Source organism: Lampetra fluviatilis, chromosome 10 (assembly GCF_964198595.1).
Source record: "Lampetra fluviatilis chromosome 10, kcLamFluv1.1, whole genome shotgun sequence".
In the NCBI taxonomy this organism is placed as follows: domain Eukaryota; kingdom Metazoa; phylum Chordata; class Hyperoartia; order Petromyzontiformes; family Petromyzontidae; genus Lampetra; species Lampetra fluviatilis.
In genome coordinates this window covers 4,071,002-4,143,090 of record NC_136284.1, presented here as the reverse complement: position 1 = coordinate 4,143,090, position 72,089 = coordinate 4,071,002, and the positions used below count along the sequence as shown (strand labels likewise).

The following is a 72,089-nucleotide window of genomic DNA, read 5'->3' as shown; positions in this document are numbered from 1 at the left end:
AAAGGAACGGCGCCCTTCTGATCACCCATCCGTCCCGCGCCCACGTGGGATAAACACTGGACCCCTTATGCTTTAGACCTCTCCCCCTCCTTCTTCTCCCTGGCTATTTGGATTATTGCCTGAGATGTGGCGATATTGTACCTGCGTTACTGCTTAAGATTGTCGTACCACAGTGGCACATTGCGAGTTTAATAGCGTGTAGCATGAGTATTCTTTTTTAACTTTTACTTACCACGGCATATGCAGAGATTTGTTGTCCCTCCACGGCACCTCCGATTAGCATGGTTGCCTACGTACGGTGGGAAAGAAGTTCAACATACGTACATGCATACAACTGTCCGATGGAGCGGTGGCACAGTGGTTAGCGCACCACGCTCTGAACCTGGCATCCTCCTGTGTTTGATTTCCAACCGCGAGCTAACATCAGTGCCAAGCGATATCTGAATCGGCCAACACCCACGAGCCCTTCTCCAAACCCACACTAACCAGGGTGGTGAAGTATGGTCAAACGACCCCCATGACCGAAACGGTGCAGGGAGACCGTCGTGCAAAATGTAAAGATGCAGCCGAGGAATCCCTCGCTCGCGCCATTGTTGGCTGAAGGGCTTCCACCTGGAGGAAGCTCTATGGAGAAGAGGGAATTTTGGCCTTCTCTTCCACACCGACTTTACAAAACGAGCTGCAATAACAACTCCAACAAAAAAAATGCATACGGAAAGGTTACTCGTCACCACCTCTGCGTTGTATTTATTTTGATTTCCACGCCGCCCCCGCCGCCCGCCGCCGTTCGTCAAACGTACATTCTTCGACGCCTTTGAAGAGTTGCGAAGATTTGTTGCTCAGATTTCGTTCGGTGCCACGGCGGGGCTCGCCAGGGAAGGACATCGCCGCCGCCCCCCCCCCCCGCCCGCGTGCTATCGCCCCCTTCGCGAGACGCTGCTTCGGCACAGCAGCCAGGGGCACAGCTGGTGCAGCTCGCATCAGCCCCGTGGGGCGGGCGGGGTGGGTGGGGGGACAGGTGGGGCAGGTGTCTGTCCAGAACACACACACACACAGAAAGACACCCTCCCAGTCCGGCAGGAACCCACCGATTCTGCGCCGGCGTTGCGGAGACGACTCGGACTTTTATTCTTTTATTTTTGTCATAGAGCAACGAACATCATCGGCCCCCCCTTTCTCTCCATCCCTCCGCCCACCACCACCACCGTCGAAGCCCCCTCTCGCCGCCCCCTGCCGTGACACTCGAGGCTGACTCGCCCGCACCACTCGGCGTGAAGAGAGGTTAAAGTGCTGGGTAGGGACGCGAGCATTGTGGTCGTGTTTGGAGGAGCGGGGGGGGGGGGGGTGTGGGGGGACTTCTGGGCCTTAAAACGTCGCACCTGGTTGCAGCAAAACTTGCCCGAGCGTTTCCATTTACACCGCCACCGCTTGAATTTGTCACTATCACAAATGCCTTTTCGGGTTAAGTTGTCCCGATTATTGTATTGCAGCGCCGGGAGATATTGGAGCCGGTGTATTTGTGTGTTGTTTTATAGCAGAAAAATACAGACATTACGTGCGTGGTGTGTGTTTGCGTGTTTGTCTTTGGTGGCGCGGCGGTTAGCGCACTGCGCTATGCGAACATGGCGATCCGAGATCGATTCCCGCTCGCGCACATGAACCAGTCCTGGGCCACCTCAGGGTCCACTGAGCCCCAAATGAGTACCCAGTGCGATTTGTGAACATCGACACGAGGGAGACAAAGACGGCCGGGCGTGGTGCTGGCCACTCACTCCCTCGTGTGCCGTGCCGGCCTGCATAGGTGCTCGCTAACAGCATTTGTCCCCAACAGTCTACAGCGTTAACGTCTGGGTCTTTGTCGCGTTGCATCGAGGCACCCGTATTGTTGGGGCAGAGTCGCGACTGCCAAACACGAACTTGCAAATTCTAAATTAGCGTCTTGGAAATTCTTTTTTTAAGGTCATAACACGAACGTCAAAATTGGGGCTCACGCTTCCAGCTCGCGTGAAGATAAAAACCAGACCCCTGTAGATTTAAATGCGAGGGTTTCGCTGAAGATAGACAGAACAGCTGTCCCCTTTTCAACGCATTGTGACTCAGCCACGCTTTTAGAACGTAGCTCGCACGCGCACTCTGTCCTGCAATTAGGGCCCAGTGCATCCCTACAGCGATAATAATGACAATTTTTGATGTTACTCAAAAGGCCGTTCCTTTTTTTTCTTTCGTTATTGTTATCTACTTCTTGAAAGAAAAAAAACCCTATAAATAGTCCGAATTCAAAGGAGCACGACTTAGACACTGATTGCAGAAATCATCCGCGGTGCCCGTCATGCACTGCGATATAAAACGCAGCATTGAGCTCATTATGTGTTTTCCACATTTTTATGCAACTTGAAAAATGTTGGTCGCTTATATAACGCGTTACGTACACGTTGTTTGGTTCGGCAGAATAGACACGCACGGTTAAGGAGCTTATCAGTGCAAAGATGTAGCTTTGTGTGGTCAGATTATCAGCTATTATACCTTATTACAGGATAAGCCTGGTCACGGCCGAATGATTTTAATCAATGCTTCACTTTGGAGAGCGGTGCACGGAACCTCATTCGCTGGCACCAGTGTCCGCTGTGATGTTGCCAGTTTGGAACTGAATGGCGTCAATTAGCGCTTGCCTTCGTTTGTAGCGAAGCACCCCCCCCCCCTTTACCCCCCCCGCCCAACCGGCACCCGCCACCCTTCCTGTCACCTGCAGGACGGTTGTCATAGATTCCACGTTTTTGTCGGCCAATCCCAGCTCGTTAGTGGACTGCACTAATGACCCGGCCATGTGTACGCTGCACGTCTAGAAACGAGGGGGACCATTCTTTCTTTCTTTATTTCATTCATCAAAAGGTCGAAGTCAAATCGACATCGCCCACAGATCAAGTTAAAATCGAATTCACTCGGTGCATGTGGGGAACGGCGGTGCAGTCGTCTCACGCGCAGGCGCTATGAACCCAGCGACCTGCGTTTGATTCCCAGCCACGGCTAACATCAGCCGTGACGTTTGAACCGGTCTCGTCTTATGCACGCCCCATCACCAACCCGCGCTGACCAGCAAGGTGAAATATGGACAAAAAGGCCGCATGTACGAGACACGCCATGGGGAGGCCTTCATCTGGCAGTGGATTGACCAAGGACTGCAGATCCCCGTGGGTGGCTCGGAGGATTGTACAGGCTGCTGTGTATATGGGCTATACGTGTGGGGGGGGGGGAGGTGTGAGCATTGATTAGAGCAAAAAGACTGCTCCATTGAGGTTTGAAGTCTCCCCCTTTTTCTCCCCACCACCTTGGCCAGGCAGGAGCGCTGGGACCCGATCGAGGCTCCGCTACGATAAATACGTCTCAAGTCGGCGCGTCGGCGATACGCCGTCGAGCAGGTTGATGCCTTTCTATACCCGAACGTGCGCGGCGCACACTTTGAAATGATCCCACGGGGACGGAGAGGCTGTCAAGTGCGAGGGCAAAGGTCAGGCTCCGGCTATAAATCTCCACACAACGGCGTTCATCAGCGGTTATTGAAATGTACGTGCAACGCGTTTCGAATGGACATTTCACGTTCCCCAACTCAATCCGCCACGTTCAATGCGCGTGTACGCCTTGACAGTGTCAGGATCAAATCATAAATGGAGCACATTGGAAATCAAAGGGGATTGTGCGGACCTGTGTGACAAAGGAGGGTTAAGTTTTAGCTTAAAACGAAAATTCTGATGCCATGTGCGATTCATTAGCTATTGGGGAAAATTCATTTTGACGTAACGCGCTGCATCCTACCCAGGCCGAGGGTTCTGCTGGACGTTTAATGCGTGAAGCGGCAGCAACAGCTGGGTTAACGCGAGCATCGAAGTTCACCACACTGCACTGGCATAACCCATTGTCGCGCAACATGATTTTATATTTTAAAGAGGACGCTATGAACCTCGGATGCAAGTAAATGCATCTAAAGACTTCCTCAAATGCCTCCGTCAATTCTGTTAAACGCATCGCAAGTTAACTTCCTCCTATTTACTCACGGTGAAAATGACCGTGTATATAGCTGACACAAAAAACATAACCATTTGCACTGAATACTCGGTGGAAATATATGGGTTTTATAAGTGGATTGAATAGTACTGTATTGCTGAAAATGACTTTGATATGCAGTGCATTTGTCTCCCTACATCAAAATAAGTCAGACCCACAGTTAAACAAAATTTATATTGGAAATCTATGTAAATGTTTTTTTTTTCCAATGGATGTGTGTGCTATAGATTATCGCTCAGCCAAGTCACTAAACATTTTATTCAAAGCTTGGACCAAAAAAAAAAGCAAAACGCCGTAAACTGTTCACGATTGAGGATTTTATTTGGTACTAGTTTTTAAAGACTGCACGTTTGTGTGTCGGTTAGACAGGTTTTATTTCCTTAAATCACCTAACCCAAAATCAGTCTGATCCTCCCGCTAATTCCTCCGTGCCGCGATGTTTATACGGCATTTCCACCTGGCCCGAAACAGTGCACACATCCTGATAAACACATGACATCACACATGTTCTCATTGGATGTTTTTCCCTTCCTGAATCGTGTTCTAGTTTGTTATGAAATTTCAATGGCTTGTCAGAATACACTAAACAAAAAGCGTTCATATCTCAAATCTTGTCTTTATCGTGTGATTTTTTAAAAGTGATCTCGTAAATATTCTCAAAAATATCTGAAGTTATTCGCTTACATTTAAAATACATTTTGGTGAGACGTACACAACGTTGTATGCTGTAAAAAAAACATTGTTTACTTGCATTTTACGCGTGGCATGGTTGTTATAGACACTAACGTAAGGGATAGAATGAGGTCCCTAATTCTCCCATTGTTCATCAACTGCCACCTGGGCCCCTACGGCTAGCCGTGGGAGCCTGGATGGTGCAGTTGCACCGCCTACACTTCGGATAACTATGCCACTGATCTTACCTCTGGTATTCCTTACCAGCGCTTGTTGTTTCAGTGGACTCTGCTTTTAGAAACAAAGCAAACCTGCTCGCGTAAATTACTCGTGTTACCGTGCTTACCGAATAAATCTGATTTTTAAAGCGTGGTCGTAATTGCAATTGATATAGCCTCATGGCCGCCTTTTTTATTTGCCATGCGTGACAATTTGCAGGACTCTCACCGCCTCTTCCTATTTTTTTTGTGTTTCAGCCTCGGCGTAACTTTTTTTTCAAGAAGAAAACCCCAGCGAGAGGCTCCACGTGTGGCGACACAGCGGCACGCAACACTGCACAGGCCAGCCGCGTACCTGCCAGCAATTTGACAAACATTGGTCCCATGTGTGTGTGTGTGCGCGCGCGCGCGGCGGCGGCGTGGTGCCCTGATCTGATGTGAGTTACGAGGTGCACGGTGCCGAACGTTGTATACGGTAGGGTGGGGGTTGGGGGTTTGGGGGGAGGGTGCAAACTCTGTCCATGTGTGGGGCTGTTGTGGGAATAATCTACTGGGAGACGTCGGCGAGGATTAAATGGGGCCTGAAGCAGTTGCACGTGTTGCATGGCCGGCTCCGATTTCCGTGGTTGCAATATTTGACATTGTATTATGTAAATTTCTGACGCCACGGGCAGAGCTGACGCATTGCTCGGAATTACGCTGAGCGACAGAAAGAGAAACACGTGGATCAGAGAACAAATATAAAATGGGAGACGTTATGTTTATGAAGGGGGAGTACATGGGTTTTAAGGAGGATCGTGATGGTGGAGATTGGTTATCGGAATGGGAGGCAAAGTAGGGGACGGCCCCAAACTGAAAACCAGATTGGAGGTGAAGCAGGAGTGAGATGGATTGAGGTACGTAGCCAACCGCGCTAAACGACCACGAGGAATGACAGTTGCACGGGGATGCCTGAATCCAGCAATAGATTATTGATCATAGCCGATGATTGTGAAGGTGATGAAAGGTCATAATTTGTGCTTTTAATTGTCCATTCACTTGGATGCAAAACCACAACCATGCTCATCTTCGCGTGCTCATCTTTGTGAGCCCATTGCGCCGCAGTGCAAGGCGTCTTCTTCAGGGCGCGCGCTTTCCCCTCCACACCGCTGGAGCTGCAAGGGCATGACGGGGCTCTGGGTGGCCGCTGTTCCGCATGATTGCGGATGAGGAGGGCAATTTATGAAATGCGCCTGCCAGGAGCCAGGCAGCCTACTGTACCTGCCTCAAGGCAAATCCCTCCCCCCCCCGCTCCCACACCGAAAAAAAATATCTCTTAAGCATTTTAATGTCAAAGCTGCGCATGCTAATGCGGTTGATCTCCATAATTCACTTTTTTTTGGAAGCCCTTGCCAGGCAAGAGAGAGAGAGACCGGCGTGGTTGTGATTGTGAGTCACCTCCGTAGCTCGTGTAGGAAACTGCCGCAGTCTTCATGCAATTCGCAGAGCCAGTATCGGCAGAGGAAGGACGCCCCGGTCTCGAGCCAGCCGCCGAGAGTGGACTTGGTTCATGCAATGTTTAAACTTAAAATGCGTTTTGACAATAATCGGGTGTAAAATATATCTATTGTATAGGAAATTATGGCACAAAGCTCCCCACCCCCGGCTGGGAGAACCGTTTAGCAATTTGTCATATGAATAACAAACGGCGTACCGACTGCGCTAAAGCACACGCTGGGTAAACATCTGCGTCTGATTTGAGGCATTAAACCAGAGCAGATGAACAACATGGAAAGTGCGTAAGGTTCCAAGCACAACGCCCTCTTTGTCTTCAAATGTTACCTTGGATGGTACTCGTGTGTGCACCCGCAGTAGACTCGTGTTTAGAGAACACAAGACACATTGTGTGTGTTTTTTTATGTTCACTTTGAACAAAACACTTGTGTTACAACGTTGGCCAGCGGTGCAGAAGCACAAACAATAATACAGAAAACAACTTCCATATTCGTCAATAACAGTGCCATGCAGGAAGAGGGTAATTCACGGTGTCTCGTAGGTGACATGCTTGGGCAACGGCCATTATTCAGTGGGTAACGTTTCAGGAAATGACCCTTCATCGCAGACAGATCACTCTGTTGTGAAGAACATTTTCCCGAAAAGTCACGCGTTATACAGGTACTATATATATATTTGTTTTCCTTTGGGGGAAGTGTTCTTGACAAATGTATTGATTTTGTGACTTTTGAAAATTAGGTATCAACACACACAGGACATTGTTGTTTCCGTGTTTTAATTTTTACAACAAGGCAATTACCGTGTCCAGACTGACCGCTTCAAAATGTGACATTGCATCCAGGGGCGGTGCTTCCTCCCGGAGAGATCCTCCTCTTCCTGCGTGAAAGTCTCTCCACTGCTCCCACTGAATGCATTTCTCCAAATCTGTACCACAGTTCAGTCTCGGTGCGACACACCATACATTGTGTACCGTGATCGCAGCGAAATTAAATGTACAATTGTTTTAAGAATGCGGCCAAGAAACACAAACGCAAACGCTCACGCGAAGGGCAGAACTCCACCTTTGCGTGGCCATAAAAAAATACAGGGCCTCACCATAAATAATTCCACTCAAATTATAGGCTTGTGTCACTTTTATGTCTCAAAGTGTTTGCGAAATGAAATTTATGGGCCTCCGCGTTATTGGATTCTCGCGTTGGCAAGAGGCAGTTCTGCTGCAGCCTAAACATCATCCCGTGTCGTCAGATGATGTGACAGCAGAGGAATTACCGTCTAGACGCCGAGCCAGGAGCCCTGAGGCAACAGCGTGACCCCACAAACACTCACTTCCTCCGGACACACCTCCCGCCCTGGGGGCGTGGGGGGGGGGCATGCAGGGGGTAACAGCATTCTACTCGGTGGGATTTAAAAAAATAACATTTAATATAACAAACAAAAACCTCAGAATTAATTTTTGAAAAGATTCCAATATCTATGTGACTCTAGGTACTTGCCCTTTACGTTGAAAATAATTTAAAAAGGCCGACTGCGCAAATTAAAACTGAGGTGGATTATTGAACTTGGCGTGGATGTGTTTTTGTCATCATAGTAATAATATTACCGGTTTATAACCCGTACAGTATTCATGCAGCTATTCATAAACACCAGCCAGATTAAATAGAAATCGTGGCTTCAATTATATTGTTTGCTTTGTCGAGAAGAAATTAAAACATAAACTGGAAATGGTGTCGAAATTCAATTACGCCCAATTATTAAGAGCTGCCATATGTCAAAGCCACGGTATTAATGAATGTACTTGCCCTTGTTAAATGCAGGCACCTTAGACTGCGTAGTACACGGTGTAAAAGTAACACAAGAAGGGTCTTTCTTTTTTTTTTGCATGTGACCTGTTTTGCTGGCAACAGGACTTTCCTGTGGGCTGATCAACTCCTCGGCAGGCCAATTTGTTTTGCATCATAGGTTCAAGGAGGTGTGCCACCCAGTCGAATCCTCGGCCACCGCTGCCTCATAAAGGGCAAAAGTGGAATCGCTGTGCCACAAAATTGCTGACGGGACGGCGCCTGTAAAATGTAAATGGTCGCTCGGTATCAGAAGAGCGAGCACTGCCGCTCTGCGTGTGTTCCAGTGCGCAAGCTGACATCATGGTGTGTTGTGCGTATGGGCCAATGCGTGCCTACACACCTGACGCCGAGCCGGTTACTGCTCATTCCAGCCCCTGCCCGTCTGGCGGCAGGTGCTGGCGGCGTTCGGGATTAGTCGGCGCCACCCTCGAGAAAGACTTCAAAGGGGCACGGAGAAAGAAGAGGGGGCCGATGGAGGCAGCTCAGGAGGAAAGAACGGAGCCAAGAAAGAGCAGAGAGAGGGGAGGGATGCAGCGACCGCTTGATCTGGGCCCATCCCACTGCAATACATCCCATCCAGCGCCATTCCAGACCACGAAATGAGAGCCAAATCACCAACAGACTTTAAAATCAGTGTGGCTCCGTCTGCCCCTGCTTGCCTCAGATGTCTGGCTCTATACCATGATAATCCTGTCTCAAGAAAAAAATATACGAATGTCAAAATAATAAGAGGATGTAAATCTTAAGTTCTTAAATGCTACATTTTCAGAACTGTTTAATACTGTACCTGGAAAAGCAATGATTGTTCTATGTGTTGTGTGTTGGTGGTGTATTGCCCAAATCCACATAAGTCCAAATAAATGCGATTCTTTTTTGCCTAACACTTTGTGCTAATATCTATTGACGCACAATATATCACAATTAAGTGTGAATGCAATTTCTATAAGTGTAGAACCTCAACGCCTTGAATGTGCTGCTTTTCAAAGGCATATGACTTGCTCTGCTCCACTGTTGCAGTAAGTATACACGGAACCAAGAAGGCAGCCCAAGGCCATTTAATTTGATCTCTATTCATTTTGTTTTGACATGCAAGCAGTGATACATTTCGTTTAGAGTGGTCATTGTGGTTTTAATACACATTGGGTAAATGTCACAGTGCATTAGCTGGGTAGCTATAAACTGTCTTAAGATGATCACGAGATATTTGAATACACGAGTAATTTTAAAACCGTACGTTGCAAAGTAATTCAGATCTAAACACGATCCCATTGATGCGTTTTGTTCAATTCAGTTATATAGCTATATTTTAAGACACTATTATTAATTTTGAAGACACTCGTTTTTAAGCTTCAAATCTAAGCTCAACCATATTGTTCAATGTGTAACTAACAACAGCTGTATAAGATGCAATGGTTAATTCCTACGATACTTTCAAAACGTATAGTTTCGTAATTAAAATTGTTGCCATTATTATTGTGCATTGCAGATAAAATGTCGCAATTGTGGCCTGAGTCGTTGCAGTGAAGCGTCTTACACACACAACCCAGACTGTGCATGGATCAGTGGTTAGTAGCGCACTGCACTAGGAACATGGCTCCCCGAGTTCATGGCCAACATCAGCGGCAAGTGATACTTAAACCGATCCGGGGTACGCACGCCCCTTTACCAACCCGCACTGACCAGCATGGTGAAGTATGATCAAACAAATCCATTGTCCCAAATAGTGTGGGAAGACCTCCATCCGCGAGTGTGGTTTTATACAACTTGGTCGTATATTGCACATTGGAAGGGGGCATATTTTTTTTAACAACTCTACCAACGTACATTTGGCTGTCACAATTCACTTTCATTGATCACAGACACCAGCAGCACTGACATTTCTGCACCTCCGGGTGGCACTAATCTCTGAGCTTGACCTACGGATTGAACCATCGAACACCAGTAGCCGCTCCAGTTTCCCCGCTCTCTATTAACCCTCGGGTGGCCATCTCAGTGCATATCTCAGTGTCTCTGAGGCGAACCGCGCTCACAACCCGAGGCACACAATGGGCAAAATAGTGCACAGCGCTCGCAGCCACGCAAGGCGTCACTAATGACGATGGCGTATTATGGGGATGGATGAGAAGGCTCGCTGATGGCTGTATATACACAAGTCCAAAGATCGTATCACGTGGTCTATCCCCAAACGTTTGAGTATTTGTTATGGGCTGGGATGCGGATTAAGAGGACATCACAGCAAGTGTGTTTCGTGTCTTGTTCGTTCGTTTCTCAGTCCGCTTGTCCTGGTGAGGGTCGCGGCAGCAGCGTGTTGAGTAGGACGGTCGAGACCTCGATTTCCCTGGCGACAGACCCTAGCACTACACTACTGTACACTACATTACAATACACTATACACTGCACTATACACAGGCTCTAGCTCTTCCTGGGGAATTCCCAGGCGTTCCCAGGCCAGCCGAGCGACAGTCCTGCCAGCGTGTCCTGGGCGGGACGTGCCCGATCAAGTTCCACGGGGAGTCTGCCATGGGGCATCCTTACCATGTGCCCAAACCAGTGGCTCGACTCTGAGGTGCCTAAATCCACATTTATCTTTCCAGCAGCCCCGGCTGTTTTTTCTGTCATTTAATATAATCGGACTTTTTGACAGTTGTAATACACAGCGAATAAACCGCCACGAAACAAATGATAACTTACAATTACTGCCGATAACCTCAATAGAAAGTTAAGCGGTTGGAAAAATGAAATCGAAATTACAGTAAAAAAGAAAATAGCCCATAATGTTCAATTGAGCTTAAAAATATATATGTAACAATAAAAATGTTTAAGCAATCCCAACTTCGCTCATGAGACACTGAATGTTGAAACCGGTCCAGTTTTCTTAGATTTAACTAATTCTGCTGAAAAGGCGCACTGGCCAATGGGATGTGTACCAATACTTTACTATTTCATTTGAGACAATCTAGAGGGCGTTGCCTGCTTATTTGCAGCGAAAAAAATAATCCGCCGTGATATGGGGGGACCCACTCGCTCGCGGATCATATCATCTGCGGCACACCACGGTAGTTAATCCTTCAACCCGCTCTGAAAATGTCACGCCGGTGCAGTGTGCCGCGGATATTAAGATATGGATCTTAGTTTGACGCAACTACATCTGGCAGCTCAACAGCATTGCTTCATGCAAGCCGGAATGCTCATGAGATACTGTGCGCCTCGAGTATTATTGTGTTGAACCAATGTTGCTTAATTAATGCACTCCCAAGAGGCCTCGTGGTTGACTTGAAGTAAATACTTTTTTTACGTGAACAAATAATATATTCTAGGTGTATTATCTGCCCATATATTTTGAAACACACATTCTCCGCAAGGCATACTTGTGCTCTAAATCATTTAGTTGCACCTGAATAAAATGTAAGATTAAGGACAAACACATTAAAAATAATAATTAAATAACACGTTGAGGTATGAAAAAGGTCCCCAGTATGGCCTGAACAGACTGTTGGGTCAAGTTCTGCTAGCGAGCACCTATGAAGGCCGGCATGACACACGAAAAGGTGGGGGGCAAACACCACGCTCGACCGCCTTTCTCTCCCCAGTGACAATTTTTGCACACCAGGTATTCATTTGAGGCTGAGTCGACCTAGGGGAGGCCCAGGACCGGCTCAGATAATCGTCACTGGTGTTGGTCGTAAGCGGGAATCGAACTGGCCGGGTTCGTAGCGCAGCTGACCGCTACAACAACAACCACTAAATGGCGGTGACGTCACCACGACGCTTATGCCAGGCTATGTGCACCTTGAGGCCACGTGAAGTGTCGCTACACTACACCTTCCCACACACACACACTCTCATTCGCCACTAAGTGACGGTGACGTCAACACGGCGCATGTGCCAGGCCAGGTGCACTTTGAGACCACGTGAAGTGTCGAAGGCTCGCTGACTTATCACGGGACAGACCCAGGTGCAATGGGTTGGCTGACTGAGATGACTGGCAGATGCATCAGCTGTGCCCCCTACTGTGCCAACTTGCTAAATTTTATAAGCCCGGTACTGTGCTCGTTGTTGTGACCGTCGCTCCTTTGCTCCCCGTTGTTATTGGAGGGCGACTGCCTCCAACTGACCAGTAGCAGCGTCCTTTACGAGCCTCTTCCAGAGGCCGATCTTGACACCGTCTTCGGCAAGCCCACTGAGCTCTACATCCTCCCGTACCGCATCACTCCATCTCTTCTCCAGCCCGTGTCGTGTCCGTTTAGCCCCCTCTATCAGGCCAAAGAGAAGCTGCTTTGGAATGCGATAGTTGGGCATACGGGCTACATGATCCAGCCAATGCAGCCTTGCCTACCGGAGGAGCTCACTGATGGGAATGTGTCCAAATCTTTCAAGGATTTGTGAGCTCCTCAAACAATCCAGCGTGCTGTTTAAACCCAGGACGAGATCGTAGGCAGGCCAGCCAACCTTCGCAAATGCTCCATTGGAGGGGTCCATGTTTCACAAGCAAAGAGAAGGGGAGACTATGATTGTGGCCGAGAAAACCCCGAAGCGTCGTGTAGAGCGAAAAACCAGGTAGCTTCCACAGCATTACGCAGCGGATTAAAACATACTGTAATGCCGCCCGACTAATTCGGAGCGAAACCTTTGCTGTCAAACAGGAGCTGGTATGACAAAGGCCATTTGACATTGAGTGGCGGTGACGTCACCACGGCGCTTGTGCCAGGCTATGTGCACGTTAAGGCCATGTAAAGCTGGTGTGGCAAAAAATTATCCCCCGGTTAGCCTGAACAGACTGTTGGGGCAAGTGCTGTTAGCGAGCACCTATGAAGGCCAGCACGGCATGAGAGGGTGGGTGGCCAGCACCTCGCCCGGCCGCCTTTGTCTCCCCAGTGGCGATGTTTACGCACCGCACCAGATACTCATTTGAGGCCGAGTCGACCTAGGGGAGGGCCCAGGACCGCTTCAAATAATCGTCACTGCTGTTTGCCGTGGGCGGGAATCGAACACGGGTGGTCAGATTCGTAGCGCAGCGCGCTAACCGCGACACCACCGCTCCCCACACATACAAACACGCACGAATTCTGCCACTGCTCCTCCACTCAGCACGTGTTCCTCACCCACGTGTTTGCAGCCCGCACCGAACAATGACCTCTAACCCCACCCCGCCCGCCGGATCCAAATCCGCCGCGTTCCCATTGGTTGGTGGCGCTCGAGATACGCCCACCCCGGCTGCGATCAACCAATAGGAGGAGAAGACTGTGGATAATTATTCACATGCCAATTTATAAACAAAAACTTTTCATCACACACCATATAAAACACGTAACTCTTATTTTAACAATTTATCTCTGTGGACCTATGTGCCACGAACAATCGCCCGATACGTGGTCTATCTAACCTATATAATTCATTTTTTGTCTGTCTGTCTATCTGTCTGTCTGTCCGTCTGTCTGTCCGTCCGTCCGTCTGCGTACGCTCCCTTGCGGGGGATGTAGCTCTCGGACCGTGGGGTTCGCCGAGATTAAATTTTGCACGTGGGCACGCCCCCGGCCCGCGGTAAACTTAGGCATTTCCGATTTTTCGTCTCTAAACTTTAAATCGGCCCGATTATCGATTTAGTGCGATTTCTTTTTAGTTATTTATTTAAGTCTTTATTTATTTATTTAATATCGCCGACCGGCGCGGACCACGGCGGTTGCCCCTGGCAACGGGTAGCAACAACTTCACTGCGGGGTGGACGCCATTTTTAATTCCCGTTAAAAATATGCGCACGCATTAACACGCGACTCTGAGGTAAATTCATCAAAGTTTCACGTCCTCTTCACTCCCCCCCCACCCCAATGTGTGCAATTACTATTATAGGGTCGGTAGATAATACAATTATAGCGATTAGACAGTATTATTGTAGCGCGGGGGGGGGGTTAACGGCCCCAGTACCCAGTCTCAGCCGAGTGGGCAATCTAGGCGAGGCCGGAGGCTCTGCACGGTACTAGGCCTCGACACGCAACTCTGTCAGGCGACGACTTTGTGGTATAAACTCGATATACCCAGCGTTGCCCGGGGGAAAAATACATTTAAAATCTTCTGAAAACTTTAAAACATAACATCGCAATGAAAATACAACTGTGTAATTAAAACTCTAAACCCGACCGCGCCAAGAATCGATTCTCTGAATCGCGAAAAGGAATCGATGGTTGTAGATTCATTTAGAATCGCCTTATTTCCGTTAAATATAAGTTGGTTATAGAGTTGATATAAACTGCTACGAATGGGAAAAATCCGGCGTTGACCGGGGCTAAAATATAATTAAAAACTCCTGAAAACTTTAAAACATAACATAACAATGAAAATAAAACTCTGTAATTAAAAATGGAAACCTCCTATGCGCCAGGAATCGATTCTTTGAATCGCGCAAAGGAATCATCGATGGTTGTAGATTCCTTTAGGATCGCCCTTAACATGTGGTGAGGGAGAGTGGTGAGGGTGAGTGGTGAGGGTGAGTGGTGAGGGTGAGGGTGAGTGGGGAGGGTGAGTGGCGGTTGTTAGTGGTGATTAGTGAGGTGTGAGTGGTGAGGGTGAGCGTGAGTGGTGAGGGTGAGGTTGAGTGGTGAGCAGTGAGGGTGAGTGGTGATTGGTGAGGGTGTAATTGGTGAGGATGAGTGGTGAGGGTGAGGGTGAGTGGTTGTTGTGAGGGTGAGTGGTTGTTGTGAGGGTGAGTGGTGAGGGTGAGTGGTAAGAGTGAGTGGTGAGGGTGAGTGACGGTTGTGAGTGGTGATTAGTGAGTGGTGAGGGTGAGTGGTGAGGGTGAGCAGTGAGGGTGAGTGGTGATTGGTGAGGGTGTGATTGGTGAGGATGAGTGGTGAGTGGTCAGGGTGAGTGGTGAGGGTGAGTGGTGAGGGTGAGTGGTGAGGGTGAGTGGTGAGGGTGAGTGGCGGTTGTGAGTGGTGATTAGTGAGGGGTGAGTGGTGAGGTTGAGCGTGAGTGGTTAGGGTGAGTGGTGAGGGTGAGCGGTGAGGGTGAGCAGTGAGGGTGAGTGGTGATTGGTGAGGGTGTGATTGGTGAGGATGAGTGGTGAGTGGTCAGGGTGAGGGTGAGTGTTGAGGGTGAGTGGTGAGTGGTTAGGGTGAGTAGTGAGGGTGAGTGGTGAGTGTGAGTGGTGAGTGGTGAGCAAGAGTGGTGAGGGAGAGTGGTGAGGGAGAGTGGTGAGGGAGAGTAGTGAGTGGTGAGGGTGAGTGGTAAGTGGTGAGGGTGAGTGGTGATTGGTGAGGGAGAGTGGTGAGGGAGAGTGGTGAGGGAGAGTGGTGAGGGAGAGTGGTGAGGGTGAGTAGTGAGTGGTGAGGGTGAGTGGTAAGTGGTGAGGGTGAGTGGTGATTGGTGAGGGTGAGTGGTGAGGGTGAGTGGGGAGGGTGAGTGGCGGTTGTTAGTGGTGATTAGTGAGGGGTGAGTGGTGAGGGTGAGCGTGAGTGGTGAGGGTGAGTGGTGATTGGTGAGGGTGTGATTGGTGAGGATGAGTGGTGAGGGTGAGTAGTGAGGGTGAGTGGTTGTTGTGAGGGTGAGTGGTTGTTGTGAGGGTGCGTGGTGAGGGTGAGAGGTAAGAGTGAGTGGTGAGGGTGAGTGACGGTTGTGAGAGGTGATTAGTGAGTGGTGAGGGTGAGTGGTGAGGGTTAGTGGTGAGGGTGAGTGGCGGTTGTGAGTGGTGATTAGTGAGGGGTGAGTGGTGAGGGTGAGCGTGAGAGGTGAGGGTGAGTGGTGAGGGTGAGCGGTGAGGGTGAGCAGTGAGGGTGAGTGGTGATTGGTGAGGATGTGATTGGTGAGGATGAGTGGTGAGTGGTCAGGGTGAGTGGTGAGCGGTGAGGGTGAGTGTTGAGGGTGAATGCTGAGCGGTGAGGGTGAGTGTTGAGGGTGAGTGGTGAGTAGTGAGGGTGAGTGGTGAGCATGACTGGTGAGTGGTGAGGGTGAGTGGTGAGGGAGAGTGGTGAGGGAAAGTGGTGAGGGTGAATGGTGAGGGTGAGTGGTGAGGGTGAGTGACGGTTGTGAGTGGTGATTAGTGAGTGGTGAGGGTGAGTGGTGAGGGTGAGCAGTGAGGGTGAGTGGTGATTGGTGAGGGTGTGATTGGTGAGGATGAGTGGTGAGTGGTCAGGGTGAGTGGTGAGGGTGAGTGGTGAGGGTGAGTGGTGAGGGTGAGTGGTGAGGGTGAGTGGCGGTTGTGAGTGGTGATTAGTGAGGGGTGAGTGGTGAGGTTGAGCGTGAGTGGTTAGGGTGAGTGGTGAGGGTGAGCGGTGAGGGTGAGCAGTGAGGGTGAGTGGTGATTGGTGAGGGTGTGATTGGTGAGGATGAGTGGTGAGTGGTCAGGGTGAGGGTGAGTGGTGAGGGTGAGTGTTGAGGGTGAGTGGTGAGTGGTTAGGGTGAGTAGTGAGGGTGAGTGGTGAGTGTGAGTGGTGAGTGGTGAGCAAGAGTGGTGAGGGAGAGTGGTGAGGGAGAGTGGTGAGGGAGAGTAGTGAGTGGTGAGGGTGAGTGGTAAGTGGTGAGGGTGAGTGGTGATTGGTGAGGGAGAGTGGTGAGGGAGAGTGGTGAGGGAGAGTGGTGAGGGTGAGTAGTGAGTGGTGAGGGTGAGTGGTAAGTGGTGAGGGTGAGTGGTGATTGGTGAGGGTGAGTGGTGAGGGTGAGTGGGGAGGGTGAGTGGCGGTTGTTAGTGGTGATTAGTGAGGGGTGAGTGGTGAGGGTGAGCGTGAGTGGTGAGGGTGAGTGGTGATTGGTGAGGGTGTGATTGGTGAGGATGAGTGGTGAGGGTGAGTAGTGAGGGTGAGTGGTTGTTGTGAGGGTGAGTGGTTGTTGTGAGGGTGCGTGGTGAGGGTGAGAGGTAAGAGTGAGTGGTGAGGGTGAGTGACGGTTGTGAGAGGTGATTAGTGAGTGGTGAGGGTGAGTGGTGAGGGTTAGTGGTGAGGGTGAGTGGCGGTTGTGAGTGGTGATTAGTGAGGGGTGAGTGGTGAGGGTGAGCGTGAGAGGTGAGGGTGAGTGGTGAGGGTGAGCGGTGAGGGTGAGCAGTGAGGGTGAGTGGTGATTGGTGAGGATGTGATTGGTGAGGATGAGTGGTGAGTGGTCAGGGTGAGTGGTGAGCGGTGAGGGTGAGTGTTGAGGGTGAATGCTGAGCGGTGAGGGTGAGTGTTGAGGGTGAGTGGTGAGTAGTGAGGGTGAGTGGTGAGCATGACTGGTGAGTGGTGAGGGTGAGTGGTGAGGGAGAGTGGTGAGGGAAAGTGGTGAGGGTGAATGGTGAGGGTGAGTGGTGAGGGTGAATGGTGAGGGTGAGTGGTGAGGGTGAGTGGTGATTGGTGAGGGTGAGTGGTGAGAGTGAGTGGGGAGGGTGAGTGGCAGTTGTGAGTGGTGATTAGTGAGAGGTGAGTGGTGAGGGTGAGCGTGAATGGTGAGGGTGAGGTTGAGTGGTGAGCGGTGAGGGTGAGCAGTGAGGGTGAGTGGTGAGGGTGTGTGATGAGGGTGAGTGGTAAGAGTGAGTGGTGAGGGTGAGTGACGGTTGTGAGAGGTGATTAGTGAGTGGTGAGGGTGAGTTGTGAGGGTTAGTGGTGAGCATTAGTGGTGAGGGTGAGTGTTGAGCGTGAGTGGTGAGGGTGAGTGGTGATTGTTGAGGGTGTGATTGGTGAGGATGAGTGGTCAGGGTGAGTGGTGAGTGGTGAGGGTGAGAGGTGAGGGTGAGTGTTGAGGGTGAGTGGTGAGTAGTGAGGGTGAGTGGTGAGCGTGACTGGTGAGTGGTGAGGGAGAGTGGTGAGGGAGAGTGGTGAGGGTGAATGGTGAGGGTGAGTGGTGAGGGTGAGTGGCAAGTGGTGAGGGTGAGTGGTGATTGGTGAGGGTGTGATTGGTGAGGATTAGTGGTGAGTGGTGAGGGTGAGTAGTGAGGGTGAGTGCTGAGCGGTGAGGGTGAGTGGTTGTTGTGAGGGTGAGTGGTGAGAGTGAGTGGTGAGGGTGAGTGGTGAGGGTGAGTGGTGATTGTTGAGGGTGTGATTGGTGAGGATGAGTGGTGAGTAGTGAGGGTGAGTGGTGACGGTGAGTGGTGAGGGTGAGTGGCGGTTATGAGTGGTGATTAGTGATGGGTGAGTGGTGAGGGTGAGCGTGAGTGGTGAGGGTGAGCAGTGCGGGTGAGTGGTGATTGGTGAGGGTGTGATTGGTGAGGATGAGTGGTCAGGGTGAGTGGTGAGGGTGAGTGCTTGTTGTGAGGGTGAGTGGTGAGGATGAGTGGTGAGGGTGAGTGGCGGTTGTGAGTGGTGATGGGTGAGTGGTGAGCGGTGAGGGGTGAGTGGTGAGGGTGAGTGGTGAGGGTGAGTGGTTAGGGTGAGTGCTGAGTTGTGAGGGTGAGTGGTGAGAGAGTGGTTAGTTTTGAGGGTGAGTGGTGAGGGTTAGTGGAGAGTGGTGAGTGGTGATTGGTCAGTGGTAATTGGTGAGGATGAATGGTGAGTAGTGAGGGTGAAGTTGAGTGGTGAGGGTGAGTGGTGGTTGTGACGGTGAGTGGTGAGGGTGAGTGGTGAGGGTGAGTGGTGAGGCTGAATGGTGAGGGTGAATGGTGAGAGTGAGTGGTGAGTGGTGAGGGAGAGTGGTGAGTGAGAGTGGTGAGGGTTAGTGGTGAGGGTTAGTGGTGAGAGTGAGTGGTGAGGGTGAGTGGTGAGTGTTGAGGGAGATTGGTGAGGGAGGTTGGTGAGTGGTGAGTTGTGAGGGTGAATGGTGAATAGTGAGTGGGAGTGGTGAGTGGTGAGGATGAGTGGTAAGGGTGAGTTATGAGTGGTGAATGGTGAGGGTGAATGATGAGTACAGTCAATATGCACTGCTGTTATCATACCAGGTACCACCACCACAATGTGTACTCCTCTCATCATAGCAGATACCACCACAGCAGTATGCACTGCTGTAATCATAGCAGGTACCAACACAGCAGTATGCACTGCTGTAATCATAGCAGGTACCAACACAGCAGTATGCACTGCTGTAGTGATAGCAGGTACCTCAGTCGGTATACACTGCTGTAGTGATAGTAGATACTGCTATCGAGTTGGTAGATACCGCTATAGTAAATACTAAAACAGTCAGTATATACCACTACAGTCAGTCAATACTGCTACAGTCAGTATATACTACTTTACAGTCAGTACATACTACATACTACCACGGTGAGTAGCTACTAGAGTCAGTAGATACTATTATAGAGTGAGTAGATACTGCTATAGATTTTGTAGTTACTACTATAGTCAGTGGATACTACTATAGAGTCAGCAGATACTATACAGTTAGTCGTTACGAGTATATAGTCGGTAGATACTACTGTAGGCCCAGTAAATACCAGAGGTGTGGACTCGAGTCATGTGACTTGGACTCGAGTCAGACTCGAGTCATGAATTTGATGACTTGCGACTCGACTTGGACTTGCATAACAATGACTTTGTCCCACCTATGAGATGTGGACTCGAGTCATGTGACTTGGACTCGAGTCAGACTCGAGTCATGAATTTGATGACTTGCGACTCGACTTGGACTTGCATAACAATGACTTTGTCCCACCTCTGGTAAATACTACTATGGTCAGTAGTTATTACAGTCACTAAATACTACTACACAGTCAGTAGCTACTACTGGCTCAGTAGATACTACGGTACATTCAGTAGATACTACTACAGAGTCAATAGATACCACTTCCTCTGTTGTATGTAAGGTGTTGTTAGTATATATACCTACGAGGGGTAAAGATATTTTTTTAGTGGGGGGGAGACCACAATTTTCGGAAACCTTTTGACATCAACTATTTACCCTACACTTTCTACAACTTTTTTGACTTGTGAAAGCCTCTTATATATTTGTTGGTGGAGAAATGTACAAACAGCCCACCGGGCTTTGACAATACCTTAGTATATTTTATTATTTATTATTATTTGTTTCTTTCGGTTAAGTCACGTCTAAAGATAAAATAATAAATTAAATTAAATAATAGAATACGACGTTTCGATTGCAACACAAGCAATCATCATCAGGTATAATGAAATAGCGACATAAAATCTAACCAGAAAACTATAGACAGACATATTAGCAGACAGATATCACCAAGATACATAGCGAGAGCAACACAGGTAACAGAGAGAGGTGGTCGTCTCTGTGGGGTGGCCTTAAATAGACAGAGAGGAGGGCGGACGCAGAGAGAGGGAGGGGGGTTAGAGAAAAAATTAGCATATCAATGAGTGGACAACAAAACGTGGTGCTGCAAGTGCGATGACACGGCAAGCAAGCCTGAAAATCATGAGAAGGACACACTAAAATTAGTATCTGTGTATATATATGTAAGGTTTTTAAGAAATATATTTTTCACCCGGGCAAAGCCGGGTACTTCCGCTAGTGTTATATATATATTTGAAAGGCTTTACACACAGGGACACGGTGTTGGTGTTAATTCTGACGGCCGTGCTTGTTTGCATCCCTTTGCCAATGCAGCAGCAGCAGCAGCGGCATCAGCAACAACAATCACCAACGGCAACCCGTTCGGGTGGCGGGGGAGGAGGTTGCAACCTTTCCCGCGTGACGTCATAGCCGCAGCAAGTTCACGCGTTACATGACGTCATTTCGCCTGAGTGTGACGTCACGGCCCCGCCTTTCCCCCCCCCTCCCCCCACCCGTGTAACATGTGCGCGGACATGGCGGCCAAGGTGACACGGAGTTTGGTGGCGAGGCGGGGTTGGTGACCTGGGGACGTCCGTCACGGCGTTTCCCAGTAGCAGGCAGCGACGGGGAAGCGACACAGCAACTTTCTTCACTCAACAACCTCGGGCCGTCTATTTGTTATTTATTCCCGCTGTGTATCGCTGCAGAGACGCGCGGTCGTACGAAGCCCCCACTTCGCGGTCACTAATTAAGCTGCAGTTGACCGCTAATTGACTCGGTCGAGCTGCTGGGCGCGCCTTGACCATGGTACGGGTATGGACGCCTCGCACACCCACACCACGCATCCATCTCCTTACCCGCGATCACTCCACTCACTCCACCCCAACAGTTCACGTTCAACACTCGCATGCCGCCGTCACGATCCATACACAACGCAAACGCCGACACACATGGCTCTCATTGGAGGCACAATTAACAAACCAAAAAACTCAACATCCGTCAACAACACCGTGGTCTTAATAGAAACAAATATCTAACCGGCGACGTTTCGGGCAATGGCCCCCTTCATGCCGCGACCACACACATCACACCCCCCCACCCCCCCATTACATCAAAATCGGCGACGTTTCTGGAAATGGCCCTTCTTCAGAGGACATAATTCAGAATCAGAATATTTACTTATACTGGAGAAATTCCATGAGCTATAAAGTTCTTGTTCACAGATGGTGCAGTTAAAAGCCCTTTCCAGAAATGTCACCGATGTTTTTTTTACCTTTATAAAGGTCACCACCGTTTGTGTGTTGACGAGCGTGTTGAGTGGTTTTTATTTCGCTAATTGTGCTCCGTGCACCCACTGCGAACACATAGAAGCATCGCCACCAACTAATGTATTGGAGGCAGCGTAACAAGTAGGTTGACGACACCTGCTGCGTGTAAGTGTGTGATGGCTTTCAGGTGGCCTCCACTCGTATACACACGGTATGATGCCTAGTACTTGTAAGTAAGGGATATAATACAACTCCCTCTTTAATCTGGGGCATGTAAGATGCATGTAAGATGCATGCCATGCATGTCAAGGTGTAGGTGGGGAGCGGTGGTGCAGGGGTCAGCGCGCTGCGCTACGAACCCGGCGACCCGAGTTCAATTTCCGCTCACGGCCAACAAGCGGCCTGGGCCTCCCCAAGGTCGACTCGGCCTCAAATGAGTATCTGGTGCGGTGTGTAAACATCGCTGCTGGGGGAGACAAAGGCGGCCGGGTGTGGTGCTGGCCGTGCCGGTCTTAATAGGTGCTACTTGCTAACAGCACTTGCCCCAACAGTCTGTTCAGGCTATACGGGGGGTCTTTGTCTTGTATGTCAGGATGGTTACACGCATGTCAAATGTCTCCCATACGGATTACAAGACGCCCCCCCCCCCACTTTTGCCTTGAGGGGAAAGTGTTCGTCCTATAATCCGGATAATATATTAACTCTTCTCCTCTGGGTCCCTGCCGATTTCATATCTGTAAGATTAATAAGGAAGTTATTCGCCAAACTGTAAATGCAGGACCCTGCTGGTGAGGATTAAAGGAATAACTAAAGAATACCTGCTGAATTGTTTATAATAGGACGTGTAATGATGCTTGTGAGAGATTACATTGTAAAATGTCGTGGCAATAATTTGAAAGTTCCTTGGTCAAATCTTGCAAACGGCAAATACTGGGTAGTTTTAAAACGGTTGGAATAAAGTTTGTAAAAGGTCACCACACGTTTTTTGCACGTCGACAAATTATTGTTTCGGCGAACTCGCCAACATTATTACTGTCATCATTCCGTAAGTGTGTTATGCAATCTAAGCAGACCTCCCTGCAGCTGGTTTATATGTAGAACTGTATAGTAACCTCTGCCTGCCAGAAGTTCATTGACACAAAGTGTGCGGAGAGCACTTAAAGTTCACCGTACTCCCGTGTAGCTTTCGTGTGTGCATTGACAAGACTGACATTGCACTGTCATTGGTTTACAGTATATAACATAACAAAAAATACATCGGTGCAGACATGAAAATTACTTTCTCATGCCGCTGCTTGTGGTCGTGTCTCCACGGGAAGGAGCTTTAGAGAGCCCTGCCACAGGGTATTCGGCCTACTCTTCCTTTGACCCCATCACATACGCGACCTGCCGATGGGCTCACTGCGGTGTGCCCATGTGTACTTCGACCCTTGTTTGAAAACCCACTGAGATGGGTTTCTTTGAATGTGGAATTGTCAAAGTGTTGAATGTGTGATGCCAGTGTGGATTCATTGTCCTGACTGAAGAGTGTATGGAAGGTTCGCCTGTTACTGATGCACATACTGCACACTACACAATTCATCTGCTCATGGGTAAGGGGGAGACCTGGCCTGTGAGTCATGAATCACAATAATGTGTCCTGAGCCATTGTGACAATTAGTTTACCAATTTCAGCGGGCCTTGCCAAATAAAGAACGATTGCCATTGACAATGATTGTATATATCAGTTAATCATTTGCCTGTAAGTTACTCCTTAAAAATCTCAAGTGATTTAGATTATTCACTGCTGCTGCTAGTCAAACTTTAAATATTACTTTGCCTTTCATTGTTATTATGCTTCAGATACTGCAACGATGTGTTTGACTGTGCGTGTGTGAATTGATTTCATCTCGCTAAATGAAAATGAGAAATGAAGTAATATTTCTGAAATACAATTCACTTCTGCCGTCATGTGCTTTGTCACATGCCGTTTTGTCAATGCTATTGCCAATGTCAATGATGGTGTTGTATTACAGATTTCCGTCACGAAGCGAGCGGATGCAGCTGAGCTTAAAAGCGTGTTTAATAAGGTATGGCAACACTGCGACCATTCTAAAATGTAAGGCATCGGTGCTTAAGATATGTTCATTTGTAATTTGCGGCCAACTTGGCATTTGACGTGTTTGCAGGCTGTACTGTGTGTTTACTTTCACGATGTTCCTGAACAAGCACATGGAGTGAAACGTCAAGCTTCGTGCCGAACATCATGCTTTGGCAACCCGAAAACATCGCAGCTGTACAGTGCGATTGTGAACACCCGCGTAGTAGTAGTAGTGTCAGTTGTCTCTTGAGGTCTGACATCAAATCAAGTTTTTTACGTGTCAAACAGTGAATGTTTTTGTTCTCTTGTCATCGGTTCATGGAGTGCAACACTTATCAAATTCCCTCTTATCTGGTGGAGGTCAAAAGACTGTAAACAATGCCAAATAGTTAAACTTCTTGTTGTGTTGTTGGCTATAGAACCTGTCTGTTTGGTTTGTACACAAGGGCACCCACGCGCTAATGAATGCAGGAACGAGCTATGCCCTTGATTATCGTTTGTTTTTATTACCGGCCGTAACTACAGAAGTAAACACGGCCAAGATGCATGAGGAAGCATTTGACTGATAATGGCTTGGTTTGACTGGAAGTGGAGCGTGTATCTACGCCTCCATTCTCGCTGACCTCTGCCGCAGTCTGCTGCTTCTGAGCAAAACGTGCTCCCGGCGTATGCCATGAATTAAAGTGCCACATTTTTCTGTGATTTAATCTAATTTTCACCAGCAGTTATTGAGCCTGTTTACCAGCGGCCGTTGGGCTGTTTGGAGAGACGCTTGTGTTGAACGTGCCGGCATACATTGTTTATAGCAAACTGATGTGATGTTTGCACACTGTACTTTGACATTGTCTCGTTACGTAAACTTTGACACACGTTTATATCGCAGTACGTGATGACAACTGAACAGAATGAATGCTGGTATCTGGTATCGTATGTTTTGGGTGTCCGACTTGGCGTCACAAAACTGCTCCACATTTTTCAGGGTTTCAAAATTGTAGGTATTTTGAAATGTGTATATATATTAGTTTTACATTTGACAATATGATTTTCAGTGTCACACTGTTTAAGCCTTTTTTTGCAGCAGGCTTCATTCCCACCTAGTACTCCGTATACGGTTTTGGGTCTTGAAAGCATTCATCCTTCAGTTTTGACACCGAGTTATATTTATTTACATGGGTAAAATGCAAAATTACCTTTGAGTCATGAGGGATTTCCAAAATTACTTTACAATTGTAAATGCTATATCGGGGTGTATGCATTAGCTATAGCCTTAACATTTTAACTGCAATGTTACTTTGAGGTACTGTACAAAAACTTATCTTACAATAAAAAAGGCTACAGTTCAAAGGACAGGAAAGAAAAACCACAACAAAGTTTCTCAAAGAGAGTCTTTGAATTTTTTTAATTTAAAAATAAATACAAACAAAAAATACAAACTCTATAGCAGTACAAATTATCGAAAGCCCATTCACGGTGCATTACGATCATGTGACCGCTCTTTCACAGCGCACACATTTGTTTTTTTCTGCCATGCTAACTCAATCTTGCAGCAAAACTGCTCTGCGTATAATTACGCGTTAAACTTGAGTGCAATGGTTATATAGATTTATTTTTTATGCATAAATTTCCACCAGGCAGCTTATCTAGAGTGCCGGCCCGGAATATGTTGCTGCAATAAAATTGTTCGTTCTCTTGTTCGTTACTCATTCCGGGCCCGTAGCCCGTTGCCTTCAGCATTCTCTCACACCCTCCGTGTGAGTGCAGTACGCGAGCGTCGAGCACAATGGAGATCGCTTCATGGCTCCAGCCGACTTTGTGCAGCACTTCCTGGGCCTGCTCCGCCAACCCAACCACAATCCGCGCGCTGTGAGCACGCTCGCTGGCGTAGCCGACACCAGCAAAGATGGGTGCGTTGAGCTGCCGCATCTGTGACTTGTTTCAATCGCCCGGCGCCGTGTTTCATTCCGTTAAAAAAGCAAGTCTCGCAATTCTGCGACGTGTTTTTTTGGTTTGTGCCGCGTATTGATCGGCACGAATGACTCGCTGCTACGGTCGTAATATTTCTTCCGGAGTGAAAAAAAAGGGCACTGTATTGCGCATTACAATCAAATTAAGTGAGTAACCGAATAGCTACAACGGCGCACTGCCCTTGCGTTTCCATATTGCGCGGAAACCACGAATGCAGTTGTCTTGCTCGCGGGCATGTTCCTTATCGCAACATTTCGTGACCCGCCCCGCCCCTGTCCCTGTAATATCGATCCCGCGCCCTGCCCCGCTCGTGGCCTCAGGCTCATCTCCTTCCAGGAGTTTGTGGCGTTTGAGTCGGTGCTGTGCGCCCCCGACGCCCTCTTCATGGTGGCCTTCCAGCTCTTTGACAAGCAGGGCAAAGGCGAGGTCACCTTCGGTGAGTGTCCCGTTAAGCGTTTCTAATGGGGACTAAACGGCAGGGCACGGCACCCTTGCCCTTCCCGGTCAGCACCCTCGACCTTTTTCTCGCTGCCTTCCTGGTCATCTGCTCTGTCCGTGTGCAGGAAACGCAGCTCGTTGGACGGAGATGTTTACAAGAAAGTAAATTAAAGTGTCGGCCAAATGCTTTTTTTGGCTTTAAATGGTTTTGTTGTTGCGCCGTGGGTCATGTGAACAATTAATGTAGTCTGTTAAAATAATTAGAATTTGTCAACGTAGCGAGTGCAAAAATAGTTGAAGATTTTTATACTAATTCTTGTGTCATAGAATGCATTTTTTAGGGAACTGGCCTTTGCGGCCTGTCAGATGTGCAGCTAATATGTGTACCTTTTGTTTCTGCCACCAATAGCATTTTCTGAATATTAATTGGATTGACGCGTTTGACATGTCAATTTCCACATTTCCGCCAGGGGAACTTTTTCTCCATTTAAAGGGTTCCAGTGGGAGAGAAAAAAGTGACCTTTGTGCGCTTGTCAGTAATCCATCCCTTCTCTCGGTCGCATCAAACCCGATTACACTGCCAACTCAATCTTTCACCCTCCTTTAACCAAGGTTCTCCTCCTTATAAAGGACCGAGCAGGTATTTCACTTGCGGTGGCTGGCCTGGGTGGGTTGAGGATCCAGTATAGTGCAGCTACCGTATTTATAGGGCTCGTCCTGCAGACTTTACTGCCCTCCTGCCAGCTGGTCTTGGGACTCATTTCACCTTGCGATGCACATAAAGTCGATGACAAACACGGCAGAGATCTAACCCTCAGGGTGTTTCTGCCTAAAATATAATTCAAGACTGGTTCGTGTAAAGCAGAAAAACATCAACATTGTTGAACACAATAAGGCATTGCATCGGGGAATTTTATTTTTGGACCCACGACCCCGAGCAATAAGGTCTCTCGTGTATCCTGCATCTTCGTTGCTAGTTAATTACTGAAACGGTACTTTCGCGAGTTGCTTTATGTAACCGCTGTTTAATATTATTAGCTCCTGATTGTGTGCAGTGGATGGGTTTAAATCTGTGACGCTCTGGGCTGTTGAGCAGTGGGTAGCGTGTCGGCAAGGCCCTCTCAGGGCTCCGTGTAGAAGCTCATTACAGGCCGAGATATTCATACTGACATACCCTAACATTTCATTTTATGTATTCATTTGCGCACTTAATACAATTAGTTACAGACATGGGCAGTGGCAATTTAGTCATTAGTATAATTAGTGTAATTTATCCTTGACAAAATGACAATGCGGATACAATACTATTGACATGAGACTGGCGAGTGTGCTGTCACATAAACATGCAAGAAGCTGGAAATTATTTATGAAATTTAACTTTTTTTTTCTTCTTCTTTTGGAAGGCGATAATTTCAGCGTTTTGTAAATGTTGGTTGTGTCTGGCAGACGGGGTGAAGGAGGTGTTCAGCCAGACCGACATCCATCAGCATATTTCCTTCAACTGGGACTGCGACTTCATCCGGCAGCACTTTGGCCACGACCGCACCAGGTGCCTCATCTACTCCGAGTTCACGCAGTTCTTGCAGGTATAATAAACGCACGCCCTCCCTGCATGACCTCTACGTCCCTGCTTGTGGAGGAGTTATCGTATGCTTATCTTTAAGACGGAAACGCGTACTGAACCACGTGCCGTTTCGTTTCTGTCGTGACTCAGTTTGTTAACGCTGTATTTTATTGCGCAAAAAAGCAACTGTAAAGATTTTCCGTGAAGGTAAGCTAGACGGCATTCCCATGCTCCCCTTGTCGCTTTTTCAGTGGCCTGTACAAATGTTCGCAACTGCCGGCGCTCCCAAGACCGTACGCTGCCTCGCCCATGTTTGATTGCGTCTAATGTTTCCTGCTGAGTTCCTTCCGGAGGTGTCGGGGAGAGCCTTTCACTTGTCCATTATAGTCCAAATTGCTGCTGTCTCTTGCCACTGAAACGTGACTCCTCCAGAAGCTGGCAGAGGGATTGGGTAGGGTTTGTGTGGACCCTATAAAGGGAGGGGGTGGGAGCTGGAGGGGTGCAGGCAGAGATGTAGGGTAAGGCTGAGCGGGGTGGTGGGGGGGCAGGGTTGGGGGGCGAGGGGAGGCGGGGGAGCTATGTGAAGAAGCACGGGTTTAAAATTACACCACCTTCGAAAAATGAAACCTCTTTCAGGCCACAAAATCAAAAACTCTTTAAAAAAACGTCTCTGGAGTTGCAAATGTAATTGTGACAAGCTGTCAACCTTTCTCTTGCACGCGGAGCTCTTTATCACTTGCAGGACAGTGCATGAAATGCATGGCTAAGTACGGCTGCAGTAATTGTTGGTGCAAGGGGGATTGCCACTTAGGCATGTTGAACAAGAGAACAAGAGCACTTGTCGCTGTACACTTCATCTCGTGTAACAGAAACTCACGGTAATCAAGTACAGGTTTTCTGTGCAGGAGAAAAACCAGGTCTGTTTTTAATTAAGTGACACGTAAACATTCGCCCTTTTCTCCATATAACCTGCTTTAAAAATCGAGTTGATGTTTTGCTTTTCTTTTTACAATGCAGCAGAAAACGCGGTCATATGATTTTGTACAAAAATAATTCATTCAGTATTACGTAATCGGCCGCGAGTTGCCTTTTTTCCCGCAATGGTGCGAAATTAGCACGCGCCGCGAAAAGCTCTCAGCAGAACGAGCGAAAGCATTTGGCAGCCGTTACTACCGAGACTACGTGTTTCTTTACAGCAGCGTGTTTCAACTCTCTTGCACACCCTCAGCCCTAGCCTCCTTTTTTTTTGTTCACTCTGCCACCACACTTTACGTTTTTAAGGAAATTGCCCTTTTTATTTAACTGGCAGTAAGCGCAATGAAATTAATTACTTTAAAATTGATGATTTGGACTCTAGTCAAAGACAGTAGTCTTGAGACTACCGTGGGTAAACATAAGGCATCTCTGGACATGAATTAATCGGGAAGTCAACTGCTGCAGGTTTTGGCTGCGCACTTATTTGAACCACAGTGGCAAATTTAAGTTTTATTTTTAGGCACTTCGCTTCTACATTGTACAACATGGAAACAATGGGAATTCGTTGATTTCACGAGGCATAATAGTCAGTTATTACATAGTTGGTCAAATTATTACAAGACACCGACAACCATTCATTTCTTGTGGATCTCTCCAATTGGAAAAGTTTCCGTGCACTGCAAATGTGTTTTGTTACAAGGTAACATAAATCTTTTTAGGCACAGTGTATTTGCAAAGTGTGTGTTCTTTACAGCCAAATGTCATTGATTGGTTTATAGGTACAGTAATACATAAATAAATGAAGAAAGCAAAATGTAATGAAGCAGTCTGAGCGTGCCTTGTGGAATTGTAATGGCCCTTGTACTTTGGGCTTTTCTCTTTGGCCCCACCGCCATTGCTGGGAGTATTAATGACGCATCGTTGTGGTCCTTTGCAGATGTATTTGCGTAACTGCAATGGGACGGTCGTGCAATTCATGTAATATTCAGCATGTGGCTCTAATATGTATTGTATAAATACAACATTTATTATAATTACTAATAACACCCCGAATTAGAAGGCAGGAGATTATTCCTTTTGGCCAAAATGTAATAGTTAAACGTGGACTCAAATACTCGGGGCTTATCATTGACGACTGTTTGATGTGGCATAGAATATTTTTTTTCGTCATTCTAGTTTATCGAATATACATTTTTATTTTATAGTTCTTGCATGATCTTTTATGTGGTTAATTTCTGAGAACATGGTTTGAGCATGTGCAGCTGTTATAATGTGAGTTCAAGTACAGGTGTATGTATATATATACGTGTGTGTGTGTGTGCGTGCCACACCCTGTCAGGAGGGTGGTCCCCTCCCCTCAGTGTTCTTCGAGAAACAGCAGGAAACCACTGTGGCTGCCATGTGACATGGCTGAACACTCACTGTGGAGGAGAGGCTGCCATTCCTCTATCAGGATCTCGATGGGTACCGACTAAAGCTCTGTGGAATATAGGAGGCCCAGTAGACCGGTTCTGCCTCCATTTACTACGAGGGGTGGACAGTCCTCCACTCGCGGCAGGGCACTGTCAAACAACAAGGAGTGGCTCTTTTTCTGAATAAAAGGATGAAGGAGGCGTGGGAGTTTGCCAACGAGGTTTGGGAAGCTGCGAGTTCCAGGATGTAGCCCTCATGCTCAGCCACCACATAATCAAAATCTTCTGTTTGGCTGAATAGAAATGGCTAAATGTGCAGTGCATTGGCAAGAGAAGAGCTGGGCTGATCAGGTACAGGAGGATATGGAGCTTGTTAATGATAGGTATCTTCAATGTCAAGATTCGTCTTTGTGTGGAGGAGGCTCATGAAGGACGCTAGTGGGCAGTTGGAGGTAGTCGCCCTCCAACAACGGAGGAGCAGAGCGCTGGGCAGCCAAAACGCAGCGAATTGGCACAGTGCATCTGTCAATCATCTCAGTCAGTCAACGCATAACGCTTGCGTTTGCCCATGCCCTTTTGCCAGCGAGCCTTCAACACTTCACGTGGCCTCAAATTGCACCTCGCCTGGCACAAGTGCTGCGGTGATGTCACCGCCACAAAATGAGTGGCTGTTATAATTTTAAGTCGATTAATTGACCTGATGGAGCGATCATCCCAGCTCGAGTCATTATGACTAACCGGGGGGGGGGGGGGATCTTTGTCTTTGTGTGTGGGTATGTACGTGGATTGGCAGGAGCTGCAACTGGAACATGCTCGGCAGGCCTTCGCCCTGAAGGACGTTAACAAGTCCGGTACGATTCCAGCGCTGGCCTTCAACGACATCATGCTCACCATCCGTCCGCACATGCTGTCGCCGTTCGTGAAGGAGAACCTCGTGTCGGTGAGTTGTTCTCCGAGCACCCTAGGCGCCTTCATAAAAATTCCAATTGGTCAATTTCACAACTGTAAGCTTCCCGCTGGGAAAACTAAAATTAATCCCCTTTCTGTAACGAGCCTTATACTGAGCTTGCACCCTTTTTTTTTAAGCTGTTGGTATTTTCTAATGCATGTCGTACGTGCGTTGAATCGACGGCGCTCGTTCTCCATGTGGGTGCGCAGGCAGCGGGAGGCAGCAAAACTCACCAGGTGAGCTTCTCTTACTTCAATGCCTTCAACTCGCTTCTCAACAACATGGAGCTGATGCGCAAGATCTACAGCACGCTGGGTGCATCGCGCAAGGGCGTCGGCGTCACCAAAGGTAGCTCGTCCGGTGCATCAAAAAGTCACGGAAACTTTATTCGCCCCGTCTCGAGATATGAATAACAAACGGTGCAGTGCACACGGGGTATTAATGATTATGCCCGATTGACAATTTCGTCAACCGTCATCATTAGAAGTTTGATTCGGTTAATGAGCCGATTAAATTTATTTATCATTTAATTGAAAGTAGTGGCTCCAGAGGTCACCCTCGTAAACCTCGGCGGTGGTTTATCCGCTTCTCTAACAAAGGCATTCCCCAAGCTGTTGCCATATCTCGCGGTCGTTTGATGTAAAATAAAATCCGTCTAGCATACTTGCAGTGGGCATCCTCATGGGCCTGTTTCGGGCCTTGGCTGGGGAGGTCACATGCACCAAATGCTTATAACGTCTACGAATCGAAAACAATCGTCTCTTTTAAGTGCGCAATTTGATGGGACGTATCGTGGGCATAAGAATCGATTTTTATTCTGTGAATTGGTGTATGGTATGCCTAGCGGACGCTTCATATAGTGGTTGTAGATGTTTTATTATTTTAAAAAATTCGGTGGTGTTGAATGAGTCTGTTATTGTGAAATGTCCTTAAATTGCTTGTATAGAAGGAAACGTTTGCTGATATCTGTGATTGTCGTAGAGTTATAGGTTTCGTCAGATGGTATTGTTTTTTTACATCTTAAGCAAGCATGTTACACTTTTGAGCTGAAAAATCTAGCGGTATAATTTACATGCGAGAGCATCACTGACCGGGAGTATGTTTTCCTTCTCGCCGAGTGTGACTGAAGCATACTCCTGTTGCAGTGATCATTGTTATCACTCGCACACAGCAGTGATATGTGAGACCACGCTGCTTAACATTTGATAGTCCAGTTTGGCCTGTGCCATTACATACTTTGCACTCGGCGACTTTGCTGCTTAAGCTGTTGTTGTTTGCCTTTGATACTAGCCATAAACCGAATACAATTTTCAAACAAAGAAAGGGGCATGGTTTTAGGTACCATCTGGTGCCATTTCTCTCTACGTTCAATGTTGAATGCAACCCGTGTACTCTTCTTCACAGAGGAGTTCGTGCTGGCAGCTCAGAGGTTCGGCCAAGTGACTCCGATGGAAGTGGACATCCTGTTCCAGCTGTCTGATCTCTTCGAGCCAACGGGGTCAGTTTAATCGGCCAAATCCCTCGCCGTTGCCGAAGCCTCTTGTTTTATTTTCATGAGCACGTTGTGTTCAACCACCAATGCCGCAGGTCAAGGCACTCCTTTTACTGCTTCTTTCATCGCACTGCTCTAATTTGAAATGTCCTCCCATTGTCTCTCTTTTTCCCAGTTATTTTAATAACCTCGCTGAATTCAAGAAATGCATTGACTTATTTTTTTTGCCCCCCCCCCACCCCCTTCAATTGTGCTAAATGTTGCTGGCCGTATGGCATTTTGGGCCTTGGGACCTGTGCTCAGCAACCGTGATTTAAAAAAAAAACGGTGACAAACTTTGCCGTCGTTGCAGTAGTACCGCTCGCTGCTGTACCGCTTGCTGTTTGCTGTGCCGGTGTGTGCAGTCGAGTGACCCTGGCAGACATAGAGAGGATAGCTCCCCTCCAGGACGGTGCCATGCCTTATAACTTGGCCGAAGCCCAGCGGCAGGTAAAGGACACTTCGCCTCTCCACCTACATCTTATTTGTTTAAAGCATCTTTCCCCTGCAGTGCAAACAAGGTGCAGCTTATCCTTCATACAACAGTGGTCCTGATAGTGCGGGGAGGCAGGTGGATGAGCTACAGACAGACTCATTATACCCGGGCATTCCAGGATCAGCCGCTGGGTCCATTGATTGCTGGTAACCATAGACCCACTCAGACCCTAACATTGGTGGGTGTGCGAATCCAAAATGTTAGAGGTCTGCCCATAAATTTTGGAGAAATGTAGACCCCCCCAAGGCATGAGGTGATGCTCAATTGTAGGTGTGCCATGCGGGAGGTCTGCATCTGACAGTCTGCCACATTACTTTTTGGCTGTTTGACAAAAGGCTGAACAAAAACCCACTGGCATGAGGTGGTCATTTTTGTTATTAATGGTCCACTGGAAACTGCTGTACACAAGGGGGTTTGAATAGTGACCACTGGTGGCCGTAAATACACACCGCTCCAGTGCTCAAAGAGAGAGGGCTCAAGTGTTGCTGTGTGCTGACATGCTTTTCTCGGGTTTATTTGGTGTCTTAACTGTCATCACACATTTATGTTGGGTCACTGTTTCCTCGAATTTAGATTCGAAGGGAGAATGCGGGTTGCACATCACGTACAAATTTTGTGCCATTCCACTGCTTGATGAGGGCCTTCACACATTGAGCAGTTCGTGGGGGTTATTTGACCATACTTCACCATGCTGGTCAGTGCGGCCTTGTAAAGGTGGGGAGCGTAGAAGTACATACGTTACAACAATGGATTTTACTGCACTGCCATCTGCTGTGCACCGTGTAGCCACACGCCCTATAACAACCTGGTTATGCATGGTAGTCACCTATCCTAGAGTTTTTTTCCAGGCTCAGACCTGCTTAGCTTCTGAGTTCTCATGAGATCTGGTGCATTCTGGGTGATTTGGTCACAGGTGACGTCTACTTTATTTGGAACGCTATTTTGTCGGGCTGGGTGGGTGCACCTCTCCGCTAACGCAGCTGGAATGTCGCGATTTCAAAAGGGCCGCACCTGTGCGGTGCGTTTGTGTGAAGCTGCCACAGGTGAAAATGTGACCACCTAGAGACAACCGCTCAACGCTGCGTTCAGAATAATACACATCGGCGGTTTCCGCTTTGATATGTCTATTATGGTCTCTTCAGGAAAAATAAAATGTGCACACCTCTTAAATGACAGCAGTGTGGTAGTACATGGATAGCCCTTTTGTCACTCCGCTACTGAATGACGGCCTCCCCATCCCATGCGATTTGTGGGGGTTATTTGACCATACTTCACCGTGCTGGTCAGTGCGGGGTGGTGAAGCGTGAAGAGAGCGGGGAGGGGCCATGATTGCTTACGATATCATTCATCGTTGATGTTAGCCTTGGCCCGGAATCAAGCACAGGTGGGCGAGTTCAGAGCGCAGTGTATTGTAACATGTTTTATGCATACGAGCTCTTGAGTACTAATTCCTCATTACGTTTGTAGAGGATCGCTATTTGTCGATGCATGTTAAGTGGTCAAACGATCGTTGCAACTTATTGGGCTGGGTAGAGGCACGTGTTTTGCCCAAACAGACATTTTCCAGTTTACGCTCCAGGCTAAACCTGCTGATCTGGCAGGGTATGTGTGTATGTGTGTGGAGGTGTATACCGGCACTTCCTGAAACAAAGGCTGAAAGGCCTCCAGACATCTGTTGGGTGGGCCATCCCTTCGCGTTTCATCCCTGCAGGGCCGTGTTCCCACAGTAAAACCTGTGCGCGTTTGAACTCAATCTATTTTTGTTATTTGGCTGCTCCTCTCCACCAACTAACCCTGCCCACCGCCCACAACACCAAAAACCGCTCTGATGCCCCCTCCTCCGCTTGGCCACCCTCCACCCCCACAACCGCGCCCCCCACCCCCGGGCAAACTGGGAGGATTACAGGCTGCGTGGCAGAGGAGCTTACCTGCCCTCTTTCTCCGTGCAAAGGGGACCTGCATTCCTGTAGGGCAGGTGTGCTCACGGGGCCGCGTGCGTAATCCCGCTCGCTTTTACGTGGAGTCGCCAGGCAGTTAAAAAGTTTACAGTGGCCACATTAACTGCTGGACTGGGTTAGGATAAAGGGTCCTTGGGGATATAAAACCAATGCCCTCTAGCTAGGGAGAGGTTGCATTGTTGTTTTTTTTGTAGTGGTCACTTAGTTTTGTGTACCTGCCCCCCTCCCACCTTGCTTTGTAAACGTGTTGTTTGGGAAGGGTTTTATCCCATTTGTTTATTTCACAGAAAGCTATGTAGTGTGGAATTTAATTGTTTTATATTCAAGTCCATTATGCAGCCCCGGGAGATTTTCCTACCCTATGAACTAAGCTGGAAAGCACCTGCTTTTGTCATATCTCGCAAGATGAGCAAATTCGCGCTTGGGATGGGTGACCACCATGTTATAAAAAATATGTTATCGGCTGCGACGGGAATATGTGGTAGGATGCAGAGGGCATTGCCGCTAAATCAATGTTTGTATTGTACTTCTTCGCTCCCACATCTATGCTCCCTGCCTTCACCAACCCACGCTGACCACCAGTGTGGTGAAGTATGGGCAAACAGCCCCCACGACCCGCATGGCGTGGAGAGGCACGAACCCAGCAGTGGTTTGACAAAAGGCTGTACGTGCATATGTACTATGGTTTTGTTTGTTATTAATACCGTATTTGATTTTAAATAACATTCTTTTAATCCCACGATGCTTTGCTAGCAAGCCTCAGACAAGTCAAGACCCATTCTCATCCAAGTGGCCGAATCTGCCTACAGATTTGGTCTGGGCTCAATTGCCGGAGGTGAGATGGGAACTTCAATTGCCACTCGCCACGCATTCATTCAAAGATAAAGACAAACACGGGGTATATCGCATTTCATCAACACAACGCCGTGGAGCACGCGCACGTTATAGCGGAGCTCGCAACCGCTCGCGTGATTTATTTTTCCACGTTTTATTGCGAGGAGCTGCGCCGATTACGGACGACGCCAGATGCGTGGCCGCCGCGTCTCGGCGCGGCGGCAAACACGATCGCCCACGCGAGCTGCCATCGTGACAAGCGTCGTGTTTCGTTACGTGGGGCATTTTTCCCCCTCCTCGGTCATTTCAACTTATTTATTTATTTGACTCGAGTGCGTCTGTCACTACGCGTCTAGTATCCTTGGCTCCAGCCAGTCTTGGCCCACAGTGCCACAATGATGTCCTTACAGTTACCCCTCTGTGCATCGGCTCGCTCCATCCAAAGGGTCATTGTTGTATCTGGCACGGTCCTGAGAGCCAGACAAGTCGTTCAGAATGCGCCTGGGAGTTTGGACTCTTGGCTCGTGAATATATAGTTTCAGGTCGAGTTACTGAAATTATCTTGCTTTGCTTGTTATGGTGCATTTTTAGATGTACTGTATAAAAATATGTGTGTGCCCACACACGCATTGCATGCCTGCACATATCGATGACAAATAAAATGAAAGCTATTTAGATTGTTTTTTATTTGACGTCACTTGATGATGACTGCTGTCTTGTTCATCTCTCGCTTAGCACCTCGATTCGCTGTCATTTTGGTTGTAATTTTTAATCCTCTTCAAATCCTTGTTATTTTGGTGCTTTGTGTGATGTGGGGGCATGTGTCATGGGGTGTGTACGCGGAATGTTCCAGTGGAAAGATGTTAACTGCCTCGCCTGGTATACAGGAGGTCGTCGATTCGATCATCTAGAGTATTTGCCTGCTAGAAATGTCGACACGATAAGCCACTTCATTGGGCTATCATTTGTGGCCAGGTCGCTTCTGAAAAATAACTATATAGCTCGGTGGGCCTTACATGGTTAAATAAAAATAGTTTATAGTGGCGTGCTGAGGATGTGCGCGTGTGTATGTGAGTTACTTGGAACGACGTGTATGTGATGTATACATGGCGTGCACTGTGCGGGGGTGTGTACCTGGTGGGACGTGTGTCATGGATACATGGTGTGGCTGTTGGTGGGTGTGTACATCATGTGGTTTGTGTGGGGTGTGTGCATTGTGTGGCTTGTAGAGGGTGTGTACATGGTGTGACTTGATGAGTGTGCACATTGGGTGGCTTGTTTATTGTATGTGTAGTGACGCATTCAGAGACACTAGGAGTAGAACGCGCTCTATTATCAGCCTTCACAGCTCACAAGGGGTAACTACAGCTCCCAGTCAGGACAGCTGGCAGACCGCCTGACTGACGATGCCGAGAAGGTGAAGATGTAGATGGCGACGAAGACTCCAGCAGCACGACGAGGGGATCCCATTCCAACCGACAGCCCCGAGCCTTCGCTCGGGGTCCCCTTTTAGCCTCCCAGCGTGGCCTCGCTCCGCCCTGGCCACGCCCCTTTCTAGAACCTACTAGCGGGTTCCCGGGCTTCCCTCACGTGCCCCCTCTATCACCTTTCCCCTACATCCCTCTCTCTGACTTGTCACGTGACCTGCTGACAGACAGGGCTGCTGCAACTGCAGATCCCCTTCTCCAGTAACCCGCGCTATGCTACGTAGTGACCCGTTCCATGTCACTACACATGTACATGGAGTGCGATGTGTACGTGGTAAAGTTGTCAATACAATTATTCACAACATGACGATTCTTTTTCTCGTACCTTCGTAATTGCATTTCACAATTTTATCGTCTCGTTTGTGTGCTTTGCTGTACTTCCAGTACACGTTTGGATTCATGAATTATGTGACTGCAATTCACTCGCCATGAGCCTACTATTAAACAGCGGTTTGCACATTTGGTGTGTTGACGTGTGTGACACGTGTACGCACATAGCGTGACGTTCGTACACACAGCGTGGGGTGTGCGCTTGACGTGCTACATGAAGCGCGGTGCCTGCCTGCGTGCCTTTGTATGTGACGCGGTGTGCGGGGGGCGCCCGTGTGCCCGTCGTGTAGCGGTGGGCGCCACGGCCGTGTACCCCATCGACCTGGTGAAGACGCGCATGCAGAATCAGCGCTCGACCGGCTCCTTCGTGGGCGAGCTCATGTACAAGAACAGCTTTGACTGCTTCAAGAAGGTGGTGCGCTACGAGGGCGTCTTCGGCCTCTACCGAGGTGGGTGCACTCGCACAAAGGCAAAGGTCGCCCAGCGTGGTCCTTACAAGACTGCTGTGGCAAGTACCGTTTGCTAGCACCAGTGAAGACCAACACGACACACGAGGGGGTTGATGTGGATAGCACCACGCCCGGCCAAGCTTTATCTCCCCAGTGGTGGTGTTTACACACCGCAGCGGGTACTAATTTAAGGCTGAGATGACCTAGGGGGGGGGAGGGCCAGCACCGTTATTGATATTTTGTGACTGATTTTGGCTTTGAGCCGGAATCGAATTCAGCAGGTTTGTAGCGCAATGCGTTAACCACTGCACCACCACTCCCCACACTCCTCGGCACACACGCCACTCGCTTGTGCCCGTATACACATACAGCCGACTTGCCAATCCGCTGCTGAATGAGTGCTTCCTCTCCCCTTGCGGGTAATGATGGTTCATTGAGCATACTTCAGTGTGGGTTGGCGAAGGGAGCGGCGGGGCCCAGGATTGGTTCAGCTATAATTCACCTTTGATGTCAGCCATGGATGGGTATCAAACTCGGCTCACTGTGTTCATAGAGCAGCACGCCATCTGCTGCACCACGGAGCACAGATGTGGGAGCATACTCAACTGACTTATGTAATTTCTACTGTATATACTTTATTTTTAGTGACTTGTTTACCGTTTCTATATTTTGCACTGCTATTCTTTTTTTTGGTGTTGTTTGTTGTAACATTCTGATCCGCCCCTACTGGACTGTGAAAAAGAGCTTCATGGCTCATAGGATTCCTCCAGTCGAAATAGTTTTTTCTGATTATGACTTTGTCACATTGTGTTCTCTGTTGCCCCCAACGTAGTCTTGCACTAGCCTATTCAAGGACTAACCTGCTTAACTTTCGAGGTATGCTGAGATGGAGTGCTTCCTCTGTGGTTTGGTCATGCATGTACCTGTGGCTAAAAATGCTGGGAACAGTCGTATCCATCAAATGGTCTCGACAAGCCGAACTTCTTAGGGGGCACACCTGACCATTTGCCGATGTGGAATTGGGTGGCAATTGTAGCTTCGAGTGGTGACACTGCCACCTACTGCCACCTGCTGCCACAGCCTTGTCCATGCCTTCGCAAGTCCCCGTCACGCACAGGATGTGGGTGTGCTCCGTGCATGTGCCTGTGAACTCATCCGCCTGTCAATGGCATTTGCGCTGCAGAAGGACGCGTTCACATGATGGCGATGTGGTTTATGACGGGATTTAAATGCTATTTGCGTGCATGTAAGCGTATTTTAATTAGACATCCATCATGAGATTAACCCAAATTTAAAATATACTTACATCTCTCTGTCAATCCGTTGCTGGATGAAGGCCTCCCCACGATATGTTGGTCATGGTGCTTCTTTGACCATACTTCACCACGCTGGTCAGTGGGTGTTTGTCAAGGGGAGAGACCCCAGGACCGGTTTACATATCACATGCTGCCGATGTTATCTATGGCGTGGTGAAATGCATGCTTGGAATTACACTAAGAGATGGAAAGGAGAACCATGGATTTAAGAGCACGTGCAGGTTAGCGACATCATGCTAACTTTCGATTTAAAGCTTTCGTGACTACAGGGATTCATATTCTTGAAGGGAAATAATAAAATAATAAAACAATAAAAATTGTATTTCCCTTCTACATGACTTTACCGAAAGAACCCAAAATATAATGCTAATAAGTGGGCTTGGGTAGGGCGCGTTGCTACAAGGGGTGTTGACTGATGGTCAAGAATAATGTTTGAGCGGCAACCCGGGAATTTAACAAGTCGGGAATTCGCGTGATGAAATCAGCTCGCATGTGGGTACTAGGCAGATTCGTGTCATCGTAGGAGGACGAGAGATGGTGCCGGCTTGGGGAAGTCTTCATCCAGCAGTGTATTGACCATTGCCGATTACGATATTAAATTCGGAAAGTCGAAATAAATTGCCCGCTCGCTTTAAACAGCTGGAGCCGTGGAATTGGTGAGCGTGCCGGGCGCAGCTCCAGAGCAGCACGGCGCCCATGCGGCGGACTGCAGTTTGCAGGGCCAGTGTGGCCGTGGCGTGCCGAGCATTTGACGGACAGCTACGTCCTGAGGGCTCGGCCGTGGGTCGCTGCCCACTCACCTCGCCACTTACCGGCGGCCGTTGTGCGCCAGGGAGCCGTGACGAGGGCCAAACACGCTGGAGCGCCTCTCTGGGGAGAAGGAAAAATGCGCGCTATTTCTCGCGGGCGAGCGGACATGCGTGCGTGCTCTGTTTTCACCTGCCAGTCGCACGCGTTCCCCCTGTGTCCTTGCTGATGGACAGCCGTGCCAGGCCAATTCCGCACACTGCACATTTTCAGTCGTTGTGGGTTTTTTTGGTTCACTTAAAAGTTGTGTGTGCAGCATTTATAGTGTGTTGAGCATAAGTAGTTAGACAGGATTATTTTTATTTATTCACTTTATTTTAATTGTTATTTTTCTATATACGTGACTTTACCGAAAGAACCACGGAATAAAGAATATAGACAGCTTTATACACACGAAAAAGCTTACATGTGCATTAGTCAATACTTCTAGATTTGAAGCTTTCGTGACTGCAAGTATTCATATTCTTAGGTTTTTTCGGTAAAGTCACGTAGGTAAAAAATCAAAATTAATAAAAATAAAATAAAAATCACGACGTTTCGGAGGCAACACAAGCTTCCGTCTTCAGGTGGAACCGTCACAGCATGCTTGCTGTAATCAAGTAAAAAAAGCGTGCTGTGACGGTTCCACCTGAAGATGGAAGCTTGTGTTGCCTCCGAAACGTCGTGATTTTTATTTTATTTTTATTTTACTTTTATTGATTTGGATTTTTTACCTACGTGACTTTACCGAAAAAAACCTAAGAATATTAGTCAATACTTGTTGACTTAATCGTCATCATTATGATCAGCCGTGCTCTATGCAATGCTGGATGAAAGCCTCAGCATCTCCAACATTATTCTTGGTCCTGTGATGCCACAATCCGTCTCGCTCTTGTACTACAAGAGTTGATCTCATCACTTCCATTATCCCAGTGATCATCCTCTCGGGCACGTTCTCTTCCCTTTATCTGCCCATCTGTCATCAGTTTCATCCATCAGATGTCATTCTTAACTGTGTGTCCTGCCCAAGCTGAATCTCTTTTTACTTTTTTCCATGTTTTTTTTTTCTTCCATTTTCTGTATGTCTCATCCACGTGTCGGATCTCTCTCATGGTATCTTATATACACTGATTGAAAATTGTTCTTTAGGCACATTTCTAAATGCACTTCATCCTGCTTCCATTTGCCTCGTTACTTCACAATTTATATTCTGGTTCGCTGATGATTATTTCCTTAGATTGTTCGTACACCCTTGTGTGTATCCATTTGTGTCCCTTGAACAACGTGATTTTCTTCCAGTAAACTTGTCTGTATCCTTGGCCCAACTTTGCAGCCTTCTTTGCTTACTTGAGTCATAGCTCCATAAAACGTGATCAAAAGCAATGGGCCGTGTTACAACGTGAGCAATTGCATATCCAGGAGCAAACTTTGTTGTTGTTGTTGAAACAGAAGTATAACTACCTTCTCATCTTCAAAGCAATGTGCGTGCATATTTTATTTCACGATTTATTGTGATTGTGTGGGTGTGCATTATATAATGAAACCTCCTGACTTTGTGTAGCTGATTGACCTTTTTCGCGGAGTGCCTGTGGTTTCGTGCGCATGCTTTTGAGCGTGCGCTCGCGTTCGGCGTGACGCCGCGGCTGACTCTGCCTCCGCGTGTTTCTCTCTCTCTCTCCCCCCCCCTTTCAGGTCTCATTCCTCAGCTCCTTGGAGTGGCTCCAGAAAAGGCCATCAAGCTTACTGTAAGTGGCACAGTTAAATGGAGAAAGAAATCATTGCTGTTGTTTAAATTAACAGTGGCCGAGGTCACGCTGCGTTCCATAACGTTCCTCGCCGGATAATGAAATCTTAGTTGCTGTGTAATTTCCCTTGGGTTTCTGGCTAGAACGTACATTAATTACGTCAATTTGTAGATTAAAATTGAAAAAAAGAAAAGAAATCAGAATTTCATTAATCTAGCTTACGGACTGAATTAGTTTATTGGCTCACGCGGCTAAAAACTCATTATGTCAAAGTTTATTTTTGAACATGAAATTGCACGTTGCTTTTTTTCACGTGAAAATCTGCACTATGTTAGACGTGTGCATCGTTTTGAGTCGGCGTGAACCCACCTTTGGGCACGACGGGAGCTCGCGGTGTTGGACGCACATCAGGCAGCGTCTGAGCAGGCTTGGGGAGAGTGAGCGAGCGAGCAGACGGATCTGCTGGGGAGGAGCCTGTGGGCTTGCGGCTCGTAACGAGGAGTGTCGAAGGAAATCCACCAGGACGTTACCTCCTTTGCCCTGAACATATTTTCACGTTTTTCTTTTGGTAATGAGAAACACACCCTTTGCCAGGACGTGTTATGCCTTATTCACAAATGGATAGGTGTTGTGCGTTTTACTGCTTGCGTGCGTTTGTGTTTCGGTAACAGAGAAGTTGGCAAAAGTTGAATAAAATCACAACCTGGATGTGTCACGTTGGACTCTTAAAGACCTTCATCAGGGATGCAGAGGGCCTTCTATCTGACCTGTGACCCCACTTATTCCGTGTCATTTATATGGCCTTTCTCATATAGTTGTAGTGACTGTTAAAAGAGCATTCATTTAGATGGGCCAGATGGCTCACAGCTGGTAACACCGAGAAGCCTAGGTTTGAATTTGGGCAGCCGCCTCTGATTAAACTGGATTCTCGAGTGTAGTTGGTTGATGGTCTCAGTTTGTCACTGATAATAGTGAAAAAATAAAAATCACTAAGTTTTATTCTGCAATTAAGTTGGCCAAGTTATGCGAATTAAGAATATCAGTTTGGCTGCCATGTGACGAATAATTTCTCGGTGGTGGAGTGAGTGGGAAAGTGCTGGCTCCCCCCACTGTTGGAAAACACAGGTCACACTATGGGATACTCAGAGGCAGTTCTGTGATATCTACTTATGTGGCCCTTTTTTTTAAAACAAAGGTTTTGTTTATGTTTTGTGAGTGTTGTGAAGAGATGCTGCATCTCTTGATATCACACAAATAGCGCAGTTGGGACAACAAATGTTTTTTTTAATATGCTTTTGAAAATGTAAAAAAAAAATATTGATTAAAGAAAGTGGACTAGGGTTGCTGTTGATGAAGTTGTGAGCCTGTGCGTGCTTCTGTTGGTGAGTTGCAATGCAAGTCACCGGCTGGGCGTTTCTTTCAGATGAATGATTTAATAAGGGATAAATTCACGAAGAGGGACAACTCCATCCCTTTGATTGGAGAAATCATCGCCGGGGGCTGTGTGAGTATTGGGTGTCACCCCCTTCGTGACCTATACACCCCACTCTTCTCCCCCACCCCGCCCCCTACCTTCCAGCCCCACCCTTAGCTTGATGCTGAATCTGGCTCTCACCTAATCACTGGCATTCTTACAGAGGCACAGAAGGTTTATAAAAAGCGAGCATTCATGTACCCGAGCCATAAATACAACTTAAATCTGAAGCGAATGCGGCAAAATTGCATCAAATTTGGCTTCAGAAAAGGTTGCACAAGAATAACTTGTATACTGCGGGAAAGAAAATAGTAATTTTGCTCGCCATCCAATAGTGTTTAGAAACAAACGTTTGTGTTTATAGTCTATCTTTGTACTTTTTTTATTATACGATAGCTTGATATTTACTTTGAAGTTGTATAAGATGAGAAAACCTGTGTTAGGTTTTGTAGAGCAGGCTTATCAATGCTGGGAATGTCACAGGTAAACAGAGGCTTCATTTAGTACAACCTGCACAATAGAAAGACAAATGTTGAAAGAGCTGTGACTGAAAGGTGCCCTTTTTCGTGGCTGTAATCAGCTGACCAAGGTTGTGACCTCTGACTCTTCAAGGGTCACTGTGGTTTCATCAGCAGTTCGCTCGAGGGCAGGTAGAAAATGAGAGGTGGCCGGGCACACGAGGTACGGCGAGATACGGGCGAGGGACATAATTTTCAAAAGTCTGTGGCCAAAACTGCCCTCTTCTAACCTTCCACCCACTGCAGCCTCTGGTTACCCAACACACAAAACGAAGACAAAGATCCCCTGTATAGCCTAAACAGACTATTGGGGCAAGTGCTGTTAGCGGGCACTTGTGAAGGCCGGCACTGCACACGAGGGGGTGAGTGGCCAGCACCGTACCCGGCCGCCTTTGTCTCCCTAGTGGCGATGTTTACACTTTGCACCAGGTACTCATTTGAGACTGAGTCGACATGGGGGAGGCCCAGGACCAGCTCAAATATTCGCCACTTATTGAGCGTGAGTGGGAATTGAACTTAGATCGGTGGGTTCGGTGACCTGACCCAGCGTAGCCACGCACGCGCGTGCGTGCGACCATTGGATGAAATGACAATCGGACAAGGCCTTCGGGCAGAGTTTTCGAAGCAGCCTTTAACTTGCCAACGAGATGAGCCCACTCGGGCGGGCTTAATTTTTAATTAAGCGCAAGGGGTATTTGGGGATTGGTAAAAAGAAGTTGAGTCGCTGCCCCCCCCGAAACCCGCGGTTAATTTTCCTTTGTAGTTTTAACGGCGCGCACCGGTGAAGAGGGACATTGTAGTTTGGAGCGGATTACAACGCTCGGCGGCAAACTAAGAGCAGGTTATCACGTTACACAGCACCTTGCTTAAACCTCGCCTAAGTCCACCATTGTCGGCGGTGCGTTATTGCTTAGAGAGGCACTACATTTTCTGACCTCCGCATGAACTCTGCGTTGAGGGGGAGAGGCAATAAACAGAAGTGTTGGCGTGTCCCTGCCACCAAAGTAAATTTATGTACTTTAATTTCGTGAAAAAGTTGCACGTTATAATTATGGTGCCCCGTGCCTTGACGTGTTTCTTTTTTAAGAAAATTTCAGCTCATTACCTCGAAGCCGCTGGCTTATCTCGGATGTCGATTACTTAAGGACGATGAGCATGTCATTTTGTGTACAAGTCGTCTCCCAACATCATCGGCAAAAGAAACAAAAGGAATATACTTTTTTTATAACAGAGTTCCCATTACAAATTTGACTAAAATGCAACTTGGAGATTTTTTATTATCTGCCGCTTGGTGCCAGGTTGAGTGGCATCTTTCCACCCATATCTCCGTTCATACCGGAAGATCGACCAGCCTTTGTTACGACGTCTGTCGTGTAGACGGGAAACACAAAGCCTGAACAATCAACGAATAACGGGGGCAACCGGGCGAAGGTTTTCGTCTTGGCTCCCTACCATACGAAACGAGAAGCGTAGAGGATCCTGTGCAGCCCAGTGATGCTCAATCCCTCCATGTGGGCACAGGCGGGTGGCTCCCAGGTCATCTTCACCAACCCGCTGGAGATTGTCAAGATCCGCCTGCAGGTGGCTGGCGAGATCACAACGGGCCCGCGTGTCAGCGCCCTCAACGTGCTGCGTGACCTGGGCTTCCTGGGCCTATATAAGGTGATTGACCCCCCTCCCCCCGCTGCCACCCCTTGTCGTTCGACAAATTGTTACAATTCGGGGTCTGGTTCGTGTCGCCTGTCACGTACGTGTGTTTTTTTCGTCCCAGCACATTTGCATGTAATTTGTAATTTGCATACATCTTAACCCTTTCCCGCTCCGAGACGTCTGCAAGTTGTGGGGTGGGTCCCGTTTGTTGCGTTGCTGAATCTCGGAACGTGCAAGGGGTTCGGAGTTAATTTTATTGAGAGAGGCATAGCGCCGTTGTTTCTAAAGACATTGTACTCACCGCAGAGAACTGTAGCGACACGACCGCACTCTATGATAGCTGGCGCTAAACCGTGCCACACACCCTCCCGCATGACCTTGTGGAAGCCTCGGTATGTCTTCCGACCTGAAGACGTATCGATAAAGTTATTTTATTTTAGTTTTTCTTCCGGTTCTGGAATCGGAATGGCAAAAGGGTTTTTATTTATTTTTGCATATGTGATGCAAAGGATGTATCTTGAGTGTGAGAATTGATTTTAATGGATGGATCGTCACCCACCACCACTATAGCCAACAACCTTTAACACGTTGAACAAAATACTGAGTGTTGATATCACAACAATAGTTTTTCCTACATGCCTGTACTGGAACTACAGCTGGTCAGTACTGTTTCCCTGCAAGCTGAGACGAAAGTTTGTTTATTTCCACACGAGCACACTGCATGGCAGCCTGATTGCGGTGCTATACTGCACGAACGCAGCGCGGAACGCCCATGGTCACCCGGCACCAACGTCAGAACATTCGCGCAAGGGCACACGTGTGTGCAAAAGAACGCGAGGGTTTAACTTTTTTCCAATGGTGCACGAGTCGCCATCTTTTTTTAAATGGCTCGTAGAGGAACCGGAAAAAAAAATCAGGTGTAATTTTCGTACTTTTCTCACAATCCTGTACTCCGAGCAAAAATCTCACTTTTTTCCGTAATAATAAAGCAGCAAGATCATATGTTTGTGAGTTTAGTTTTTTTTCATGTTCTCTAGGTTTTACAGTATGTGGCGAAATATTGACATTAATACGAGCACGAATTAAAAATGTAAGACTACGTTTTAAATGAACCGTGTCAATCTTCTGTATTTGTTATTCCCAACTCTTTGGTGTCACTATTATTAGTATACGTCTTCCAAAAATCTTCTGCCGTTTCAATTCAATGTCCATAATAGCGTTTTTTAGGTTAGATCGAGTAAATATAAATGTGTTGTTAAAACCTGCCACCACCCGACACAGGTTTAACGACAAATTTATATTTACGCGATCTAACCAAAATAAACCTCTTGTGGCTAATATTGGTCGCGAAAGCCTACATGTTAAATTAATTCAATGTATATTTATTATGCGTAAAATGTCGTTTAGCCAGTTACCAAATATTATTTCAGTGGCAACGGCCCACAGCGGCCACTATCAATAGAGTTAATTTTGGGGGTGGAGAGGAGCCCAGCCAGCAGCCAGCCTGGTAACTTTAAGAAAACATAATTTGTAATTGAAGTCAATATGATTCCTAATTTTGACCGTGGATTTATTTTCCCTTCGCTGTATTTCACACTGCGAGTTTTTTGCGGTTTTGTCACCGTTGGAGAACGAATCGCGTGCGTCTGCCTCTCTTTCCCACTGATGCTCCACTGATGCCCCACTGATGCCGTACTGATGCCTCACCATGTATGCAGGGTGCCAAGGCGTGCTTTCTTCGCGACATCCCCTTCTCCGCCATCTACTTCCCGGTGTACGCGCACACCAAGTCGAGTTTCGCAGACGAGAAAGGCCATGTGGGGCCACTGCAGCTGCTCACGGCCGGTGCCATCGCAGGTCAGCAAGCACGGGTCGGGGTGCGGCTCCACGTTCAATATAAAGGGCCCGCTCACGCATTACTCACGTTACATTTTAAACGGGCTCTGTATTTTTAGGACCCGCCATTTAATATTACTGATTTTTTCCAGTTTCATGCAGCTATAATTTTACACATTGGCCATACGTGAAAATATTGTTTACATTTCTGTCAGAGGTGTAAATTGCGTTGGGCCTTTTGACCGGCCCGCCGTTGCTAAGACGCGCCCTCCATGTTAGGCGGTCGCGACGGTACGTCCGACCACCGCGGAATTCATATGCCGCCCTCCGTCTCTCTCTCTCTCTCTGTAGGCATGCCGGCCGCCTCCCTGGTCACTCCGGCCGACGTGATAAAGACGCGTCTGCAAGTGGCGGCGCGTGCCGGCCAGACCACATACAGCGGCGTCATAGACTGCTTTCGCAAGATCCTGAACGAGGAGGGCCCTCGGGCCCTGTGGAAGGGCGCTGGAGGTACGGACGAACTCTGCCGCCCACCAGGTCGTGGCGAATGTACACGCCTTGCGTTGAAACGCGTTGCTGAAGGGCAGCTTCGTGCGCGTGGGACGCCAGCTCAAGCTTCAAAAATGCTCAGCGTTTTGTGCCTGCAGTACATGAGAGCACGTGTTGTATTTTTTTTCTTCATGTAAATTTTTTTTATTTTTTCCGGTTATTTTAACCACGCAATAAGCGTGGTTAAAATTGCCCTGCCATATGACTGATATTCGACGCATGACAACCGAACTACTTTATTACACTTGTCAGAGCTGGAACTTAGCCAAATTAAGTTCAGATCCAAATATGATAGGTTTTTTCAATACATATACTGTCATTGTGAATGGGACTGAGAGAATCGACTCGCTGGACTTGATAATACAGTTTAATCACAGGCGGGTGCCTGACTTTAAACCCAGGATTCTCAGCAGTGCCATCTCAACGTTCTGACGAATTCTGAGCCACCAGGTCTTCCTCTAAATGATTTGCCTGAACTCTGCGCCCTGTTTCCACCGTAGCAGAAAGCCTCGAAGCCTGTTAGACGCGTGTGATTTGTTATTGCCGCTCTCGCTTGCGCTGTTCGAAAGAAAAGACAAATTTGGCTCCCCATTGTCGCGTTTAAACTTCTGAGTGTGCATTAATCCGTCGCCTTTGCTAACGCAAGTCGCACTGTTGCTCGCAGCTCGTGTCTGCCGCTCGTCTCCGCAGTTTGGCGTCACTCTCCTCACGTACGAGCTGCTCCAGCAGTGGTTTCACGTCGACTTCGGTGGCCGGTACTGCGACGCACCATCGGGGCCCCGCACACCCTTGACACCCCCACTCCGTTATTTAAGCGGAAGCGCTTCCGCTCTTATTCGTGGGTCACAATTCCTCAAGCTGTATTTTGCCCGTGTGTTTTTTTTTACATTTGTATAAAAAAAACTGCTATGTGTCAGAAGTTTCATTGATTTATCACCAGGGCCTGTTACGAGGAATTGTTTAACACTTGACCATAGGCTTCTGTCATGTATTCATATAAGTAGTGTATGGCGTAGTGTTAGTAAATACAGAGCAACGTTTATGACAGTTACACAGTTGATATAGAGCTATTGAAGTTGACATTTTTTGTTTCGTTACTTACGATTTGTGGATTTAACGCAGTCCAAAGTCAGCCGTATGAATGGGCACACCACAGTCGATCGCCAGGTCGCGTGTGGTGCGGTCGGGTGTGGATACTCCCATCTCTTCCAATAAGCCTGGCCTGCATGGAGGAGTAGGTCAAATACCCTCTAGAGGGGTTAGCTATGGCTCCATCTATTGGAGGCCCCTTCTGTTAACAGTAGAGTGGGTAATACATTCCACGGCTGTACCTTCACCTTTTAAAATCAGTTTTATGTCTGGCATTTTACTTGTCGCCATTAAAATAGGCCTTGGTTACCATGCACCCTTAATCCGCCTGTGAGAGATGGAGCTGCTACGCATCACCGATTTCTCCCATTGACGCACGTTCTCTCTGTCCCCCCCATCCCGCCCCTGACCGAGCAGAAGGCCAGAAACGGTACCCAAGTCTCCTCTTGCAGATCTGCCTCCAAACCGGGTCGACCACATTGGAGGCTACCGCCTGGCACATGCCACCTTTGCCGGCATCGAGAACAAGTTCGGCCTCTGCCTGCCTAAATTCCGCGTGGCTGGCGGCGGTGGCCCCACATCGGCTGGCCCGGTGGCTTCGGTGGCGCCCCTCGCTGTGCCCCAGGCCTAGGTGCAGCTGCTGCTGTCGCCCTGTTCCATTTGCGCAGCTGAGCCTTCTCATTAGTTTGTGGAACAATTGTTTCACCAGTTGCAATGGTGGGTTATACATTTCCGTGTGTTCTTTGCTCACTGGTTGGAATAGTACGTATATTTTCAGTTTTTGATGACCAAGTTATTGTATTAGTGGGTTATACATTTCCATTCATTCTTTGCCAACTGGTTCCCATGGTGGTTTATCCATCTTTAGTCAATCTTTGGTGACCAGCCATGCAATTATTTCAGCAGCCAATTGCAACTAGAAATTCTTGAGATGTACTAGAGCATTCGTTTGTTTGAGACACTTTATATGAGTGGATATTTCCACCTACAGTAAAAACCCTTGAATGATTTATCTTGTGAGTACAGGTGGACCTGTCCCATGCCTGTCACATCTATTCGACCATCTGTTGGGATCCGCTCTGCAATCTGCTATCGTGATCTTACCTCTGTTAACTGTGCAGAATGCTGTCGTTTTAAGAGCCTGGGATTAATTTTTTGCACAAGTTCTGATGGTAAAGGTTTGTAAGCAATTCAAATTCTAATGAGAATGTATTTTACTCGAGAACAGAAAACAGAGTGGTAACCATATGTGAAAAAATTATAAACTTTTTTTTCCTACTCAGACCGGTTGGTGTGTTTGCGCGTTTTGTCCTTGGCATTGATGGAATTATCCTCTGCTGCTGCTGTGTTTTTGTCTAATAACCGCACAACTTGGCTTTATTGGGTCAGCCAAAATAGTGATTTGACTCATGGCAGAAGAAACATCCGTCTAACAATGCCTAGTGTGGTACGTACAGTAATATTGCACACAATGCAGCTGATATATTTTATTTCAGCACAATTTGAATGTAATTGTGAGTCCGGTTCATTGTTTTAGTAAAAATGTATTCCGGCAAATTTATTTAGCTTGCGAGTCCCCCCGCGCGCCAGCATCTGTGTGTCCGTTGCACTTAAAACTGGACGCGCAGAAGTTGCAAATGTATGCTGAAGACAGGGTCATTACGCACTCGAGAACGCGCGGACCACAGAGGCCTGCTGGAGAAAATTGTAAAAATGTGTGTGCTGTTCAGACTTGCACTTGTGAGCTCGTACTAAGTGCAAGCGTGTTAAGGTCTGGCTGCCTTGTTTTCCATCCAAAGGACGTTCCTTTATAAGATGCCTTGGTTTGGGAGACTAAGAAATGTAGGCTTCATTGCTCCATCTTAATGCATAGAAAGGTACTTCTCAGTTGATTTTTTATTTTCTATGGGTGGCATCTGCCTTGAATGCTGTACAACAACTCACAAAGCCACAGTTGCAGAAGATCAAGGCTTCACGTTGCCCATGGCCGCTTGCAGTGAATGTGTTTTATTGTTGTGTCCATTTCATTTGCTACAAAATCTTTACAGTTGAAGAGTTTGTGTTTTAATCTTAAAATGTTCCGATTTTTGTCTTCCTTTTCGTCACGGTATATCTAATCAATATGTTCTGAATGTAAAACACGGAAGCACCTTGTAGGTTTCTTTAAGCAATATATAAATGGTCTGTCAAAATTATTGTTTGTGATCACTCTGTAACCTCAAGTTCTTAATGGGCATCTTTATGAATGCAGTTGACATCGGAAACAATGCACTGAGGTTCGTTATGGAAATATATCAAGCAGTTTTAACCCTTGCGGAGGGTTATCTGAACAATGATTCGCCCAGTATTCAGCTGCTGGAATTCCAGCCTAACAAACATTTCCCATTTTTATAAATGGTTATTGTACCTCCTGCATTTTTCCAGAATCTCTTGAAAGTCCACCTCGGCGTTAAGCCGAAAGCATCCGTTGTGTATGGCGAATCCACTTTTCTCACTGATTTGATCTCCTTTGTCACGAACGTGATCTGTTCTCACGAACTTATAAATGCACATTCTAATGAAAACAAGCTGAAGTGCCGTGTCTCTTTGGTAGCTTAGTATTTCATACGTTTGATCATAAAACACACCACAAACCATTGTCGTGTTGACTTTGGGACCATCTAAAGCACAGTTGTCAAAAATGCAGACAAAAATAAGTGAATTATGTAGCGAGTGGTGGGTATATTTTTTCATGTATCAGTACAGACTTATTCAATTGGATCCGACCAATCCACGTGACACCCGCTGCTCTACATTAATATCTAAACTGGCTCAGTTGCAACTATTCACCTAATATAATTGGACTCCCAACTCAATGCAATGCAGGATCTGGTTCAGCGATGACATTGCAACGTGTACATATAATCTGGTTATTTAAAGAGGCGCACTGAATATTTTTTTTATGGACGTTTTGAGCATTGTGCTTTTGCTTTGAAGATCAAATGTTCAAAATGTCTTTTGCCAATTAAACCTAAGACGGTGCCCTCAGTTGTAAAAAAATAAGCATATTCCCATAGAAGCATAGCATTGGTTGCTTCCTTTAGTTAAACCTATATCCTTCCGTGGTGCAGAATCAATTATATGGTCATTGGGTTAGACTTGTCTGATAGATGTTTTCCCCCAGTGCCAAAGATTCAATTCAAAGCAGTGCACTGTGCCTTACGAGGATTGTGATGCTGTCTTGACACGTACACCGTTGCTGTTGCTGGGTTTTTGTTTTATTTACGATGTTGCCTCCATGTTTTTGGGGCGTTCCGTGCTCTCCCTGTCTCCGAAGAATGGATGCTATTGTTGAGTGCGTTTTGCGTCAGAGGGAGCCATTTCCAATGCAGTGCAGTGACGCGTGGGATTTGCCATTGTTGCGCCGGGCCAGGCGAATCGTAATAGGAATGGCAAAACGTAGACGTTGATAATTACCGAGGACCTGTAGCTTCCGCACCGAAGTGGCATCTCCGTTGGCCGTTTTGTGTTACAAAATGGGCTCGTGCAGGAAGCCACGTTGCCTCTGCATCTGGATTGAGATCAAATAAATACAGTCAATACGCCGCTAATTCTTTTAACGCATCCCATCAGCCACCACTGCCTTCTGGGAGTATTATTTCCCCCCCAACAACATTGGTTTAATACGAGAACTCTTGGAATGCAGTGTCTCATCAGCAGTCAAGCTTGCTTAGACGAATGCTGGTGGACCGCCTAATGTGTATAGGCAAGGACGTATGGCTCCTGATTCGACGCAAGGGTTTTTTTTTTTATCCACATCACAATGATAATTTGCGTCATTGTGGAGTGCATCTGTGTTTATGGATTGAGTTAGGTGTGTTTTATGGTCATTAATTACTAGTGCTGCTGCTGTTGTGTTACGGTTATCACACTGTAACTACAATGTAACTACAGAAGGTTGCTGGTACAATGTCCCGTCAGCCGCAGTTAAAACAATGGTGCAAGTTTCCTAAATTCTCCAACCCCCCCCCCCTCTCATCTGTCCACCCAACAGTATAATGGGCACAGGTGGCGGTGGGGTAAAATGTGGGATCTGCCACCTCAACCAAGACATGGGGAGCAAGCGTGGAGAAGTAGCCCACAATACCCTTTAGAGGGGCTGCCTATAGTGGAGGCCCTTTCGCCAGCAGGAGTGCGAGCAAGCAATTGCAGGGCAGTGCCTTTGCTTTTCAGAATCACAATATGTATTTAAACTGCAGGAATCCGATGAGCTATGAAGCTCTTTCACAGATTGCTTTTAAGGCACGGAATTGTGGCTTGCAATTACATTTCATAACAAGTTTAATTCCATCTTCTCGATTTAGAGCTTTCGTGACTGCAGGGATTCATCTTCTTGGTTCTTTCGGTAAAGTCACGTAGAAGGGAAGTAATAAAATAATACAAATAAACCCAAAAATCGTTGATTATGAATAAAATAATACAAATAAAACATAATAAAATAATTCTCACGACGTTTCAGAACCAAGAAGATGAATCCCTGCAGTCACGAAAGCTTTAAATCGAAATTTAAGTTTAATTTCTCATAGGAACATAAAAAATGCAGCTGCGGAAGTGCCTGGGGGTGCATGTACACCTGTGTGGGTGGTGGTGTGTGGGTGGTGTTAAAAAAAATCATGGCCCTGTCACTCAGCAGAGGTCCAGTATTTTGGAAAACAGATACTATAGCAACGTCGGTCGCTCTCACCAGTTTTTTTTTTATAGCTGCCGTGCGCCATGCTGGCATAAAGGTGATACACGAGTTTCCAAAGCCAAAAGCTGACATTTAACAAACACCCCCCCCCCCCACACGTAAACCTGAAGCGGTTACGCACGTGTTAAAGCAGCTAAGATTTCGCAAATCCTCATTTTAATCACTTGTGGAAACGACTAGTTTTGTCAATATTCCTCAGTGGACGGTACGCAGAACTTCCAGCAAATGTGAAAACTATCACTACTGTAATGAGCCTAGAATGTCTGTGTGTAACGCGCGTGACGTCACTCCACATGCCGCACCCCCCCCCCTCATTAATATTCATGAGCGGGTGGATTTTTACACTTACGCAGAAGGTCGAGCGGAAATTATTTTTATTTCGCAAATTCGCTTTAAGTTTGACGTTTCTTTATTGGAAGTGAATCTAATAAATAATTCTACACAGCAACAAAGTGGATTTGGTGTCTTTATTTCTTCAGCACTTGAGACAAATTGAAGGTCAGTTATTTACAGTGCTACATTGAAATGCAGTGAAATGTTTGATGACATACTTTCGTGCAAGATTCACTGCCATTAAATTTACACAAGATACAATTATACTCTGAATCTTGATTTGAAGCTTTCGTGACTGCAGGAATCCATACTCTTTGGTTCTTTCGGTAAAGTCACGTAGGAATAAAATAAATCACGACGTTTCGGGCGCAACACAAGCGTCCATCATCAGGTGGGAAAGCATGGTCTGCTGCTGAGGCAGACTGTTCTAATTATACTCTGCTCAATTTTTTCGTAAATATTCCAGCTTCCGTCCTAGGACGGGCAAACCAACTAGTATGACCACAATACACGCGTGTGTGAAGAGTAGTGGGAAACAAAAATGATGATCCATTTATAGATACCCCACAAAAGGGATATATTGTTGAGAAAGAATATATTCTCAAAGCCTCTGTACGTCTCCTACAAATCTCAATGCACGTATTAAATCGTTTCACACTTGCCCGTAAGACGTGGCGTTATCTATCTCGCAATATTCACTCAGTTGAGCAAAAAAGTTGACGGTCGTTTGAAATCAGTGGGGTATCTGTGCACGAATCCACCCTGTAACATTAATCGGCAGAATGCTTTAGCTTTTTGTTTTGGTTTGTTACAATAACACTTCATTCTCGCGAAGTGAACATATTGCTGCTGCTGCTGCCGGGTCTTTGGTTAAAAGCCGCCCCTTAAATGTCAAGTCAGCCGGTCAGTAAGTAAATAATTGCGTCACACGAGTTATGCCTCGGTCGCCGCCAGCGACATTTGCCCGTGATGGGCGAGCGAGACGCAACATCAGAGAGGCGCGGGGAGAGAGTGGGACGCGCTTTCTTGTTTAGGGGGCGGGGGGTGTGGGGGGCCCTTAGTAGCATTTTTGCCTTAAACGTCGCCGCGTTTCACAGTTGAGCGGCGAGCTGTAATTTGTGGCTCCTGGCGGAGCTGGGAAGCTGTAATTAGCCACGCCGGGCCCCGTTGGCGCATGGTAGGCGGCAGCTATGCACAGGTCTGCCTTTGACAGAGGGGTGGACATGCCCACCGCCACGAGGCCATTGCACCCGCGCGCCGTGGCTTCTCGCGTCTGCCACGATCTTGATAACGCGGTTGATTTGACTCGAGTGGCGCTCTGGTCAGATTTCTCGACTTGCAGTTGCAAGCTGGTAGATGTCAGTTCCTGGTTTGACGGTCGACGTGAGTCTAGCGAGCTCAAATAAATATCTCATTGAACATTTACAGCCTTTTGTCAACTCACTGCCGGATGAATGCCTTGCCAAAACCTGCCGGTCATGCGCGTTGTTTGACCGTAGTTAACCACGCTGGCCATTAGGTGGAGGAGACCAGGACCAGATTAGATATGACTTATTGTTTACGTTTTTATAAAGCGCAAGCAGACCCAATAAAGGACTTCAGATCGCCACTTGACACTGATGTTAGCTGTGGCTGGGAATATAACTCGGACGACCGGGTCAACGGTGGTCAGCACCCTTATAATGGCTTGCACTCTATGCGGGCAATCCCCGACTTATGAACGGGTTCCATTCCTGAGACCCGTGCGTAGGTCAAACGGTTCGTTATTTGGAACACACTAATGTAGTGTATGTAACTGCACGTATGATCAGTGTTATAAAATGTATTGTCTTGGGTCTTTCGGTAAAATCACGTAGATAGGTTCAAAGAAAAGAAAATATTTTCTTTGAACCTATCTACGTGACTTTACCGAAAGACACAAGAATGTGAATTTCTGCAGTCACGAAAGCTTTGAGTTGTTATGAAATGTGTTACAGTTCAACAAAAAATGGAATCGTGTAAACTAATAAATCAGAGAATATTGTACATTTGTACATTTGCCTAAACAAATAGTTCCACGGTTTGGTTCGCAAGCGCGAGTTGACGTTCACAAGTCACATGGTTAAAAATAGACATCTTATGGAAGCTTGTTACTCAAGTGCGGATGCTCGTAACTCGGGCGTTGGTAATTCAGGGACTGCCTGTATGACGTCAATTCATACCACTGCCTTATTTTCGTCACCTGAACACCCACACAGACGTAGCTCACATCGTCATCCGTCCTTTCTCGTATCCGTCGTCTCAGCCTTCTCCGCCTCCCCTGTACATTGCTTTGATTCACGTCGTTTCGATTATTCGTCGTCGCACCTTTCAAAGAACTCATCCCCGATGTTAACCGGGGTATTACTGTATCATCATCATCATCATCCTAGAGGGAGACTGACCTCAGCCGAGGAAATGTGGAATTCCCACCACTAATTCATGGCCACGGTTGGAAATAAATGATGCCTTTCATTCTCCTTTGAGCAGAGACCCTTTGCGTTGATTGTAATTTACCCCATGTCGTTAAAAATGTTGAATTTAATGTGTGTTGTCATGCAAAGGTTGTTCTTGGCAAGTAATGGTCCCTTCTTGTTGCTGATGAATGCACATTGGCACAGTGAGGCTTATTTGATTGGCTGCAAGGATTGTCGGCGTTCAGGGTGAAAACACGAGCATTGACTTGTGTGATTGGTGCCATCTAGTGGCACAGGCCCCGCTTGTGACGGCAATCGGGAAAACGTTGCGAGCGTACACAGGCGCAGACTCGAATGCCGTGGTGAATCATTATGCAAGCCAGTTAATGAAATAGTGCGCTGCACGCGTACGTGATGAGTTTGCATTCCGCCTACGTCTGATTTCATCTCTGGTGCTTTACTGTGGCTCTCTGAGGCTCGGACAGGCTCGGTGAAGGCCATGGATCTCCCCTTCGCACCACGAACGAGGACGTGTAAAAGCATGATTGGGAGCACCGATCCGCAGTCAATCGGGAGAGTCAAAACAGCCGTCACAAACTCGAAGTGAACTCGCCTCGACATTCACAGCGATATGCTCGCGACGTCACTTTGCAACACATACACACTCGCGACCTACGCCCTTGACATCCTCGTGAAAATGACACACCGACGATGTGGCATTGGCTGGACACAGCACCGGTCTGCCATCCGTCGAAGCAACTCGAATACCGAAAAACGGTCGCCACTGGCGAGAAGAGGCACCCGCGTTCTCACCCGGAGAAACTCTCTCCTCATCCTTCAACCTCATCAATTGACGCGCACAGAGATACCACGAAAGCCGCTTTCGGCATATCACACTCGATAGGAGCCGAACTTTTCGACAACGGCACTGGACGATGATCGCCGAGATTAAATCGAGGACAAACATCGTCCAAAAACTCGCCGTTAAAAATCTGGACAGCGGCTGCTCCAGTTATTAGGATAGCGACCACTTCTCTCTCTCTCTCTTTCTCTCTCTTCCTCGAATATTCCGCAGCCGAGGCTTTGCTCCTCGGTGCGGGGGGTCGCAGCGAGCGAGCGGAGATCGTGGACGCGCGACCCAACACGGCGGTGCGTCAGATCGCGGGCGCCCTGAAATCACCGCAAACATCTCCGCGGCTCCCACCGCGCTGTCGAGCATCGCCCCCCCCCCCCCCCCACGTTTGTCGAACAGCGGCATCACCATCGGGGATCTGACGGGGCCTCGTCAAACGCTGAGCTGACGAGTCACCACGAACTCGGTCCCCCCTCCCGCCCCGCGTCACCCTTTCTGGTCAGTGATTCAAAACTCCGGCCACAGCGTTGCGCCTTGTGGAGAGATGGCGAACGGAACGGAGGGGAGCACGAGTGGACCGACAAAGACCGCATCTGTGACTCAACAGACCCCCCCCCCCTTTCCTGGCGTCTCCTTCTCTTGCCCCCCCCCCCCCCCGTTAAATTCTGGACCACGGTTAAATCTTCGCATTCGGACATCGCCGCACGGACCGATGCGCTCGTCTCCTCCGCGAGCGGAAGGCAGGAGACAGTCCCCACCTGCGACTGCACGGGCGGAACGACCGGTGGAGCACGTGGTCACCTGCTGCTGCTGATGCTGCCCGCACGTCGAGACCGTGGTGGGGCCGTGGCATCGAAGCCGCGCGTCGGCTCACAGCCAGCGCCACTGAACGGCCAAAGATCCCAGACACCGATTTATGCCATTTGTTTTTGCCGTTCCAAAAAGCAGCTCTGGTTGGCTACGTACGGTGCGAAAAAAGTCCAACTTACATACGTACAAGAAGAAGTATGCAGTTAATTTTGCCGTGCTGTGCTCGTTATCATTTACGCGAGCTATCCAACTCCAAAAGCCCTCGTGGAGTGGAATGTTGTATTTCAGTTGCTTGATTCTTTTTTTACCGAAACCGGATTTTTTTTTTCGAAGCAGACAGCTTTACATAAGCAATGACAATATTTCAAGCGCCGCTAGTACCAAAAACAAATACGAGCGACTTGGGGTAAAAAAAAAACGATGAGATTTCGCCTTCGGCTGTTTTTCCTCCACGTCTGTTTGGTTTTAGGAGCGGCGAGGAGGGGGGGGAGCAAAAGGCCGTCCGTCTGTGCCCACCAAAAAGGACTTTGCTGCAATCCCCACAGCTTGACCTTGGGCCCTCTTAACGCGACTGAAGTGAAAGCAGATCGTCGGCGATGCCGAGCCAGATTCCCGCAAGGCAGAGTGTAATTCACTCCAAAAGGGCCCTGCGTTCATTTCAGTTTAACCTCTTGTTAAAGGTCACATCAACTCTGCAGTGTAACTTACAGAGCAAAACAACATTATCCAGTTTGAAAGTGTCCACCTTTGTTTAAATGTACATTCTAAACCTCTCTCCGCCGAACGTGTTTTTTTTTATCAACGTTAAGCCCGCCTTCGGTCTGCTCGAGGCTTGGAACATCTTCGTTGCCATCTTTCCCGGGTGCCGAAGGGCGCCAAACCACTGTGGTCTCGTCGCCCCGCGCCTCCTGAAAAAAAATGTCAAGCGCATCGCTCCCTTCCGGCAATAAAAAAACAACAAAGCTCATCGGCTTTAGCCGGTTGTGCGGTGTAGCTTGTTGGCGCTGGGAGCGGGTGTTGGGGAACGTATTCAGTCAGTTTCCTAAAGAAGGCAGAAACCCCCGGCACGTGGAGCAAACTTTGGCAGATATTGTGGGAAATAGCGCGCAAGTACGATCCCTAAAACACATCGGAGACATCGCGGGGTGGGACTGTTGGGGCAAGTGCTGTTAGCGAGTAGCACCTATGAAGGCCGGAACGGCACACGAGAGAGTGGGAGTGGCCAACATCACGCCCGGCCGCCTTTGTCTTCCTAGTGGCAATGCTTTTACACATCGCACGAGGTACTCAGTTGAGGCTGAGTCTACTTAGGGCAGGCCCAGGTATCGTTTCAGATAATCCTCACTGGTGTTGGCCGTGAGCGGGAGTCAGACTCGGGCCGCCGGGTTCAGTTGTGCAGCGCGCTAACCACTACACCACCGCTCCCCATGACACACATTTCTTTTGGTTATTTGTTAAAGTCATCTTCTACAGCCAGACTAACCATAATTAGCATTCGAGCGGTCAGGTGGTCTGTACTTTCATTGCGGCTGAAAACCTGAAATTGCGTACTGTTGTGCTATCCGCAGGGTCAGTGCCGGATTAAGCGAGTGTGGGATCTGTGTTTTAAAGGGGGCCCTAAGAACATACGTAAATATTACAACACATACATTTGTTTACGTTATTGTATTTTTTCTTTTGCTATACAGCCAGATAACACGACAAATCGCTAACCTTAAACACCCAGTCGTTCATAAAAGTTGAAGGTGGTATAGTACTATAGTAACAGAGCAAGTGCAGAATCACTGAATCGGAATTGATAGCCTGAAAGCATCTTCTTGGTTCTTTCGGTAGAGTCACGTATACGTGATGAATCCCTGCAGTCACGAAAGCTTTAAATCGAAATTTAGCCTGAAAGCATTTAGCGCGGGGACCCTTGAAAGTGCGGGGCCCGTAGCTACATATGCAGCTACTTGTGCTACTGGGGTAAGCTGTTATCAGCTGCACTTGGCATTTGCCGGTGTTCGGGCGCTTTTTTTTAAACCGCTGGTGGACGGTAGCGGGGGCGGGGCACTTTGCGCCGGTGCCGATTGGATTACCTCACTAATTGTGGGTGATTGACGGCGTGTTGCGGCACGAAGTTTTACACGCTGATTTAATCCCCCCTCGAGAGAACGAGGGCAGCCCGGTGGTGTGAGAAGCGATTCCACAACGCGGCCTCTTGTTTCCCGGCACTGAAGGCGGAGACGGGAGGGAGGGACGGTGGTGCTGCTGCTGCTGAAGCCACCCCTTGCCTGGCCACTAAGGGTTACCACCTCTGAAGTAGTAAAAAATAAATAAAAACCCCAGCGCATATCACGGGGAAACACGAACATCTAGCTACCGGAAGAGGGCAGAACGATATGTAAATCCATTGATATTAAACGGTGCACTCGGGGGCTTCAATTCTCACTATATGCGTTTCGGAATCTTGCTAGATTGCATCGGAGTAGGAATTATCGGCGTAAGGCACTACCACTAGAGTATACGGTATTCATATCCTTTATAAAGTACCCCCCTCTCCTATGTTTTTTGTTCCCTAAATTCTCAAGTACTGACGTTCAGGACATCTGGCATCCCTGCGAGCACGTGTTTCGCACACCACCACCACCGCACACCGCACACCGTGCCAATAGTATCCAGAGGACAGAATATGGTGAGATGGATGTGTCGTGCCAACATTTTTTTCCGAAACGGCGTTCCATACCGTTCCAGCTACAATTAAGCACCGGGAGTGTTGTTACACGACTGACAAAAACCGGGACTTCCAAATGCCCCGGGAAGACTTAGGCCCCGTGTTCTTGTTCCGTGGCTTGCTTCCAAACACGGCTCAGCTCCGGCTGGAGCTGCTCAGTTGATTTTAAGGACACACGGGGAGCGAGCGGCTCAGTCGTGGCTTGGCTCAGGCTCGGTCTCGAGGAAGATTCTGAGCGTGGCTGTGGGACGCATGCTTCGATCGAGCTCGAGCCAAGAAGAGCAGAGCGATTGCATTGTTTATGATCACGATGATGATGATGGTGGCGTTGGTGATCGTAGACCTCGTGATGAAAACAATGGGAGTAATGCTGTTTGGGATGACAGCAATGGCGGTGAAAATTAATTGCGGTGATTGAACTAATGAAGCTTGTGGGACAAGTATAATCGTCTGATGATGATGATGAGAGCACTAATGCATGTACGTTGAACTTCTTTCGCACCATACGTAGGCACCCCCGCTAATCGGAGATGCGTGAAGACACCAAACTAAACACGTAATAATAGTGATGTCATTGTGATAGGTGGTAGCTTGGGGAGGCCTTCATCCAGCAGTGGATTAATCAACGAGATGATAATTAATGGTAATATGGTGGGACCCTGCTTTGAATGGGTGAGGTTGAGGTTCGGTTGGTGGTTTCACTGTGCCAGGTCGCCTCTAAAACTAGCCTCGGCTTTGTTATTGTTAGACACATTATCCGTTGTATCAGTCGTTCGTTTCATCACCATCACCAGTCCCGTTATCATGATCAGTGCAAACATCAACACAGTACACCTAACAAAATCATTATCACTATTCACAGTCTAATTAGTCTCATCATAATTGTATCACATCATCATCATTAGGCCCACCATCATCATCATCATTACGTGTGATCCATTGACATCACGGGCGTGATGACGTCAGAGATGAGCAGCCCACGTGAGCCAGTCGCTGCCCACCTCTTATCGCAGGAGGTCAGTGCAGCCCTGTGACTCACGGTGAGCAAGGCTGCTCTCTTGAGCCAGAGGCCAGCCTGAACCGAGGGATGACCAATATACGGGCCTTGCGCGTTTTCCCAGGACAACTAGCTACCTCTAAAAGATGACGACCCCTGGGGCAAATCGTGGCAGGTGGCAACCCCCTGAGGCTGGCACTCGTGCTGGAATCACGGGCCAGCAGTGCTGGCACCGTCGGCAGTCTCCGCCCCTCTTCCCCGTGTGCCCAACGATTGCCGTGTAGTGTTTAATTAGAGGCAGCCAAATTAGGCGCCGGCAATTACAGTGGGCAGAGGTGGCGTGACCATGGCTGCGGTTGAGTCGAATTGGACGCGTAGAAATGTTACGCAGCGTGGGTTCCCCCTCCTTTACTCTCCACAATCTTTCATCGTCGGTGCCTCAAGCGTGTTAGCATCGCAGGCAAGCCGAGGAGAAATTACTCGAGTTGCTCTACATATGTCCGAGAGGTCAATGCTGTTTTTTTAAAGCCACGCTCCTTGCCTGTAACATCGGCAGTTCGCCAGCGTTGATTCAAGCGAGCCTGACTCAGCTGATGAGACACTGTGCGTCGAAACCGGTTCAGAGTTTGGTCGACTTGACAATCAATGCTGCTGAAATGATGCTACTCCCACATGCGACGGCTGATGGTTTGAGTAAAAAATGCTTTTATGTATTTTTTTTATGTGGAGAGACGGATATGCGAAGGAATTTTACCCTTATTTTTTGGTAATATATATGGCGCAGGGTTAGCGCACTACGCTCTAAACACAGCTACCTTAGTTTGATTTATATCCACGGCTAACATCGATGGCGAATTATATCTGAACAAGACCTGGGTCCCCTGCACTGATGTCAAGGCTGTGGGAAGGCCTCATCCAGCAATGGATAAACGGTTGTTGGTGGTGATATTTTAAACGATGTATGTGTTGCATGGCCTTCCCTATATTTGTTTACTATTTTATGTTTTATTCCAAGTGTCTATGAACTCTATTGTAATGCTATACACGTGTATTTGCTTTCAAGATCCATATTTTCCTTGGAAAAGAGCAGAATATCTCTCACCTGGTGATACATAACGATTTTTGAAAGATATCTTCTAGGTATTTGTCCCGGGTCTCCCTCTTTCATAAGATACCTGTTGCTCGCGAGGATTACCATTTAGTTTAAACTAGATTTATGAATCGAAAAAAAAATTGCGTAAATATGTACGCATGTATTGTTCCGGCCTCACTAATATCTCAGCCACACCGTTCCAGCAACACACGATCGACGGCCACGCCATCTCAACCACTCGAATTTCATATTCTTAGGTTTTTGACGGAGACTTGTGTTGCCTCCGAAATGTCGTGATTTTTGTTTTTATTTTATTTTATTTTCATTAATTTTGATGTTTTACCTACGTGACTTTACCGAAAAAACCTAAGAATATGATTCCTTGCAGTCACGAAAGCTTCAAATCTAGAACTCGAATTTCATCTTCATCACCCCACAGCGATCTCTCGCGACACCGTCCCTGACGCACCAATCACCGCCACGCCATCTCGACACACCGTGCGTACCCCCCTCCCTCCTCGCCCCCCCCCCTCGCCCCCTCCCTCGTCGCCCCCACGCGAAACGGCACAGCTTCACGTGGCGCCACAGTAAGCCGGCACCTCTCCGCTTCCCACAGCCCCGCACCCATCATCCCCACCGGGGTCCTCCCACTGCCTGCTCACCGCGAGGCCCCACCCACAGCTGAGTCGGCAGCAGGCGGCAGGGATTAGGAGTGGGAACGAACGGTGTGGGGGGTAGGGGGCCAAAGGGGGGAGCTCACAGAAGGCACCGCTCCATACGAGGGAATCCCACAGCTTCTGCTCAGCTCTGTTGAACTCTGACCTCTTGTCCCAGGCCATCAACATCATCGGCAACGTGTAGTGGGTTGTTATTTTTTTTTATTTACGTTGCTTTTCTCAACGCACCCCCCACTAGCACCACCTACCAGCCCCCCCCCCTCTCACCCCCACTCGCCAAAATAAATGTGATTATATAAACAGGTTGCCTAATAAGAAAAATAACCAAGGCAAATAAATGTGGCATGTAAACATTTCGCAGGTCCGCTGTGTGAATGGCGTGCTGTTCGTCATCTATCGTGGATACGGTGCTGGTAGGGGACGTGAACCCGGGCTGAGATGTGAGAATGAATGGGAGCTGTCGTTTTTTAATTCAGGAGTAAAACATGTTTCTAGGATCACTGCAATTATGGTCACGCGTCGCGCGTTTTCGTTTATGTACATCGCGCTTTGGAGTTGAATTCGACGCAGAAATTCGACGCAGCGAGACGGTCGCCCGCTGTGCTCTGTGCAGAGAGATGACTCGTTGGCAGTGCGAGGTGGTCGTGCGGTAGGGCAGTGGTGGCTGCACATGCCTCTGATACCAGCGCTGTGGATGCGAGGAGTTGGTGAGTCACACAAATGTTGCGAAACTCCTTTCCCCTGGACGTGGAGGTTGCCATACCCTGGCTTGCCAAGATAAAGCGGAACAGCAGAATGTGGACTAGTCTCCATCTGTTCAAATCTGCATGGGATAGAGTGTTGCCCCCTCGCACACGTATGGTTGTTTCCGTGTGCTCCAGTTCGCTCATTTATAAACACTCATTGTTTTGTCTGCGAGCATCTTAATATATCGAGGGTCACAGAGCTGGGGCAATTGTTGGTGCTGCCTCATCACCTGCCGGCTGCCTCTCCCGCTCGTCTGTGGTTCCTCGTCGCGCCTCTGAGTCCGTCCTCTCTCGTCAAGAGCGAGCGAATGCTGACCGCGTTACAAGTCGAACTTATTATGATTATGATTAACGATGTGCGCAGACGTCGAGTGAAGCGAAGCTCTCATTCCAACCTCAAACTGGCGAGCTGTGACGTTCGCCATCTCACGCAGCCGGGGCCCTGCGATTCCTTACTTTTCACATTTATTTGCTTTGCTTGTTTTTCCTTCGTAGAAAACTATTTTTCCAACGGAAATTTTAATGATTTATATTACCCAATGTGACACGAGATTGAAACTTTTCTGAAATAATGCAACAACCACCCCCCCCCCCCCCCAAAAAAGGAAATCGGGGCTCACTCAACGAGTTAAACAAAAGACAAAGAAAACATTTCTTGGGTGTATGCGGCACAGTATACACGGGGTTTCTTTTTTTTTACCGCGCGGAACGTGTTCAGGGCAATTTCAGGTGTCCCTTGGGCAGTCTTTCCCAAGCGCCCGGTGGCGTCTGTGTGGTTCGCATGCTACCCACCCCCACCGCTCCCTACTTCTCCTATGGGCTCCAGCATCGCACACGTGAGGTCATGCCCCCCCCCCCCAATCTCACACGCGGGGCCGGTGGCGTGGCTATCGAGTGCGCAGGCGGTACAACTGCAACCACGGTTGTCGGATGGGGCCCAGGTTCCGGGCTACGAGGAATGTCTACTGGATATCCGTGCAAAAACAAAGCGTCAAAGTTCATCGGATTCGTCCACCTCTTATATCGAGATTACGTTGTTGATTCTGAAAGAAATTCAAACAGCGGGACCTCCATTTAATTCCTCGTGCCAACTTCTCATGCCAGCAGCCACTTGGAACACCACCGCGCGCGAGGGGTCCCCCTCGACGCCCTCCCTGCGCCCTCGTCTCGCCGCGTGCCCCCACGAACATCACCGCCACCGTGGAGCGCGCGAACAAAGGGGGACGGCGGTGTCCCACGTGGGCCAATATCGCCGTGAAAAGCACCGCCATCCTTCCCTCCGTCCCTCGCCTCTCTACCCTCAGCTCTCTATCTCTCACTGCCTCCCTCCATCCCAACAGCCGCCTCCCTGCACTCGGCCACCCGTTGCGCGTCTTCGCCCGAGTTGCGGACCAGACCGAAGGCAAACACAATTACTCACGGGGTGACTAACAAACCGCCCGCTCGTGGCTGTCTGATTCCGCGCTTTGCTTTTTTTAAAATCTGGAGTCACCGCATTAAAATAACTGCAGGGAAGTTTTGGAGGGGGCTTTTTTTTATTTTGCAAAAGCTCCGCATGGCGTGAAGTAGATGCCTATAAATACGGGGCTGCTTGTTGTTGCGGCGTTTACAGGGAGCGCAAACAAAGCGCTGTGCGGTCCGTGCCGTTGATGTCACTAATTGCCGCGTCATTAGAATAAGTGAGAGTAATTGTAGCGTGGAATGACACCCGTAGTCATTCGCTGCTTGGCACACCTTTACAGGACCGATTTCACTGGCAACAGCGTGCTGAAAACAACTAACTCCGTGTTTGTTTTATCCGTGTGTTTTTCTTCTTCCTCTTTCAAAAATCAACGTGACAGGTAACACGTTGCTGTCAAAACGATGTGATACAGGGTGGTCCAAACATCAGGACACGTAGGGTTATTATATTGATTTTAATAAATCACATAGGGCTATCTAGTACATATTAACACATTTTTAAACTGACTTCAGTTAACATTAATGCACGATGCATGAATTATATTTATAAAATGAATTTAGGACCTTTTGTCACGTAAGATTACGGGAGTAGCGTTTTTAAAAATTGTAACAATTATGTTTCGTCTCACTTCCATTCATTCAAGTTCTCGGTCGGATTTGAGGTGACTCCACGGGAAAACATTAAAATATATAATTCATAATGAGAATGGCTAAAACATTTAATTAAATATTAAACAATCAAAACATGCTAATGCCAGTGTTAACATGAATGGAAGAAGCCTATGTGTCCTGACTTTTGGGCCATATTTGATGTGCGGGAACGGGCACAGTGAAGCAATGGTCAGGGCACTGCACTCCGAGTTTGATTCCTTGCCACAGCGATCATCGATGGCGCGTGACATCTGAACCGCTCCTGAGACCCCCATCCCCCCCTACATTGGCCAACCCCCCCCCCCCACTGCTGACCAGGGGTGGGGAAGTATGGTCAAACAATACCCCTTGACACCGACGTGGAATTCATCCAGCATTGGATTGACAATGGTCTCAAAATGTTTATCTGATGCTCGAAGTGAAAAGGATTAATGTGTTGAGACAAAAGGCAATAATTAATTTTGTATGCAATGTCCACCCAGGAATACACATTTACACTGGTAACACTGGTAAATCCACATCATCCTCGTCATTATCAGACATGCTCATTCCACGATTGGATGAATACCTTCCCAAACCATCGCCATCTCTCACGCAACCTGCAATGCAGAGTTAACCAAAAACGTCTTACAAAAAGGGACAGAGCACGTGTGCCGTACACTGAATATATTGCGTGGCTGTGTGTAGTGAGTATTACTCCAGATGTGAGCTAATGTGGGTAGCCCTCGGTGGCTAGATGTGCAGTGTTTACTAGTCGCTGGCGGCAGGGCAGACCAGACAGACCAACCGAGACATGGTGAGAAAGACGCGCATTTCAGACGCAACATTAAACACCAGACTTTTGTCTGCGTCTTTGGAATTCTCCCGGTCGCTGAATAAGCCAGTAAAAAAAAAGTGTTTGGGTGCGCTGGTCACTTTCCCAAACTCACGGTAACTTCTGACTATTCTGGGAATAATATTTTCTTTATGTGTGTTTCAATAACAAGGCAGAAGCCCCGCCACCCCACCCACCCCTCGGTGCATTGGACCGAGCAATAATTCACGCGCTCATAAAAACCGAGGAGGCTCGATAAAGTGAGGAGTTAAGAGGGCCCCCACCCCCTGAAAAAGCAGATCTGTGTGAAATATTGAGCGACGCACCTCACGCTGTGAAAATGCAGCCCTCCGCGTAGCGCTTTTGAGGTTGTTTTTACGGAAACCGAAGCACCGGGGTTTGTAATCCCACGGCGATGTGATCTGCGTCAAGACGAGACTGAGGGGTGACTATGCGACCGCAAAAAAAAAACCATGACGGATGTCAAAGTTGAATTTAAAAATAACCAATCCTATTCTGGCCAGTTGGGATAAAACAACACAACAACAACACGGTTGCTGATCGAGATCCGATTGATGCACGTTCTTTAATTTAACCTTTGCACGGTTAATTGTGGATGCCTTCCCGCAACACTTCCGGCCTGTCGCGCATTCATCTCCGATGTCTCATCGTCCGTGAACGGCGCGCAACATGTGCTGATGGTTTTTTTTTTCGTTGTTTCGCAGGCAGCAGCAGCAACAGCAGCAGCAGCAACAGCAGCCGCGACAGCCGCAACAGCGTCAGCGGTGGTGGTAGGCGGTGGCGCCAGCGGCTGTTTCATCGCGCAGGTCGCGGCATCGCGCACCCGGGCACCGTCCCCACGCCCTACGACGTCCATCCGAGCCACCCCCACCCCCTCCCCTGCACCGCGTCCTGCCGCAGAGAGCGAGCGAGCGAGCAGACGTGGGCGTGGGAGTCGGCGGTGGGAGCGCTCCTCCCTCCCCGTCTCCCAGCCCGGACGCCAGGTGACGGGGCAGCCCTGGCGGGCAGATGGCGCGGCGTGGCCCGCCGAGGTTGGGGGAGGGGCCCGAGGAGGTGGTGGTGGTGGGGGGGGGGGGCTCTGTGCGTGACGGCGTCGCCCCTCCCCCACTCACCCCCCCCCCCACCCGTGCCGAGCTCCGCACCTGCTGGAGGCCACCCCCCGGCCAGGTGAGGCGGGCCCCGTGTCTCGAGGCCGTTAGCATAATCCTCGTGACAGCCCCTGCGAGGAGATGCAATTATACTCACTCAGCTGTGCTGGCGGTCGCAGAGGGGGGAGCTGGAGTCTGGACAGTTGAAGAAAAAGGAGAAGAGTAGAGTTTACGGGGGGGCGGGGGGGGGCGCAAATTTGGTGGGTCCTGGTCGGTTTTGAAACTGGGTCCGTGGTGGACAGGGGCAAGAAGGCGCGTTGGGGATGCGGGAGGGCTTAGCGCAACATTTGAGGGGCCGGTGAAGTGTTTTTTCTGATTGTTTTTTTTTATTGGGTCAGCATTGATTTCAAACTGTCCGCGTGTTAAGCAAGTAGTTTTTCATTCTTCAATGTATTGGGGGCGGGGGGGGGTTTCTGTATTATCAAAAAACTCAAATTCAGTTCCCTGAAGAATCTCCCAACGTTGGACATCGTGCCGAACAGCTCGCAGTACAACTTGAGATGGCTATACAAAAAAACACTACGCAGTAGTTTAGAACATGTGAGTGTTTGTGCCCAATACTATTTGCAATTTGACTTCGTTCTAATATTATTTATATTTTAAATAGTGCCATTCAGTGTGATAATATAGCCATAGTCATGATCACAATCGTCACTAGCGTCACGTGTGAGGTTATGCTTTAGGCCTTTACGACCTATATGGTTCATAATTGTTTGTGGGTTAAATCGTTTAGGTACAGTGTCATTTGTTTTAACTATAACCCTCCACCAAGTGTCATTTGTTTTAACTATAACCCTCCACCACCCGACAGATCCAGTCAAATCAAGTTGTCACGTGGGCTCAAGCATCCTAATTGATTCGCTTTTTTTATTTCCAACATTCAGGTTTGCTGAAAAAAACTAATGAATTTGCATATCTGCCCACGTGATTGTATGGGCTCTGTCGGGTAATGGTGGGTTTTACTTAACAACACCAGTGTACTTCACTGGCGACCGCTGGTGGCCTTTAGTACGGGCCCTGACGTGTGACCCCCCACAATACACGAGATGTGAAAACACCCCGCCGCTCATCGTCGTGCTGCTGTCCACCGCCAGTGGTTTCAAATGTGGCGCTCCTCACACCGATGTCTTATCGCCGAAGGTGGCTCCCCTCTGAACATTCGCGAAGAACGCTGCTCTTGCACGATCTAACCCAAAAGAAACTAATTCGGCGATGTCTGATCTTCTTGGTTCTTTCGTTAAAGTCACGTAGATAGAAAATAAAAAAAATAAAAAATAAAAAAATGGTAATTAATGAAATAAAAAAACCCATGACGTTTCTATCGCAACACAAGCGGTCTTCATCAGGCGGAGAGAAAAGAGGGGAAAGAGGCGATGTCTGATAGTTATCATTATCGAGCCAGTTGTGAAGGATGATTAAGGATGCCAAGTGAACACAAACCATGAAGATCTTTAAAGTAGTTGTCGCTGGTGACCGCAAACTCCTGCCAAGAAGTCATCACCCTTTTCGACTACGCTTGTCATAACCCCGACTGTATCACACGCATTCAAATAAATAAATAAATAACAATTAAAACTACTTTTTTGGATGCTGGGACAGTGTCTGATGTGAATATGGTCCCTTGATCTTGCTTCTTTTAGACTGATGTACTAATACCCCACTCGATGTCAAGACGCATTCACATAAACAACAACATGTGAAACCTACCTTTTGGGATGATGTGACACGAGTCTCGTGTGAATCTGTCCACTCGGTTCTGCTTTCGTAGCATGAGACGCCCACCGCCCACCCCACCCCCAGTGGGTTGATTAAAAGCGATTACGGAGCGGGTCGGCAATTTGACCGCGAGGCGTAAAAGTGTCCACGTTAAACATCACCCGTGTATAAAAGTGTCCATTAAACATCACCTGACATAAGTGGCGCGTACGGAGCGTCGGCGAAACAACACGCGGATTATCGCGGGCAAATGCGTTCCGTGCTTGGCGCATCAACAAATCCTTCCGTCGCAATTACGGGCGGTGTTCGTGCACGGCAGCAGCAGCAGCAGCATCACCGCCACCACCCCGACGAGTCCCCAGTGTGACCTGGCAAGGGGGCCGCTTACACCCTAATTGAGTGGCACGTAGAAAAAAATTGTCGTCTAAATTACTCTAATTTGCTAACTATTAAACCAGTTAACATGAGGTCAGCTTTCGTTCTTCCATTCTCTCTCTCTCTAACTCTCTCTGAATCTCTCAGGTTAGTAATCCTCATAATTGTGGCGAGTCAGCAAGATGATACAAATCTGTTGGCGTTCCAGACATTTGCTCTAATTTCTGAACGCGTGCTCGTGTGTGCGTGAGTGTTTTTTTATGATATTTTTCATTTCATTTATTTGAATGCCTTTGGAACAGTGGGTTATTACTCGAACAGTGGGCAGCGGTGTCGCGGTTGTGAGCGCACTGCGCTATGAACACGGTGACCCGAGTCCGATTAACGCTCCTGAACAATGATGCACATCGTAATCGGTCATGGGCCTCCCCTAGGTCAATTTAGCCTTAAATGAGTACCCAGTGCGATATTTAAACATCGGCACTTGGGAGACAAAAGGCGACCGGGCGTGGTGTGTTGGCCACCCACCCCCCTTGTGTGCCTTGCCGGCCTTCATAGGTGCTACTCGCTAACAGCACTTGCCCCAACAGTCTGTTAAGGACTATCTGCGTGATCTTTGTCTTTGTGTGCTGGTTATCTCTGAGCCTTTGCCGGGTTATTTTTTTTTTATCTCACTCTGTTGTCCAAAGGCAGCTGGCCAAGCATCTGACACCTTCCAGCAGGTAGCCTCAAGGCCAGTTGTCCAAAGCCAGTAAACACAACCTGAATAAAGGATCATGTTGTGGTCGTGACGTCATCACACATTGTGTGTCGCTGTACACACGGTATACGCATTTGCTCAGTTAAACGTTCCGTGGCTGGTTGGACTATGCGTTGAGTAAACCGAATCCCACGCTTACTGTAACTTGTGAGAAATGCATCAGACGGAAGATGCAGGTCCGACTGAGAAACAACTTAAGAGTAACGATGGTCATGATCGCATGGACAAATAAGGCGATTCCTCGACAGCGATGGTTTGGGGCCGTGTCACGAGGAGCAGCAGCAGCATCCTTTCGAAAATATCAACCAGTGCTCCACAAGCCACGAGAGTGCACGTGCTGGCAGATATTCTGACGGCTGGATCACGCTGGAAGGCATCCCAAGATTATCGAATCGGTCACGGGAACAGTTGAAGTAGTAGCCGTCGTTGTAGTGGACAGCAAAAGGCACACTTGTGACTCTTCAATGTGGTCCTCCCATCATGCCTTGCATGCCACGTGACATCGCCACTCTGCGGGTTATGACGCACACAGTCTCGTTTTAGACCAGCAACTGCGGCAGAGCCAACATTGTACCCATGCTGTGTTAAACAGCAACAGCAACAGATAATTTGGCAACTGCTTATCGGTTTCGCCCTTGTTAT

At 48.1% G+C, this 72,089-nt stretch overlaps 1 protein-coding gene across 1 annotated transcript; it reads left to right on the top strand.

The window, feature by feature from the left end:
* Window positions 1-20,901: 20,901 nt before the first annotated feature.
* On the top strand, window positions 20,902-50,393 carry LOC144934442 (electrogenic aspartate/glutamate antiporter SLC25A13, mitochondrial-like). Its single transcript, XM_078860194.1, has 18 exons — window positions 20,902-21,223; window positions 23,700-23,753; window positions 25,526-25,668; window positions 26,050-26,165; window positions 27,614-27,753; window positions 30,912-31,058; window positions 31,277-31,415; window positions 32,472-32,565; window positions 32,964-33,048; window positions 35,806-35,887; window positions 37,994-38,152; window positions 41,947-41,999; window positions 43,423-43,503; window positions 45,513-45,653; window positions 47,360-47,498; window positions 47,829-47,987; window positions 48,691-48,781; window positions 49,533-50,393. Exons 1-18 carry the CDS (start codon window positions 21,221-21,223, stop codon window positions 49,744-49,746), a joined length of 2,040 nt encoding a protein of 679 aa, XP_078716320.1. The 5' UTR covers window positions 20,902-21,220; the 3' UTR covers window positions 49,747-50,393.
* The last annotated feature ends 21,696 nt before the right edge of the window (window positions 50,394-72,089 follow it).

Bases quoted from the DNA above. Each gene is read 5' to 3' on its own strand.
- LOC144934442 (XM_078860194.1), top strand. The intron at 32,566-32,963 runs GTCAGTTTAATC...CGGTGTGTGCAG, and splicing joins GATCTCTTCGAGCCAACGGG to TCGAGTGACCCTGGCAGACA. The intron at 47,988-48,690 runs GTACGGACGAAC...TGTTGCTCGCAG, and splicing joins CCTGTGGAAGGGCGCTGGAG to CTCGTGTCTGCCGCTCGTCT.